Source organism: Culex pipiens, unplaced genomic scaffold (genome assembly GCF_016801865.2).
Source record: "Culex pipiens pallens isolate TS unplaced genomic scaffold, TS_CPP_V2 Cpp_Un0033, whole genome shotgun sequence".
NCBI classification, from domain to species: domain Eukaryota; kingdom Metazoa; phylum Arthropoda; class Insecta; order Diptera; family Culicidae; genus Culex; species Culex pipiens.
In genome coordinates, this window is record NW_026292850.1 from 1,049 (window position 1) to 70,000 (window position 68,952).

The 68,952-nt window shown below is 34.3% G+C and overlaps 2 protein-coding genes, 2 non-coding genes and 1 pseudogene across 4 annotated transcripts; 3 read left to right on the top strand and 2 right to left on the bottom strand.

Moving 5' to 3' along the window:
* Positions 1-14,569: 14,569 nt before the first annotated feature.
* LOC120427099 (protein N-terminal asparagine amidohydrolase-like) lies at positions 14,570-15,674 on the top strand (the record flags this gene model as incomplete). The annotated part of the gene is made up of 3 exons (XM_052711490.1): positions 14,570-14,778; positions 14,846-15,007; positions 15,119-15,674. Coding segments are annotated over 3 exons (497 nt in total), but the record flags the coding sequence as incomplete, so codon positions are not given.
* Positions 15,675-19,490: 3,816 nt separating this feature from the next.
* On the top strand, positions 19,491-19,562 carry Trnaq-cug (transfer RNA glutamine (anticodon CUG)). The gene has a single exon. It is a non-coding gene; the product is annotated as a tRNA-Gln (tRNA).
* A 239-nt stretch (positions 19,563-19,801) lies between these two features.
* Trnag-ucc (transfer RNA glycine (anticodon UCC)) lies at positions 19,802-19,873 on the bottom strand. The gene has a single exon. It is a non-coding gene; the product is annotated as a tRNA-Gly (tRNA).
* A 14,518-nt stretch (positions 19,874-34,391) lies between these two features.
* Positions 34,392-38,623, top strand: LOC120427103 (elongation of very long chain fatty acids protein AAEL008004-like). The gene is made up of 4 exons (XM_039591955.2): positions 34,392-34,808; positions 34,954-35,147; positions 37,530-37,773; positions 37,837-38,623. Exons 1-4 carry the CDS (start codon positions 34,748-34,750, stop codon positions 38,142-38,144), a joined length of 807 nt encoding a protein of 268 aa, XP_039447889.1. The 5' UTR covers positions 34,392-34,747; the 3' UTR covers positions 38,145-38,623.
* A 10,207-nt stretch (positions 38,624-48,830) lies between these two features.
* Positions 48,831-59,771, bottom strand: LOC120427106 (elongation of very long chain fatty acids protein 4-like; annotated as a pseudogene).
* Between the last annotated feature and the right edge of the window lie 9,181 nt (positions 59,772-68,952).

The following is a 68,952-nucleotide window of genomic DNA, read 5'->3' on the forward strand; positions in this document are numbered from 1 at the left end:
GTTTTGAAACTGGATGTGTTGGCCGTGCACAAAATGAGCCGACGCAACAAAGACATCAAGTACCGTGACCAGCTCTACCTGCTGCATTTGGCTAAGGGATCGACGACGCTTCCTGAGCTGAAGGCAATCCGAGCGGTTTTCAACATTATCGTGTCGTGGGAGCGATACCGACCAGTGCATCGTGACGTCACACAATGCTTCAACTGCCTGGGTTTCGGGCACGGAGGTAAGAACTGCCACCTAAAGCGTCGTTGCGCCAAATGTGGTACCGATGCGCACATCACATCCCAGTGCATCCAAGATTCGCTGGTGAAGTGCCTCAACTGCAACGGTGAGCACTCGTCAACCGACCGAAAGTGCCCCAAGAGAGCTGAGTTCGTGAAAATTCGGCAGCAAGCATCGACGAAGAATCAGCCTCAGCGTCGTAGAACTCCTCCAGCCCTGGTGGAGCAAAATTTTCCACCTCTTCAACCGCGACGCCAGGTCCCGAACTTGGCACCGTTGCCGTTGGATCCCAGGAAGAGAGCTGAGATGAATCATCCACGGCCGGGTTCCAGCCAGGAGCCGAGACCGCCACCACCGGGCTTCAGCCAGGAGCCAAGACCAACCCAAGAACCCGCAGTTGAGGAAAATGGTAATGATCTTTACACCTCAACCGAACTCCTCAATATTTTCAAACAGATGTCCGCTGCACTGCGTGGATGCAAAACCAAGACCCAGCAGATTGAAGTGCTGACCTCGTTCGTCATCCAGTATGGATCGTAGGTCCCTCAAGCTGCTGAATTGGAACGCTTGCTCCATTAGGAGGAAGAACTTAGAGCTGGTGGATTTTCTTCGCGAGAAGGAGATCGACGTAGCTGCCATCACGGAAACTCATCTGAAGCCCGGTGAAAAAGTTTATCTGCAAAACTACAAGATTGCGACGCAGCTCGACAGGACCACCTCTGGAGGAGGAGGTGTGCTTGTCGCTGTTCATCGTGATCTCAAGCCACGCCGGCTGCCACACTTCAAGCTGGACATCATCGAGGCCGTTGGGGTGGAAATTCCCACTTCGGTTGGCCCAGTACTCTTCATTGCTGCATACTGCCCACGTCAGGTGAATTCCAGAGATGGTTCAGCAGCAAAACTGAAGAGCGATATCCAGAAGCTGACACGGCGGAGCGCAAAGTACATCATCGCTGGTGACCTCAACGCGAAGCATGAAGTTTGGGGCAACAGCAGGAGGAATCGGAACGGAGTGATTCTGCACAACGATCTGCAAAACGGATACTACAACGTTGTGAGTCCGGATCGTCCAACGAGGGTGGCTCGGTCTGGGAATCACTCAATCATCGACTTCTTCATTACTAATATGGCTGAGAACGTGGCTCATCCTGAGGTGTTTGAAGAGTTGAGTTCTGATCACTATCCGGTGGTTGTGGAGGTTGGAGCTTCCGTTACTCCGCAGCGGCAACCAACCCGGAAAGATTACCACAACGTTGACTGGCAGCAGTTTCAGCAAGTGGTCGACAGCAACATCGACTATGATCAACACCCGGAAACTTCTGCCGATATTGATCGTTCGCTGGAGGTGATCCAGCAGGCTATCAACCAAGCAGAGGCTGCCAACGTTCGGGAGGTTCCTGTTAATTTTAAGGTAACTGATATTGACGTAGATACTAAACATTTGATTAGACTTAGGAATGTTTATAGGAGACAATATCAACGGACTGGGGACTATGACAAAAAGATTTCAGTGAACAATTTGAACAAAATAATACAAGACCGACTTGACAATATCAGAAATCAAGAATTTTCAAAACATGTAAGCCAGCTGGGGAATTATTCAAAACCATTTTGGAAACTTTCAAAAGTTCTTAAAAACAAACCAAAGCCGATTCCTCCTCTTATTGTTGAGGATTCTCGTTTGATTACATCCGAGGAAAAGGCAAATGCACTTGGGCTTCATTTTGTTAGTTCACATAATCTTGGCGCTTCCATGACCAGCCGTAAAGAAACATCAGTTGCCAATAGTATTTCAACAATCAATGACTCTACCTTTGAATTTCCTGCAGATTCCCATGTTTCTGGTGAGGAAGTCAAAGTTGCAGTTAAACAAATGAAAAATATGAAAGCTCCAGGCTTTGATAACATTTTTAATCTAGTGTTGAAAAAACAGAGTGATCAGTTCTTTCAACATCTAGCCAATATTTTCAATAAATGTTTGCAACTTGGTTACTTCCCCACCAATTGGAAGCTGGGCAAAGTCATACCAATTTTGAAGCCTCAAAAAGATCCAACATCGCCAACAAGTTATCGTCCCATTAGTCTTTTGAGTAGTCTGTCCAAACTCTTTGAGAAGGTCATCTATTCAAGGCTTTTGGATTTTACCAACGATAATAATATAATTTTGAATGAGCAGTTTGGCTTCCGAAAGGGGCATAATACTGCTCATCAGCTTACGAGAGTAACTAAAATCATCAAGCAGAACAAGCTTGAGTCTAAATCAACTGCTATGGCTTTGTTGGATGTTGAGAAGGCTTTTGACAATGTTTGGCATGATGGTTTGATACATAAACTGTATTTATGCGGTTTTCCAATGTATCTTATCAAAATTATCCAGCACTATCTTTCGGAGAGATCGTTCAAGGTTTTTCTGAATGGGATTGCTTCTGGATTATTCAACATTGATGCTGGGGTTCCCCAAGGAAGTATTCTTGGCCCACTTCTGTACAATATTTTTACATCTGATTTGCCTACTCTTCCTGGTAATGGTGTGTTGTCACTTTTTGCTGATGACACTGCCGTTATTTATAAGGGTAAAATAACCAGATATTTAGTTGGCCGCCTTCAGAAGGGTCTTGACGTTCTTTCCGAATACTTTGGCGACTGGAAAATTCGCATAAATGCAGCCAAAACTCAAACCATCATTTTTCCACTTTCCAAATCGGCCAGATTTGCCCCAAAGGATGATGTTTTGATAAAAATGAATGATGTTTCGATACCCTGGTCAAAGGAAGTTGTCTATTTAGGTCTCATACTTGACTCGAAACTATTGTTTCGGCAGCATGTAGATAAAATATTGAACAAGTGCAGCATTCTCATCAGGTGTTTGTATCCTTTAATTAACAGAAAATCAAAGCTTTCTTTAAAAAATAAGTTAGCAGTTTACAAACAAATAATTTACCCCGTTATTGAGTATGCAGTACCTGTTTGGGAGTGTTGCGCTAGAACTCATAAATTGAAGCTCCAGCGTGTCCAAAACAAGGTACTCAAAATGGTTTTGAATGTTCCTGGCTGGACAAGATCAAGTGAGGTTCATGAATTAGCAGAAGTAAAAATGTTGGATCAGAAAATTCAAGAAAAATGTTTGAAATTCAGGGAAAAATGTGCTATATCTGAATACCCCTTGATTCAAGGATTGGTTTAGTTTATGGTAAGATTAAGTTAGTTTTAGGTTAGGTTATGTTTTCTTAATTTTTTTTTCCTCATTGTACCTAGTGTTACAAAAATGATAAATCATATACTTTTAAAGTTAAGAAAATGAACAGTGTTTAAATCACGAAAAGCAAACTAAAGCTGAAGAGCCACAGCTGACCACTTATTATGTAAACCAAATGTAATTATTATAAGAAAGATTCAATAAAGTATATTTAATTCAAAAAAAAAAAAAACTCCCCAAAGTTTGGGACCGATTGGTTTAGTCCTCACTTTGCGCAAAGCGATTCAATTTTCCATATAAATTTGTATGGGGAAAATCATTTTTTTTGGATTTTGGTATTTATCAAATCCACGTTTCATGCTATATCAAAACCGGACTCATATTCGGATGCTCTAGAATGTCCTCTACAACTTTGCCGAAGAGAGTATGGTGCTAACTTGCTCCTGAAAGAAGATATAGCGTCCTCAAAACTCGTCTAAAACGTGATTTTCGAGCAAAAAACACGTTTTAGACGAGTTTTGAACACGTTGTATCTTTTTTTAGGGGCAAGCTAGCACCATACTCTCTTCGGGAAAGTTGTAGAGGACATTCCAGAGCATCCGAATATGAGTCCGGTTTTGATATAATATGAAACGTGGATTTGATAAATACCAAAATCCAAAAAAATGGTTTTCCCCATACAAATTTATATGGAAAATTGAATCGCTTTGCGCAAAGTGAGGACTAAACCAATCGGTCCCAAACTTTGGGGAGTTGTTTAGGACCCCAGAAGGAACTAAAAAAGTGCTGTGCTCACTAAATTTGGACAACTTTATTTTTTTCCATACAACCATATTACACCCTAATGGAACAACTCTCAAAGAAATGGTTTTTTTTTTTTTCAACTTTCATAATGTTTAATCCAGCTTAACTTTTTTGGTGCCTTCGGTATGCCCAAAAAAGCCATTTTACACCATAAGCATGTCCATATAATTTTCCATACAAATTTGACAGCTGCCCATTAGGGTGTAATATGGTTGTATGGAAAAAAATAAAGTTGTCCAAATTTAGCGAGCACAACCATTTTTCAGTTCCTTTTGGGGTCCTAAACAACTCCCCAAAGTTTGGGAACGATTGGTTTAGTCCTCACTTTGCGCAAAGCGATTCAATTTTCCATATAAATTTGTATGGGAAAACCCATTTTTTTGGATTTTGATATTTATAAAATCCACGTCTCACGCTGTACTAAAACCGGATTCATATTCGGATACTCTGGAAGGTGCTCTACAACTTTCCCGAAGAGAGTATGGTGCTAACTTGCTCCTATAAAAAGATACAGCGTGTTCAAAACTCGTCTAAAACGTGTTTTTTGCTCGAAAATCACGTTTTAGACGAGTTTTGAGGACGCTGTATCTTCTTTCAGGGACAAGCTAGCACCATACTCTCTTCGGGAAAGTTGTAGAGCACCTTCCAGAGCATCCGAATATGAATCCGGTTTTAGTACAGCGTGAAACCTGGATTTTTTAAATACAAAAATTCAAAAAAATGATTTTTCCCATACAAATTTATATGGAAAATTGAATCGCTTTGCGCAAAGCGGGGACTAAACCAATCGTTCCCAAACTTTGGGGAGTTGTTTAGGACCCCAAAAGGAACTGAAAAATTGCTGTGCTGGAAAATCGATTTTGATATTACACCCTACTGCCCATACAAAAATGATATCTTGAATTTCAAAAGTTGTATCTTTTGAAGGGATTTTTTGATCGATTTAGTGTCTTCTTTGGTGTCGTATAGAATAAGACTAAACTGAAAAAAAAGATACACGGTAAAAAAATGGTGATTTTCAATTTTTTTTTTTTTCAATTTTTGTCATTAAAACTTGATTTGCAAAAAAAAACATTTTTTTTATTTTTTCAATTTTCGGATATGTTGTAAGGGACATCAAATGCCAACTTTTCTGAAATTTACAGAACAGGCAAAAAATCTTTGACCGAGTTATGAATTCTTCAATCAAAAAAAAAATCGAAATATTTTTCGCAAAAATTTTTCAACTTCATTTTTCGATGTAAAATCAAATTTGCAATCAAAAAGTACTTAAATGAAATTCTGATAAAGTTCACCGTTTTCAAGTTATAGCCATTTTTAGGTAACTTTTTTAAAAACAGTCGTATTTTTTCATTTTTTAAAATTAGTGCACATGCTTGCCCACTCATGGAAAAAAAAATAAAAAGCTGAGAAAATATTTAGCTTTTTCAAACTTTGTTGATAAGACCCTTAGTTGCTGAGATTGACCCAAACAACCCATCATTTTCTAACAATATATCAGCAACTAATGGTCCGATTTTCAATGCTTAAAAATGAAACATTTTGAAATTTTATGATCTCTTCAAAACAAATACTTTTATTTTTTTGATTTTGATAAATTTCAAAAGGGCATAATATTGAATGTTTGGTTCTTTTTAAATGTCTTGATGCAAAAAAAAAAATAATTTTTTTTTCGAAATGTTCAGAAAATTTCACAATTGTTTCATATTTTATCATTGTAAATCGGATCATTAGTTTCTGAGATATCGACGTTAGAAAATGGTGGGTTGTTTGGGTGAGACTTAGAGAACATCAATTTTCCTGTTTTTAAATCTTTGCATCCACCTCCGTGTACGCACGAGAGCCAGCAGCAGTCAAGTGCTCTGTGCTCTACCGTTTTTTCGAAATTTTTCGCCGCAGTTGATAGTGATTACCCGCGAGTTTGCTTCTCCAGCATGCCAAAGGCCGGCCGTGGCCGTGGCAGTTCGAGTGCGGCCTCGAAAAACCCGCGAAGTTCGTCTACCGGCCGTGTGCAAAAAGGTAAACAAACAAACGCCGTGTCGGCCGCTATCGCGCAGGGGAGCGTGAGCGCAGATGGAATCGACAAAAAGTATCTACATCCCGGATACGTTCCGAGATCACCAGTGCGAACCCGTTCCGGTACTTCCGGTGCCACGACCAGTGGCACATCAACATCCGCCAACATCCCCATCAGGAACGAGTTCCAGATGCTGAGCGACGACGAAGAAATCAACAACACCGACGGTAGCAGCGCTACCGACGACGACGACGATGACGGGCGTGCACGGAAGAAAGTGTCGACGCCAAAAAAGAACAATTCTCCAAAGGAACGTAGACCACCTCCAATTTTTGTTTTGGACACGTTGGCGGACGATGTTGACGAGTTGCTGGAAGGCCTCGGATATTGTCTGAAAATCGGTAAGTCGTCAGTGCAAGTTTAAACATTTGACGAAAAGAACTTCGACCTGGTTGTGGAGAAATTGAAGCGTCAAAACTTCAAGTTTTACACATTCGACCCCGTGCAGAAGACTGCCGTTAAGGTCGTTTTGCAGGGGTACCAAGACCGCCCGATCTCCGACCTCAAGAAGGACCTCTCGGGTGCTGGCATAACGCCGCGGGACATAAAAGTCCTCTCGCGGAAGACAACAGTAACAGGTACACACACCCTGTACCTGTTGTACTTCGACCGCGGCACCGTCAAAATTCAAGACCTGCGGCGAACTAAGGCGTTGGACGGGTTTTGGGTAAACTGGCGGTTCTACTCAAAGAACCCGTCGGACGCAGCACAATGCCACCGTTGCCAGAAATTCGGCCACGGCTCGCGGAACTGCAACCTCTCGCCCCGCTGTGTAAAGTGCGGTGAATCACACCTCTCTGAGGCGTGTGCACTGCCGTGCAAAGCGGACTTGGGGGACAAGGCAGAGCAAACGAAGGCGCGCATCAAGTGCGCCAACTGCGGAGGTAACCATACCAGCAACTACCGTGGATGCAGCGCACGGAAAAACTACCTCGAGGAGCAGGAAAAGAGGAAGAAGAAAGCAGCAGCGTCCCACCCTCCTCAGCGAAGTACGAGCGAAACCGTGCCGGCAGCTGGTCATCGTACGGTTCCAGCGGACAACTCAGCGTTCCCTCCTGGATGGGGGCGATCGTTTGCCAGCGTGGTCGCTGCCGGCAGTGGCAATACGGCCCAGCAAGAAGTTACCGGAGAAGATCTCTTTACCCTGCCAGAGTTCTTTGCTCTCGCAGGGGAGATGATGACGCGATTTCGGACCTGCCGTAACAAGGCGGAGCAATTCCTGGCCCTTGGGGAGCTGATGATCAAGCACATCTATAAAGGATAAAAAACTGTGATCTAGTTTTAAGCTTTTTCTATTTCTATCCCCTTTCCCTTGCAATTTTAGTAAGTTTTTTTTTATTTTTTTCTTACTCTTGGTGACACCTTTATTTACAAGCAATAACTGTTCCAAAATGGATTATGATGTAACACACAGCTGTAAGGAACTCCAAAACTCTGTTATGTACCTCAAAAGAACTTATTGTATCTTGATTATTCACCAATAAAACCGAATTGAATTGAATAAATCTTTGCATGGCAATATCTCAGCAACTAAGGGTCTTATCAACAAAGTTTTTAAAAAGCTAAATATTGAACATTTTCTCAGCTTTTCAATAATATTTTTTCAAAAGTGGGCAAACATGGGTACTTATTTAAAAAAATGAAAAACTGCGACTATTTTTTAAAAAGTTACCTAAAAATGGCAATAACTTGGAAACGTTGCACTGAAGTACTTTTTGATTGCAAATTCGATTTTACATCGAAAAATGAAGTTGACAAATTTTTGCGACCATTATTTCGTTTTTTTTTTTTGGAAAAAATCAGTATTGATTCTAACATTCATAACTAGGTCAAAGATTTTTGGCCCATTATGGATATTTCTGAAAAGTTGACATTTAATGTTCCCTAAAACATATAAAAAAATAAAAAAAAATAAAAATTGTGTTTTCTTTTGCAAATCAAGTTTTAGTGACAAAAAATTTAATTAAAAATAACCAAAAAAAATTACCGTATATCTTTTTTTTTCAGTGTACTCCTTATCCATACCTACAACTTTGCCGAAGACACCAAATTGATCAAAAAAATTCTTCATAAGATACAGTTTTTTTTTATTTTCATATATCATTCTTGTATGGACAGCAGGGTAGGTAAACCATCACCATCGCACTATCATTGATGCATATTTCGGTGCGTTCCTCGTCTCTTAAAATTTCTCTTCTCTTTCGCAGCCGAGTGATGGTCGGCTTGCTATCGCGAATATCGAAAGCCCATCACATCGACGAGAAATACCCTCTCGCTGGTTCCGATGGAACTATCGTTCCAACCGTAGAGGCACGCACACGAAATTGCTGTATACATACACTGGAGCTCACGCACACAAATGAACTCATTTCTACTGGGCTTACGGGCGAGAGAATTTCACGATTGCTCTTTCTCTTGCTTTTTGAGCGCGGGGACTGGCTGTGTGAGAGATTTTTTTCCGTCTTACGCATCGGTTTGTTCGTTGCTCGCTATTTCATCGGCGTCGTTTTCGCTTCGCTCTCTTGATGCATTTTTGGGAGAACGCCAAAAATTTAATGATTTGAGCGAGGGACGATATCTAAAAGACCTCGCCATCGGCGAGGAAACGAGTAAATACCATCCCTGATGGACAGCTTTCAAATTTGTTTGGAAAATTACATGGACAAGCTAATTATGCAAAATAGTTTTTTTTTTTGGCTTACCGAAGGCACCAAAAAAGTTTCAGCCGGATAAAAAAAAAAAAACAAAAAAAAAACAATTACCGAAATCTCTCGGAGAATTACTCAATGGCTTGAGGGTAGAACCAACTTTGCTTTTTTTGTTAAATAAAATTTCATGTTATTTTACATGCAGAAATTTGGAAGGTTGAATATTATCTCTTTTATGATGTAATTTCACCAAAATTTTGACTGAAAAAAATTCATTACACCAGAAATGCGGTAAAGTTACACATTTTCAGAGGTTACAAAATTACATTTTTTTTTGCTGACATAAAAGATGTGCCCCTTTCCAGATGTAATATTACCATGATTTTTTACGGTGCAGCGTGTTGACAGCCATGTGAGCTAAGCCACCGTCCTCTCCGTGTGTGCTGGGTTTGAATTTCGTCAGCTTCACATATTTTTTTCGCATGCAGAAAAACTGTTCACTCAGTGTGTAAAATTACATGATTTTTCTCACAAAGGTGATGTGCAAAATGAAGCCGCTGAATAGGCGGTACTTTCTCTCTCAGAAGGAATCATAGATTGTGCGGATTGTGACTCCACAGGGGAACGAAATCATAAATGATTATCAATAATCATGACGTGTGGGCAAAGTACCGGTGATGATTTGTGGTTGCGGTTTTTGCTTGCGGGCAGGAACTTGGAGGTGTCAACGGATGGATATAAGTGAGTACAGTGCCGACACACCTTCAAAGGCGGTACCAGGCCTTTGTGAGAAAATCTGCATTTATTAGGGGGGACATTGTAACAGAAGTGATTTACGGACTAGGAAGTTGAAATATCTTGATATTTTTGCATTTGAAATCGATTCGACTGAATAAATTTTCCAAGTGGTTTGGACTGTTATCATAAAGTAGAAAATAAAACAAGCATTCTTCAAAGTTAATTAATCCCTCACAAGATCATCCTCCCTCATCCCGGAAACAAGTTCAATTGAATAACGCAATTAAGTGATTCCCCTTCTTCACATCTTTAAACAAGTTAACTACAAATTAGTCAAACCGCATAATCACCCTCGGCGGTCACACCCCATCATCCAGTCCAGAGATCCATCCGACATGGAAGAACAAGACCCATAAATGTCCATTAGATGACCAACCACGTGATTCGGCACGCAGGCCATTAATTCCATTAGCCGACGCGCCGGGGAGGGGGAAAAATGCAGTGAAAATTGTTCGGAATCATGATGGTAGAGAGAGAGGACATTTCTCCGTTACAAGACATGAAATTGAGAAAAAATGTCTTCAATTGAAACCCCCTTAAGACAATACAGCGCAAGTACGTTCTGAAAGTGCCTGCTTGTATGGAAATCGACAGTGCTACTCAACACCACTCGCATGAGAAGGGAAGAGGGTGTTTCATTATAAGTGATATTTGATTCAATTATCATCGCGCCGCGCAGCCCAAGTGAGTGAGCACTTTGGTGAATGAATGCGGTTTTAACTACGTACTGTACTGCGACAGTCGGCACTGGCTGGCCGGCAGTGTTGACCAGGAAAGGTCAATTAGAAAATAATTAAATCAAAAAATTGACTTCAATCAAGCTCGGTGGGCGCTGTGTATGGTTGCTGGTGTGGTGTAAAAGGGGTTGTTGCGCTTGTTGGAATGGAAAAAGACACAGATCATCGTTTTTAAAATTTATCGCAAATTAATTTGATTTTAGAATACATTTTGAAATTTTTACTACAGTCCAGACTCAATTAAAAATAAGTTCTGCGACCCTATTTTAGTCAAATTTGAGCTGTTGATTTGCCTTTTAGCACAACAAAGACTTTTATTCAGTTTTTCTACACCACTATTTTGACTGCCACCTGGGATTTAAAAATTATAAATCCTTTTAGAGAATGTTTGGGGTCCCACTCAACAACAAGAAAAAGACACCGAAGTTTTTTCGCCATACTTTAAGCATTTGCATGGAAAAAGAATTTTAAAATGTATTTTACACTAGTTCCGATGTTTTGCAATCATTAATTTTCAAAAAATGAATTTTGACGAAAACAAAAATTTTTGCGAAAAAAAAACTTAAACATTTAAAATTTTCTAAAATTCAAAACATTATTTAATCATCTCATACATGCTAAAAGGGATTCTAAACGCATGGAAAGGCATTTCAAATTGATTTCAGCCGATTGTAAAATCAATAAAATACTCTTTAATTATTTTTGGTGAAGTGCACCGTTTAATTATATTTTTTTCTTTTTTGAAAAATATCGCAATTTTTTAATCAAATAGAAATAGGTATTTTCGAAAGCTTGAAAAAATGCCCAGCAATTTGCTTTTTTGGACTAAGTTGGTAAGACTTTTTTACTGAGATATAACCATGCAAAGATAGAAAAAAAAAATCGGGGAAAATGAGATTTTCTTAGTGTTGCCAAATAAACCCTCGTTTTTTAATCTCCAATTTTTCGGTGACTATTGGTCCAATTTTCAATGTTAAAAATGATTTTTTTTTTATTTTCAATGAAAATTATTTTGATAATTTTTATTTAAGAATGACTTATTTTGCTGCTAGAAGTTGAAATTCCACCCAAAACCTCTTTGGCATTACAGATGAGCAATTCTCCACGAAATCGGTCTTTTTTTTTGGAATTTTAATTTTTGTATTTTCTAATCCGACTGAAACTTGTTTGGAGCCTTCGGTATGCCCAAAAAAGCCAATTTGCATCATTAGATTCTCCATATAATTTTCCATACAAATTTGGCAGCTCTCCATACAAAAATGATGTATAAAAATTCAAAAATCTGTATTTTTTGGAGGAATTTTTTGATCGATTTGGTGTCTTCGGAAAATATGTAGGTATGGATATGGACTACACTGAAAAAAAATTATACAAGGTAAAATTTTTTTTGATGGTTTTTTATTTAACTTTTTGTCACTAAAACTTGATTTGCAAAAAAAACACTATTATTATTTTTTTTATTTTTTGTTATGTTTTAGAGGATATGAAAGGCCAACTTTTCAGAAATTTCCAAGTTGTGCAAAAAATCTTTGATTGAATTATGAATATTTTAATCAATACAGATTTTTTCAAAAAAATCGAAATATTGGTCATACAAAATTTTCAACTTCACTTTTCGATGTTAAATCAAATTTGCAATCAAAAAGTACATCAGTGAAATTTTGATAAAGTGCACCGTTTTCAAGTTAAATCCATTTTTAGGTGACTTTTTTGAAAATAATCGCAGTTTTTCATTTTTGAAAATTAGTGCACATGTTTGCTCACTTTTGAAAAAAAATATTTTTGGAAAGCTGAGAAAATTTTCTATATTTTGCTTTTTTTAACTTTGTTGATACGACCCTTAGTTGCTGAGATATTGCCATGCAAGTGTTTAAAAACAGGAAAATTGATGTTTTCTAAGTCTCATCCAAACAACCCACCATTTTCTAATGTCGATATCTCAGCAACTAATAGTCCGATTTACAATGTTTCGTGAAATTTCCCGATATTTTCGAAAAAAATACTTTCAAAAATTTTAAATCAAGACTAACATTTTAAAAGGGCCAAAAATTTAATATAACACCCTTTTGAAATGTTTGTCTTGGTTTAAAAATTTTTAAAGTTCATTTTTTAACATTGTAAATCGGACCATTCGTTGCTGAGATATCGACATTAGAAAATAGTGGGCTGTTAGGATGAGACTTAGAAAACATCAATTTTCCTGTTTTTAAACACTTGCATGGCAATATCTCAGCAACTAAGGATCGTATCAAACGAGTTCAAAAAAGCAAAATATAGAGAATTTTCTCAGCTTATCAAAAATATTTGTTTAAAAAGTGGGCAAACATGTGCACTAATTTAAAAAAAATGAAAAACTGCGACTATTTTCAAAAAAGTCACCTAATAATGGATTTAACTTAAAAACGGTGGACTTTATCAAAATTAGTATGAATGAAGTACTTTTTTATTGTAAATTTGATTTTACATCGAAAAATGAAGTTGAAATTTTTTACGACCAATATTTCGATTTTTTGAAAAAATCAGTATTGATTAAAAAATTCATTACTCGGTCAAAGATTTTTTGCACAACCTGGAAATTTCTGAAAAGTTGGTATTTGATGTCCTCTAAAACATATCAAAAAAAAAAAAGTGTTTTTTTTGCAAATCAAGTTTTAGTGACAAAAAGTTAAATAAAAAATCACCAAATTTTTTTTACCGTGTATCTTTTTTTTCAGTGTAGTCCATATCCATACCTACAACTTTGCCGAAGACACCAAAACGATAAAAAAATTCCTTCAAAAGATACAGATTTTTGAATTTTCATAAATCATTTTTGTATGGACAGCTGCCAAATTTGTATGGAAAATTATATGCAGAATTTAATGATGCAAAATGCATACCGAAGGTACCAAAAAAGTTTCAGTCGGATTAAAAAATACAAAAAAAAATGGAATGACGGAAATCTGAGAGAACTGCTCAGATGTTAAAAAAAAACTCAATTAAAACAGTGGTTTCCTACTGATAAAATAAAAAAAACTTTAATTAGGGGTTACACAATATTAATAAAATCCACTCAAAACGATTTTCAATCACTGCTGAAAGTTTCATGAAGATTTTTCATGATGAAAGTGAGTTACAGACGATTTAATCTTGTTATTTTGTGTGCATGACGATGCCGGATTTTGAAATTTAGTATTTTTTTAAATATGAAAATCAAAAAATGGACGACTTTTTATATGAAAAACATATATATATTTTTTTAAATGAGGTTTTTGAAAATCGGCTTTTTTCATGCACACAGGACCAGTTTGATGAGTCTTCACCAAATTTTACGTCGATTTGGTCAAAGCAGTGTTGAGATCGTGGTACCCGTTTTTTGGAATTGCTAACTTCAGATAGCTTTGATACGACCAAATGTCTTCAAATTTATTGTAGTAATAGTTTAAAATGCCATGAAAACAGAAACAGAAAACAAAAACAGTCGACTCTCTGGTTGTCGATCTTCTCGATATCAATATTTCTCCATCTACCGATGGATTCTTCAGTTCCTTCAAACTGCATACTTCGATTCTCTTCACTCCTCGATATTCTCTCTTGCTCGAAGGATCTCTTCTTTTTGCTTTACAAATCTCTTCCGGTTGCGGGTTTTACATTCTCTTGGCTTGCATAGACATTTTTCTTTGCCAAATGGAGTTTTATTTGTTTTTGTATGCTGGACGTTGCCATGGTTCTCTGCCATAGCAAGGTAAAACGAAAAACAAAAATTTCCAATCGAGTATTCATTTTGCATCGTTTTGTAAACTGATGTTTCTCTTCCTCGACGGTCTCTTGGATATTGAAAACCAGAGAGTCGACTGTAGTGTTTACTATGGGTCCGTTGGTGTAATGGTTAGCGTTATTGCATCTAGTCCCAGTTAGCCTGGATTCGGTCCCAGTCGGTCCTGATGGCATTAATCGAAACTAGAGGCTGACGAGCGGGAATTTTTGTGCCTCTCGATTCCCGGGAAATTTAGTCGAGACTCCCAGGAATTTTGATATTAAAAGTTAATTCAGCCAAGGTCGAACAATTTCATTTTTTTTATAAATTTAATTCTTTTCCTCACAGAGTCCTTCCACAAGCACCCGCTCGAGATCGACCTGACGCAGGCGTGTGTCGGCGAGCTCAACACCATCCTGCGCGGTGACATCAACTGGCCCATCATCTACGGCATCGGGGTGAACGTCAAGACGGGCGAAATCTTCCCGGCCACCTTCCCGGACAAGGGCCCCGATCTGCAGCTGCGCATGGCCCGCCACTTTACCGGCGGCCATCAGGTGAGTTGCACTGTTTGTTTTCCTACGAAAGCTAAATATTTGATAATAATCTAAGCATCGATTCCAGGTGCTGGACGTGTACGACTCCACCGTCGGGATGCTCCGGATCGGACCGTTCAACTACGACCCGCTGCGCGGCGTCGATTTGTGGCTGTCGCAAAGTGACGAGTTTATTCTGCAGCATTTATCGACGAGTCCGGACGTGGAGCCACCCCACTTTGCTATGCAAGTAAGTAGGCGTTGCCAGAGAGCTTTGCGAAGCTCGCTCTCTTTGAGCTTTCGAAGTTTCATACTGCTGTTCGCGATGAATGTAATCGACTTGTTTTTTTTTTTGTTTTAGGTTCGTGCCACACTGAGATACATTCAGGACAACCCGTTCCCGGCGGTGACCGTGTTCCGGAACAACAACCCGCACTACTTCCGCCGGGACGAAAACACAGGCTGCTGGTCTCCGGTGCGGTTTTAGGAAGAAATTGGAGCAAGCACACATTTGATTCCTTTTAGAAGATTTTTTACAACCCTCAAACAATATCTGTTCAGTGAATGATCTATTTAACGTCTGGTTGAGTTATTTAAGCTTAGTTTTCCTCCTTATTTTTTATTGCAACGGTTGTTTTACATATATCTACTCCAGGAAGAGTTTCTCCACAATTGTCCACTTGACGTACTAATTTATACATATTTGTTAACCAAGTTAATTCAACACACACAGAACCGTTCTATACGCCGTGACGAATCTTAGAGAATATCGATTTCAGAGAACAAGACAAAAAAAGACAAATTAGATGAAGCTAATGCAGAAGGTTGTACAGAATTCGGTTTTATAGAGCTCGTTAAATTAAATTAATCTGCCCAGCTAAAGTTGATTGTAATAAAAATTTGCGAAAAATGCCAAAGTTGCGTCTCAATTGAAAGATAAAATCGCCCCTTCGAAACAGCTTTCAGAACAAGAATTCTACCGAAACCACCGCAAGAACTCGCTGGAACGAGTCGCCGACCTTGGCATTGCACTTTTACTGCAAAAAAAGTCCAAAAAGTAGGCCATGGTAAGAATAAAGAGCATCATCCTCGTCCTCCTCCCCTTCGCGACCGGTTCGGGAATCGGACATTCACTCGCACTGCGGTGAGTGTCTTTGTCCCAACGCGCGAGAATAACTGATCGGTTGGATGCTGTGGCGCTTTGTGGTAATTGCAAGAGATGAGGAAGTTTGCGCGGTTTTTCCACGTGGGTGATCGTGAGCTGTGAGAGGTAATAATTGTTATCGTACACAGAAAAAAATTATGTAAATTTGGAAGCTGTAATTTTGGAAGGTTGAATATTACCTCTTTTATGATGTAATTTTACCTCAATTTAGACTGAAAAAGTGACATTACACCAGAAAAGTTGTAAAATTACACATTTCCAGAGGTAAAATTACACCTTTTTTCTGACATAAAAGATGTACTTAACTGTAAAAGTGTATTACCATGATTTTTTTTTCTGTGTAAGAAATGAGTTTTACGGTTCGCGATGGAATATTACTGTAACGTATTAGAAAATGTATTAAATTTTAATTGTAACATTTAAAAGTGTTTGATGGCGAGAGTCTGCCTTGCATTTATAAAGTTAGTTTTATCCAAATATTTAATGACACCCGATTTTTTAAATAATCCGTCATCAAAGTTGGGTCTGCAGATGAGATTGGGTCATACAAATTCCCGCATTTTTGTATGACCCAATGTTACCTCTGATGAAGGTTACTCATAAAAATAAATATTTGAAGGCAAGTTTTTCTTAAGTGTGTGTCCCGTCTCGTATCGATTAGGGTGAAACTTTCATCGTTTGTTTGTTAAAAACATCACAATTGGGTCCTAAAATGAAGCTTAGATTGCTGATATTATTGTTTACAGCGATAAAGCTTATTTTTCTGAGTACAATGACCCTTTGTACGACCACAAAGAGTTTTAAAAGAATTTTTAAATCAATTTTAAAAAATTAACCTCACGGTCCTTCTTGGCAGAAAAGCTCCTACTTGACAGCTCGTTCTAAGGGGACCATAGTTGATCCATCGAAAAAATGTTGTCTTGTCAAATTTTTTTTTGCGTTAAAATGAAAAAAAGTGTCCAGAAACGGTTTTTGATCGCGTTTTTTACCGTTGTACATAAAAAATTACATAGAACTTTAGTACCCAATTGCTCATTTTTCAGTGAAACTAGATGAAATCCAATTGGTCAATACTGTGATACTTCGGACAGTAATGATTTTTGGTACTTTTTTTTTGGGTGAAAATTTATTTCACAGAAAAATTTTACGAAAAAAAATCGTGACCTTCAATTTGATTTTAAAAGATCTCATAGAAGTGGCTTGTTTTTTCTTTCAGTGTATTTTTTCAGATCGCCCCTACAAGTTTTTCTCTGACCGTTTTTTGATAAGATGCAACGACTTCGAGGTACAGCAATATTTAAATTACGATATACCAAATTATTTAAATAACTTACGACCTTCTCAAACCTTATTCTCGAGTGCAAAAAGTTAAATGTAGCAGAAAAATTAGTGATTTCCAAAAAAATGTCCACGTGGTTTGTGGATGGTCCCTGTCTGATAAAATAATTCAAAAAACAAATTTTCATTAGAATATTTACTAATACCCTATTAATTTTAAGCTTCACTAAATCTGAAGAATTTGGTAAGGCAATCTTATTTTCGTTTAAAGATCATATTTGGATTGATCTTTCTTTTTAGTTTGAAACATTTTAATAGTTTGAATGAATTTTGAAACGAACATTTCCACAATCAATTTACAGCACACAATAGTACAATTGTATTAAAAATAATGTCATTGAAATTTTTTGCCGAATAACAAATATTATGTTATTACTTTTTCTAAAATTAAGCTTTTTTAGTTAAACGAGGATGAAATATTTTTGTCTGAATCATTAGCAGAAATCAAAAAGATCTCAGCAGCTGGAGCTGGCAGTGAGGCAAAGGGAATTCTTCACCAAATCACACGAAATCGGAAAAAAGTTGCTCACACCCCCTTCGATTTGCGTGAAAATACTTCCTTCCTCCATTTTTTCGATATTTTGTGACGGAGGGGCGGAACAATCGAAATAGACACGGGACATTTATGTAAAATTTTATTTGATGGCGTACTCAGAATTCCGAAAAAACGTATTTTTCATCGAAAAGCAATACAAGAATGGTTTCAAAAATTCTGACATTATTCGTTACTTGACTGTACAAATTTTTGAGACAGGTCCTTTAAATGGAGATTTAATGTACTTTTCGAATCTGCAATAACCCAGAAGAGTTTTTTTTTTTTCATTAAAACAAAAATTATCATTTTACAATTTCGTGTTTTATGTAATTTTGCAGGTTGGTTGACATGATTGCTTCTAGATATTTCGAGGTAGTTTGGATTTTTTTTTTTGCGTTAAATAAATATGTCTACAATATAAAAAAATAAAAAGTGGATTGACAACTGAACAAATAATCAATTAGTTTTTTTTTTGTACCAAATGATACCTTTTCGTACTTTGTTTTGAAAGATTACAACACAGAAACAATAATAAAATTTAGATTAACAATAACTTTTCATTAAAACTTGTTTTCATTTCTTCTTCGGATATAAAAATTGATCGCGAAAATGATGGTTCGAATGTAATGTAATTACAAAAGCCGACTCGGTCCTAACCAGGTCCCAGTACCGAAAAGGACCTAATAAAAATAATTTTATGAAAAAAATGATGGTTCGAATCGATGTTTCATAATTTTTTTAACTCAATATTTGTATAAATTTTTGGATCGAAGCCCGCCTAGATTTTTTATTCTTTCAGGTTTTATGAACCTGCACGTTCTGATTAATTTTGGTGCAAAAAAATATATAAATTTAAAAATTTATAGGAATTTTTGTATGCTGATTTATTTGCCTTGTGAGTAAAATACGGCTTCACTTTTACAAAACATTTAGTTGATTATCTTAGTCTAAACAACCCTGGTTTGTTTAGAAGAACAACTAACTGTCACTTAATTAAGGGGGTTCCATGCAGGGTTGCCACATTTAATTCTGTATTTTTGAGGGTCAAAAATCTGTATATCTGTATCAGGGGGACGAAAATCTGTATTTGGAATCTGTATTGACATTTTTAAACAATTTTTCAAAAAACAAAATATTCTAAATTGTTTTTTAATGCATAAAAATGCTCTACAATCTAAAATTTAATGTAAAATATTTTTGCAATTCCGCTGTAAAACTGTCAACTTTTCCTGTCCTTCTGGAGAAACGAAACCGCCTACTTTTCCCTACCAAAAATAACAGAATGGAAAATTAATACCTTTCAATACCAGTGCTGAAAAGTTCTTCTTTTCAGCACTGAAATGGGTGCTGAAAAGTTGAACTTTTCAACACTATTATCGAAAAGTAACATTTTTAAATATTTTTTTGTTTTGAACTGTGAATTTACTAAACGCATGAATGTTTGACATAAAATTCCATTCGGTAAACCTCGTTGGATAAATGTACGACTCGTGCTGAAAAAATCTTCTTTTTGCAACTTGTTGCATAAACTACTATTAAACAATTAAAATTATTTGATTTTAATAAAAAATAGGGAAAATCTGTATGTCTGTATGTTTTTCTTAAAATCTGTATTTCTTTATATACAGATTCTGTATGACCTCATCACCTGAAAAATCTGTAAAATACAGATAAATCTGTATTTGTGGCAACCCTGGTTCCATGGTGTAATGGTTAGCACTCAGGACTCTGAATCCTGCGATCCGAGTTCAAATCTCGGTGGAACCTATTTTATGGTCAAATTTCTACCAAGTAGCTTAGCTTTGTCGAGCTTACTATAGTTGAAAATGATTTCGACTTACATTTTTTTATGATATTAAGAGAACAATTAATTGAGTTATAAGATGTAAAGTGATTTTTCTTCAGGCTTAAGAATGGCTTATTCCAATTATTAAAATGGACTACACAAACTAATATTTAAGTAATAATTATTTATGAAAAAGAAAAATTAAATATTAAAATATAATTGCGTCGGCCGGGAATCGAACCCGGATCAACTGCTTGGAAGGCAACTATGCTTACCATTACACCACCGACGCCTAATACTCATTCTGAGCAATATTTCATTCATTATTTGTTTGAATAGCAATCTGAAATTGAAAATTAATTTGTAGTGGGAAGAATAAAATGACATAAATTCTCGATTATCCGAAATTCTCGGGTTAAAAATTACGTTGGATAATAAATCCAAATTTTGTTTTCGCTCCGGCTAATATGACGCTTGGGCTAGTGTTGCGGAATTCGATTTTAGATCTTAATAATATGAATAACCGGATAACCGAGGCTTCAGATAATTGAGCCTGTATTGTAATGGTATGATATGTTTACGTATGCAAAGGCTCTTTACCTTCATTTAATAATGTCTAGACACAGAGCAAACTCGCGTTCTCCACCATTTAGTTGGATTATTTACCCCACACCTTTCTTTTTTAATCTCCCCGCCAAGGTCGCTGCAGTTGCACGCACCGAAAACGGGCTGATCAATCATTGCGGTACGTGAACCGTGACCCACGGCTGTGCAGAATTAAACCGGTCCGTATGACGTTTCCGCAATCGATGCCCATTCCTTCGAGAAAAACTTTAAGAAACCTTAAGAAGCGCCACACTGTCAAGGGCGGTTCTGCAGTTAAACTTTACTTCTTCGATTTGTGTTGACCGACGACGCGCATCAACCGAAGCTCTTTTGATTAGCGAGCCCGTTAAGCACACGCTATTAACTGACTAGGGCAGTGCCATCAGGTCTAGTTTGGAGCGCGTTGTGGCCACCAACCACGGGGAGATGATGGCTTGATCGCGCAGGACATCACAGAGTAACAGACGCATAAAAAAAACTAAATGAAAATTATTGTTTTAATGGTCAAAAAAGATACTCAATCGTCTATTTATCTGTTTCAACCCGTTGACTTCATCGGTGTTAACGACTTTCGGAAGATCCAGTGGATTTTACTGCGTTACTAGTAGCAGGTCGATTGATTTCGGCAAATTGACTGTTTCGACCGCTGTGCGTTCGATTGGTACTTGGACTTAGCCTTTGACTGTTTAACAAGCAGCTGTTAATTGGTGTTTCTCAGAAGTTTCCTCTTCAATGCACGTTGACGATTGACGTTTTATGGAAAGAACGAGAAAAGTCTCAAAGTTTTAGCGGTATATGACGTAGGTTGGTATAGGTACCTAGCTGCTACTAATTTGGTTAGCCTTGGCAGGCTCTTTTCGAAGCCAACGACTAATCCCACGTTCACGGTGGTGTGAAGGTGAAAGTGATTTGAGATACAGTCGGTTGTCCTTGTAAGGTTGTTGTCTGGATTCCAAGTCATTTGAGATTTTAACAATGTTACTAATTGATGACTAATTTCTATACTGTTGCATATTGAGTATAGTACATCAAGGGGCTCGTGCATAAAGCACGTGGCCTTTATATTTTGAATTTTAAACTCCACCCCAAACCCAAATATAAGGAATTAGTCAAAACTGAATTTTAATACTTAAAACATTAAAATATAATATTTGGGACATTTACGGATTAAAATTTAATTTTTATCGAATTCCTAGGACAATTTTCAATAAAATGCAACCTCTAGAAAATCTTTTGCTCAAATAGTTGCAAAGTTATGATTTAAAGAAAAAAAAGTTTTTTAGAAAATTGTCATAAAAGAGGACAGTCCCAAAACTAGAGGGATGGTTCAATCAGGACCAAACTTGGGATTTCTGTTAACTATCGATAGATGAACGTTCCCCTCAAAGTTTTGTCCAAATCGGTGAAGTTCGAGTCCAAAAGTGTACCCAGTTGACCTGGAATGACCCATACCTCAATGTTCTTTTTTTGCCACAATATCCCTTCTAAAAATTGAAAAATTGATTCATGAATTTCATAAGCATACCCGGGCAGACGGTAATAACAAAATTCATGCCATTTCAATAACAAATACTGTTAAAATAACAAAAAGCGTTATGGAATATTCTTGCAAAATCCATTTTCGCATAAGAGTTTAATAACAGTTTATGTTATTATAACAAAATTTGTTATTGGTCTGATATTGGTTGAAAGCCAAAACAACTTTGGAATAACATTTTTTGTTATGGAAAAATAACTCCAACTGTTATTGGGATGATCGGATTAGTTGTTAAAATAACAAAAAAGAATAACAAAGATTTGTTCGAAAAATAACTCAAAATGTTATTAATTTGTTATTACAATAACAATCCAATAACAAAAAAATCATAACGGCGAATAACAAATCATGTTATAAATAACAAAAAATGATATTGACCTAGTATTTTCTAATATCAAAAAATGTTATTCCCACGTTATTTCCGTCTGCTCGGGTAAGCATAAGTTCCCACCCGCAGTTGCTACTCCGTTATTGACCAGGACCTTCAAAAGTTACATCCACGAGCCGTAGAACATGAGTGGGAGCCATCTTTCTTCATATCGCAACTTTTCAAAGAATGATCAATACCGGCGCCAGCTACGACCAGAGGTAGAGTCACTGGGAAGTGGATGGGATTGTTATTCCGCCCAATCGACGGCGTCTTTGACAACGTAAGGTTTGAGGGGGTTAGTAGGTGGGGAAGGCCATCGACTGCGTTAATAAAGCACAACGAAACAAAAACAAACAAAAAAATCACTTGTCATCGCTCGTGATAAAATCGAGCCAAACATTTCATTAGGACACAAAACAAAAAAACGCGATTCGAGAAAATCGCTGGCAAAAAGTGGACTCCTTGTTTCAATTCATATTTAAAAAGAAAGCTTGACTGGTGGTATTTTTACTGATGATACGTTAAAACACATCATTATCCTCAACTCTGCTTTAGTGCTTCTTAAATAAATTTTCGCAATAAAACTAATAATTTTAAAACATCTCGTAATTGGGCCCTTTTAACTTTCCAACTTGACGATTTTTAGTACCGCACAATTTCATACAAAGGAGAATGGGCAAATTTGTATGGGAGCTGGTCCAAAGATGTACACGAACGAAAGGACTCCCTGGAATGGTCCAGAACATCCCAACATAACAGCAATACAGTCTGCCATACTCACTGAATCTCTGCGGTTATGATGCGCGGTTAAAAATCATCGACCTTTTTCTTGTTACAGTGACCCAAATATCTAAACTCCAGGGAGTCCTAGGATAACCAAAGACATCCCAACACATTAACAAAGTAGTCTACCATACTGTCTGAAGCCATGCGGGTATGATCCGTGGTCAAAAAGCGCCGACATCTTGCTTGTTACGGCGGTAGAATCACCGGTCTTAACTCCAAGGAGTTCTCGGATGACTCAGACCAGCCCCAATAAGTTGTTACAACATTGCCTTCCATACTCACTGAAGCAGTTTGGGATGGATCCGGTTTCAAAACCTTGAAGTTTCGACTTGTTTCTATGGGATGCCTCTTGCACAAACGGTTTTTTTTAGTTTTAGGTTAGGATTAGCTGTTAAAGTGATTTTTTTTCTTTTTTACCCAAATGTATTCAATTCAATGCAATAATGTAAAACAATTTGAAGCAAATAAATAAATGTGATCAGTTAATAATAAAACGAAAATTACAACAAAGATGAAGAGCATTAGGCCATACCACTTATCATGTAAAAGAAATGTAATTATTATAAGAATGTTCAATAAAGACATATTTAATTTCAAAAAATGCACAAACGGTTCAAACGGATAAAAACAAGAGAAATCATGTTTCAATCATGCTAAGACATATCAAAACTCATAGTTTTTGCTGATACGCATCGAACGAAGTCATGAAAATCGAAATCCATAATGAAACAGAGATTTTATAAATGATTTAAGAAATAGCATAAATTCGATTTTTTGTACATTTTAACCCAAAATGCTCAAACTTCAACAACTTGTAACTTTTATACCCCGGGGTTTAGAGAGTTGGTCCAGAAGACTTTTTTTCATGTCTCGGCGAGATCTTTCGAAAAAAGTTGGTCCCGTTCGTGTACATCCTTGGACCAAATTTGCCCATTCTCCTTTGGCAGCTGTCCATACAAAAACAATAAATGAAAATTCAAAATTCTGTAACTTTTGAAGGTATTTTCTGATCGATTTGATGTCTTCGGTAAAATTGTAGCTATGGATATGGACTATAGAACCGCCTTGAGTCAGGGGTATTCAAAAACACCCAAAAAGCAAAAATTGAAAATTTGGTTTATTGGACCTTTTCAAAAAAAACTCTGGAAATGCCTACTTTTCAGAAATTTTCAGGTTGTGCAATAAATCTTTAACCGAGTTATGAATTTTTGAATCAATACTGATTTTTTTAAAAAATCGAAATATTTGTCGCAAAAATTTTTCAACTTCATTTTTCGATGTAAAATCAAATTTGCAATCAAAAAGTACTTTAGTGAAATTTTGATAAAGTGCACCGTTTTCAAGTTAAGGCCATTTTTAGGTAACTTTTTTCAAAATAGTCGCAGTTTTTCATTTTTTTTAAATAAGTGCACATGTTTGCCCACTTTTGAAAAAAATATTTTTGAAAAGCTGAGAAAATTCTCTATATTTTGCTTTTTTAAACTTTGTTGATACGACCCTCAGTTGAGATATTGCCATGCAAAGGTTTAAAAACATGAAAATTGATGATTTCGAAGTCTCACCCTAACAACCAACCATTTTCTAACGTCGATATCTCGGCAACTAATGGTCCGATTTACAATGTTAAAAAAAGAAACATTCGTGAAATTTTCCGATCTCTTCGAAAACAATATTTTCAGAGATTTTTAATCGATACTAATATTTCAAAAGGGCCAAATATTCAATATTGAGCCCTTTTAAAATAATTGTCTAGGTTTTTTAATTCAATGTAGAAAAATGTTCTTTCAATCCTATTGTTATGATAATTATTTGTAACTAGATTTTAGCACCTGAGCAGTTCTCTACGAAATCGATTTTTTTACATTTAATATTTTTTAATCTGGCTGATACTTTTATGGTGCTTTTGGTATGCCCAAAGAAGCCATTATGCATCTTTAGATTGTCCATATAATTTTCCATACAAGTTTGGTCTTCAGCAAAGTTGTAGGTATGGATAAGAACTACTCTGAAAAAAAAAGATAAACGGTAAAAAAATTGGTGATTTTTAATTTAACTTTTTGTCACTTAAACTTGATTTGCAAAAAAACACTATTTTTAATTTTAGGAAACATCAAATGCAAACTTTTAAAAAAAAATCAGGTCGTGAAAAAAACGAGTTATGAATTTTTGAATCAATACTGATTTTTTTCAAAAACTCGAACTATTGGCCGAAAAAATTTTTTAACTTTTCCGATATAAAATCAAATTTTCAATCAAAAAGTAATTTTGTGAAATTTTGATAAAGTGCACCGTTATATATAGCCATATTTAGGTAACTTTTTTGAAAATAGTTGCAGTTTATCATTTTTTTAAATAAGTGCACATGTTTGCCCACTTTTGAAAAAAAAAATATGTTTGGTAAGCTGAGAAAATTCTCTACATTTAGCTTTTTGAATTTTCTGAAAAATTTCTGAATAGAAGGCATTTGATGTCCCCTAAAACATATTAAAAAATAAAAAAAAAATAAAAATAGTATTTTTTTTCAAAAATCAAGCTTTAGTGACAAAAAGTTAGATTAAAAATCACCAATTTTTTAACCGTGTATCATTTTTTCAGTGTAGTCCTTATCCATACCTACAACTTTGTCGAAGACGCCAAATCGATCAAAAAATCCTTCAAAAGATACAGATTTTTTGAATTTTCATACATCATTTTTGTATGGACAGATAAATTTGTATGGAAAATTATATGGACAAACTAATGATACAAAATGCCTTCTTTGGGCATACCGCAGGCACCAAAAAAGTTTCAGCCGGATTAAAAAATACAAAATAAAATCGAATGACCAAAATCTGAGAGAATTGCTCACCTCTATTACTAGAACTACAACTAAAGAAACTTATGGGAATTGAAAAAAATTGCCTGTTTTCAATTACTTTAATTAGATCTCTAGACTAGAGTTTGTTGTTTATGTACTAAGATTCTCAACTGTCATCTTTTGTTTTTGTTTCGTGAGATTTGTCGAGACTAAGCATGACTTAGCAATATGTCCAATAGTAACGCTTGAAATATTTTTTGTTTGCATTTTTTCTACTAGAATACGTAGTATCTAATGGTTTCGAAAAAAAAGCTGTTAACATTGTCACCAAGTTTTTCAACACAAAACATTACCCGAAGCAATGGAAACCGTTTTAAAAATTTACATATATATATATATAACGCAATACAAGAAGAACAATCAGAACCCCGTTACGGGCAACAATTGACAGAAGAAAAGCTTTCAGTTTTTTTTCCTTTTCCTTTCCCCCTCCAGGTTAACCTCTGAACTATATTTGCACGTGCAACGTGTAGCTAAAAATACTCTCATTTCAGGGTCAAAACCGAACCCGAATTTTTTTACGGCAAACGTGTTTTCAGGGGGATTTATATTTTAGGTGTTATATCAGCTGTATTTTGACTGATATGTTACAATGAATTTGAATTGAAAATAAATTCAATATATTATGAAAAACTTTTTTCTTTTTTGCCTTTTGAATTCTATCTTTCCTGTTATCACAGGTTATCTTTTACTTTTTATCAACAAATTGAATTATGTATTGATTAAAGTCTATTTCCTTATCCGTTATACTCGAACCACGAGCACGTCCGTTCAAAGTGAGCCAGCGTTCTTGGACGACCGATTCAAAATTGATTAACCCCGGCAGCCACCAAGAATTAAAACATAACCGACTCGTGAAATTAGCTATCTTTCCCAACCCCAACTCGGCAACAAAAGCTGCTAGAACGGTGACTTTGTTGGGCAAGTAAATTTTTAACCTCTGGTGCCATGGTCCTCTAGTGGCAACGCCTAGTACAGAAGAGTTAGTTAGATACGGAACACTTAAAAACGGTCGATCACTTTCCCAACAACATTAGCGTTGCAAATTGAGTCTGACTGACCCAAATGGATCATAAGTTGCGACGGCACAAAGTACGACGCGGAGTATGTTTTGGGACATGAATACGGCTACAACAAAAAAAGAAATGCGTTTTTGTTCAAATCGATAGAGTTGTTTAGAAAAAAAACGCGTTGAGGGAATGAACCAATTCCATTTCCGCCAATATTGAAACCAAACACACGATAGCCCTGACTAGTTTTTATCTTATCTGTTCTGTTCTGTTTGTTTCGGAAGGTTAGTGCTGTTTATATTTCAACATTTCAAGTAAAACCAAAACGTTTAAACATTGATCAGATTCTTCCAGAGACATTTCAAAAGGACCATACATTCAATATTACGCCCTTTTGAAATGTAAGATTTTATTTTCAAAAAAATTGGAAAATTTCACGAATTTCTCATATTTTAACATTGAAAATCGGACCAATAGTTGTTGAGATATCGACATTATTAAATTGTGGGTTGTTTGGGCGAGACTTATAAAACATCAATTTTTCTATTTTTAAACTTTTGCAAGGCAATATCTCAGCAACTAAGGGTCGTATCAAGTACTAAAAAGCTAAATATAGACAATTTTCCCAGCTTTTCAAACATATTTTTTTTTCAAAAGTGGGCAAACATGGGCACTTATTATTAAAAATGAATAACTACGACTTTTTCAAAAAAGTTACCTAAAAATGGCTATAACTAGAATCGAATAGTGTCACATTTTTGAAAAAATCATTATTGATTCAAAAATTCATAAAACGGTCGAAGAATTTTTGCACATTCTGGAAATTTCTGAAGAGTTGGCATTTGATGTCCCATGCAAGATATTTTTCAGCAGTTCTCTCAGATTTCGGTCCTTCGATTTTTTTGTATTTTTTAATCCGACTGATACTTTTTTGGTGCCTTCGGTATGCCCAAAGAAGCCAAATCTGTATCTTTTGAAGGAATTTTTGATCGATTTGGTGTCTTCGGCAAAGTTGAAATAAAATGATACACGGTAAAAAAAAGTTGGTGATTTTTTATTTAACTTTTTTTTACTAAAACTTGATTTGCAAAAAAAACACTGTTTTTATTTTTTATTTTTATTTTTTTCGATATGTTTTAGACTGGGTGCTGAATGGTGGTTCGCAAAACGGCCTCAATTTTGAACTGTCTAAGTGGAACCAATTAACCGTTCGCCAAAAGTAGAGAGTATGGTTATCGATCATTAAAAAATGTTTATTTTTTTAAGAATGAAAAATTGATGGCAAGAAATCTTTGAAAATTTGAAGGCGAGATCATCATTTTTTTATAATTAAACGAAGTGGGATCATTCGAAAATCACGTTACGCATTCGTTCTATTCATCACCCAGGTATAAGAGGACATCAAATGCCAACTTATCAGAAATTTCCACGTTGTGTAAAAAATCTTTGACCGAGTTATGAATTTTTTAATCAATACTGATTTTTTCAAAAATCGACATATTGGTTGCAAAAAAATTCAAAATCATTTTTCGGTGTAAAATCAATTTGCAATCAAAAAGTTACTGAGTGAAATTTTGATAAAGTGCACCGTTTTCAAGTTAGGGCCATTTTTAGGTAACTTTTTTGAAAATAGTCACAGTTATTATTTTTTTTAAGTAGTGCTCATGTTTGCCCACTTTTGAAAAAAAAAGTTTTGAAAAGCTGAGCAATATTTTGCTTAACGTGAATAATTTTTTTCAGTGTAGTCTCTATCTCCATACCTACAACTTTGCGATCATAAAATTCTTCAAAAGATAATTTTTTTTAATTTTCATACATCGTTTTTGTATGGACAGCTGCTAAATTTGTATGGAAAATTATATGGACAAACTATTGATGCAAAATGACTTTTTTGGGCAAACCGAATACACCAAAAAAGTTTCAGCCAGATTAAAAAATTAAAAAATAAAAATTAAAAAATAAAAATACCGATTTCGCAGAAAATTGCTCATTAGTAAAACTTTAATGAAATTATTTTAACTTTATCAACATTGTTGTTGAGTACTTTGCGATTTCAAATCCGATTTTATCTAAAAAAAAGAAGTGAGTCGAAAAGATCGACTTTTCAATTGGTCACAAAAACTTTGGTTTAACAAAAAAAAATCAACATTGTCAAATACTTTTTGCCCTTTTTAAATCATACCTCAAAGGTTGTTTTTTTCTGAAACGTATCATCAGATTAAAATTTTCAAATAATAGTGGTATGTTTATGGTAAGATTTTTATATCTTGATCAGATTTTTTTCAAATATGTTGGGCCGTTTCAAATATTTTTTAAAGTTTATGTCGAACCCCCTTCCCCCTCCCCCCTTCAAAGTGATCTGAAAAACCAGGGGGGCAAAAACAATATTTTTCCAAAAAACTTCAAAATTTCCATTAAAAAAGAAGTCTAATTAACTGAAAACAATCTAAAATGCATTTTTCTGCATTGATAATCATATTTAGCATGTTTGGGCTTATTTAAAAATGTTTTGAATTTTTATGAAATTCCAATGTACAGGAACGCAAAAATTTTATTTTTGGCAAAAAAATTAAATTTTCCTCAATACTTAGATATTTTGAAAACTAATGATTGCAAAACAACTGGGCAGATGTAAAATGCATTTTTAAACACATACCGCGGCTTGTAATTTCAATTTTTATATTTTTTTTATTTTTTAGTCCCCCCCTCGACTTTGGCCAGAGTCGAGGGACATAAACTTCAACAAATATTTGCAACGACCTTACTTGAAACATTTCAAAACAAGTGTTTAACTTTTTTATTAAATTGAAATTAAATAAAACACAAGCATAATTTTCAGTTTTTTATCTGAATTTATCTGAACATCTGTTCTTTTGTGAATATCTTCTCTTATACCATTAGCAAATTAGCATCGACTCGACAAATTATTTCAATCAAAATTCAAATGTTGAAGATTGCACATGTCGTTTTCTTCAGTTCTATAAAATTCCAAATCTCAAGAAGCTGTAAAATCAAACAAACCGATAAAGTTTCAGATTTCGGAAAAGCATCTTCTACCTTCCCATGGTGATTGACCGTAACGTTGCTTGACGCACGAGTAGCCGGATACCATTACGTCACGTGGTCGTTGCCTCTTCGTCTAATTGCTGCTGGTGAGTTCGTTCAAACGTCCAAATCTCTAAGCTGCCCGCGGCAAGTTGCGCCTTTGATTCTTCTCGCTTGGAACAACTTCTGTCGCTGCTTCGATTAGCGAAACCGTGCCAAAATATGCCACCGGTCAGCAGCAGCAGCCAAATTTCCTAATGTTTTTTCATTAGTCTATCGCGATGTGGGACTGATCACCATCACCGTCACACCTCAACCTTGCGGTTCTGGTCGTGGTGGTTGTGGGTGAGGTTGGTACAATTATCTTAAAAAATCGTAAACAAAGCCAAGTTTATGGTCACCAGGTCAACCTGGCCTCATAATCAGTGGACAGGATCTTATGGCGGGGGCCTGTTTATAACAATTTCCGGTGAATTTGTGACTATAAAAATGTAGTTATAAATTTTTGCGCTTTTTCTCCCCCCTGCAATATTGGCGACGAAATGTTTACACCTCCTGGACCGCTAGTGTGGTCGAAAGAAAAAATACGGAATCGAAAACTGATCACTTATTGTTTTATCAAAAATAAATATTCGGAGAAAAAAAATCAAAAAGTAATATCGTTTCCACGATTTTTTTTTATATTTTCAAAAATAATTATTTTTTTTAGGGTTGTTTTATTTGACTTTTTTTACAAAAAAAAAAAACAATTTCCGAAAGCTCCTACTTTCTAATTGGGTCAGATTTATAATTTTCGAACAACTTTGAATAAGTTATTGATAAAAATTAAATTTTAATTAAAAATCGAAATTGATGACTTTTTTGATGAAGATTTGGCTTAGTGATTTTTCACGCTAAAAAGTTGCATATTTCACGGGGACCTCAAAATATCAAATTTCACGCAAATTCCGTGAAACGTGAAAAATATTAAAACAACTAGAAAAATTTCATGTTAAACTTACAGAAACTATTTTTTTATGGTTTACTTTATATTATTTTTCAATGAACTACAAAAACTTAACTTTACATGAACATAAATAAAAACTTTTACTAATTAAAAAACAATCCATTGATTTATGAATGGGCTCTATATATAATTCGAAACCAAAATGTAGAACATGAGTACTGTCATTAATTGAGCTGCTTTTTTAATGCTCTACTAATATAGCTAAACTGTTTAGCTACTTTTTTATCTTTCTAAATTTTATTGAATTTCATAGCAAATCCAAATTGAACAAAACATTCTAACAATTTCAAAAAGTTTGTTTGCACAGTTAAAATAGTGTTAAGGTTTTCATCTTACTTTTCAAACACTAAATTAAAATCACCAGGCAATAATAAATTTAGCTGTAACGAAATCTTGAAAATTTTATTCAAAATGAGAACAGAAACCAAAAAATTATATTTTTAAAACTTCCATGGGAACACTCCACCCAAATAATCAGATATCTTGAAAATAAAACAGGACTATGAAAAAATCTGAAATGTTCTTAAAATGCTACTTTAAAGATAATAAAAACTATTTATTTATACTTGAATAAACCAAGCTTGAATCTTTAAATTGAAATTATATCTTCGAAATTTAAGTTAATTATCAGTTAAATTGTTGTTACGGCGAATGAAAATATTGCTAAATTCAGTTAGTTTCCTAAGAAAAAATTATAAACTGTTATTTAGAGTATCAAGAAAAAAAGCAATCTATTTTCGCAATATTTTTCTTTATTCTGATGGAATTATTTTTTCGAATCTATTTTTTCTCCTTCTCCAGTTATATCATTGAACCGGAGGAAAACGGAAAGACGACTATTATCACAGAATGTTACTTTAACATGAATGTTTGCTTTTGAATTGATTTCTAAAAATTACTCAATACAGTTTCTAAAAAATATGTGCAATTAAAAAATACATATACTACACTTATTCAATCAATTTCAACAAGTTTTGGTTGAAAAAAACAAAATTTATAAAAAATAAATTCCGAGAATATGTTTTCATCGTTGGCTGATTTTTGTTAAAATCGTTTAAATATTCGCAGCATGCACTTCTCAGTAAATATTGTATCAATTTCATGTTAGTGTATAATTTGCTAACAATTCTTCAAATGGTTCACGCTTTTTAATTGAAAAATAATAAAATTTACTTAAAAAGTCGTTATGAATGATATATTTATAATGTTGTTATTTCAAAGAATTGATTTGAGAAATTGATCAATTTCACGGGAAAAAAAGTCGAAGCAAAAAATGTTCGCGTGTAGTGTAAATTAATTGTAAAAAGTGATATTTTTATTTGAAATATAAATGTACCATTTTCAAACACAAAGAAACATGGCCGAGAGAATTATTCCCTCAAGTTCATATTCAAATTTCTTCCGTAATAAAAAAAACAAAAACTGTTATCTTCGGGAATCGAACCAGGGAACTTTAAAAAAACAAACTCATTGACTTGATTGTCTGAGCCACCACAGCTTGATTACTTAGGAGTGTAAATAAATATTAACATAATTTTTTTTTCTAAATTTTTCTCACAAGTGGCTGAAATTATGAACCAGATTTTTATTATTTTTTTTTTTTAATTTTTGAAGCTTATGATTTTTTCTTCAAAAAATATAACCTATCAGAAAATTGATGTCCATACTTTTCATTTTGTTGTTTTTTGTTTGTCTCCTGAAACAAAAACAAACGCTTTTTGTTAATTTCACTTTGTTTGAAAAAAAATAATTTTAAAAGCGGGTAATCTTCCCGAGACGTCCTATTCGTCACAGATATCTTGATTTTAACAGATCAAAGTTGTATTTACAAATTAACTAATTTTCATAATTTAATGAATATTCTGAGCATAAATTAATTTTTATTCGTTCTAACTTGACCAATCTTAAGAAATTTGTCATTGCTAGTTCGTCCATACAAACCTGCATACGATTTTGGAAGATGTTAAAAAAAAATATTTTCAGATTTGTTTGAGATGGCGAAAATTTTATATTTCAAATCATTAAAACATGACTTTTGAATTGGAATTGGAAAAAAATTGTTGAAAAATTTGAAAGCTAAGTCGAATGAAAGAAATAAATTTAAAACAAATTTCACATTGTTAGGAATTTCAAATGGCCGGAAAAAATGCTACAAAAAACTTCAAAAATTGTATAGAAAAGCGGGAAATAGACCATTTTTGGACCACTCGATTCCCGGGAAATTTGGACGAGATTACCGGGAAATTTTGAGCATAAAAATATCGAATAAAAATTATATAATCAGAAAATTATTTTGAAAATTCTTAACTGTTTTGACCATTGGATGCTCAATGCTTGATGTTCAAGTTCGAATAAACCAATTCGTCTCTAATCTTCTTATTCAGAAAGTGTAAATTTTAAATTCCAATAATTATAATTGAGAGAAGCCAGAAAAATATGGACTATGTAACTGCTAAGTATACTTTAAGGTAAATTTTGGGTACCTTAAAGTATACTTAGCAGTTACACTTCTGAAATGAAATTTGAAGTTTTTTAAATAGGATTTTTATTTATTATTTCTAAGCGGGTAAAGTTTTTTTCAAAATAAGTTTAATTTCCATATCCTAGCAATCCTCATTTTTTTTATTATTCTAAATCCCTATGTTAATTTCGCTGTATCAAGGTAAAGTCATTTAATGTTTCACGTCAACTTCAATATTAAATAATAACACAGCATAACTAATAACTGTAAATATTTCTTCAATGAATATTTACAATTGACCGTAAAAAGGAAAACACAAGTTTAATTTGTTGTTTGAGTTGTTATTTATCATATTGCAAAAATCCCGATACTGGGAAATTATTTATTATTCGTAAACATTTTAAACTAAAATTCCCAGCCAGTCTCAGTGTCCCAAAAAGCTCATGGAACAATCTTGTATTTGCAGATAAAAAAAATCATAAGTAAATATAGTTCCTCTAAATAATGAGGACATTTCAATCAACGTTTCATAGAATTAGTAAAAATCATTTAAAAAAACATATTTTTTACTTTTCTTTTAAATTATTGCCACTATTGGCATAGTCAAAAAAATAACTCCCGGGTCCTGGGGAATCCCGAAAAATGGCCAAATTCAACTCTCGATTCCCGGGAAATTGAAAATCTCGAGAATCGTCACCCTCGAGATGTGATATCAAAACTTGAAAAACTAATGAGGTTATTGAATTTAATCCATTATAGCTGATATTCTGGAGCAACTCGAGAAAAGGGCCAATTAGCATTCTGACAGCTGGAACTATTTTGCAAAATTGCTAAAACAAGAGGCAACTTTTTCACAAATTTCGAAATGTACATCTATAGCTAACTACCTTTTAACACTACGAGTTTTGTAAAGAAGTAACCTGTTGTCTCGGAATATGCAAAATAGTTCTAGCTGTCACATTCCTGAAGCGCCCTTTTCAAATGTTGCTCCTGATATCTCATCTTTTTTTATACAATTTTTGAAGTTTTTTGTTGCATATTTTTTCCGGTAAGTTGAAATTTCCGACAGTGTGTAATTGTTTTGAAATATTTTTTTTTCCAACTTAAAAACTAAAGTTAAACAAACACCTCAGAATCAACCCCACTATTTGGACCACACTACAACCGCCCATTCGGACATTGTCGCCCGTTTTTCGTCCAGCTAACCACCCATCTTAGTCTTAGTATAGCCGCCGAGCTGGAGGTTTTATAGTCCAACCTACCGAAATCCAACAACAACAACAGCGGCGGCGACCTTCTTGATATAAGACTAGTAACTAGCGGCGGGCTCGCCTTAGTACCGGGCCGGTAGTTCGACCGTTCGTACACGCGACGCGCAACCAAGTTCAGTTCTTTCTACTTTAGGGTACAGTGAACTAAGAGGAACCAAGTGCAATAGCAAGGATCGTGTTTTTTGGGGGGAAAACCGTCAAGATCAAGTGCAGCAGCATGGCGCAAGTGTTGCAGAAGCTGTACCAAGGATTTAACTTTTTGCTGGTGGAGCGTCATGGTACGGAATTACAATTTATCTTTCTTGTAAAAAACGACCAAATAAAAGTGAATGGATGCTGCTTGATCCAAGAAGAACAGTGCAAAAAAATAAGTGAATAAATCAAGGTTTTTGATAAGTGTCGTTGTTGTTGTTGTTGTTCCAGATGCTCGCAGTCGCGACCTTCCACTGATCGATTCAACCTGGCAGGTTCCGGCCATCATTGCGTTGTACCTGATAGCGGTGCTCAAAGTAGGACCCCGCTTCATGGAAAACCGGAAGCCGTACGATCTGAAGAATGTGATCCGCCTGTACAACATCGCCCAGGTCGTACTGAACAGTGCTTTCTTTCTTGCGGAGGTGAGAAACTTTTAAGTATTTTTAAATCAATAAAATTACAAACAAAACTGAAAGTCAAACTTGGCTGTGACCAGAAAAAAAAACATATTTCACTGAAAAAAAAACATCTCAACGATTAAGCAAGACAAGGTGATGAAAAAGTGCCAATTACAAAAAAAGAAAAACACAAATCAGGTTAAAAATGCCAAAAACGACCTCAGCAGAATAAGGGAACAAAAGTGACAAAAATAAACCATAACAGATCAATGTGATCAAATGTAGTAAACAAGACACCAGTTTGAAAGCGATCGAGCCCCCCCGAGGGTCCTTCGCTGATAATGTCTCAAATTTGGATTTGACCTAGTTGGACTTTTTGTACTCGTGCGACTGAGTGTGACGAGTTGAATCATGTGCATGTTTTGGAGTTTTATTTGCTATTGATTGAGTGAGTGAAAATCCTGAAAGGGATCCACAAAAATAAAACCGACCAGGATTATGCATTGTTTGACAGCGCACAATATCGAAAAATAGCTCAAACTTTGTGGGGGCCTTCCCTATGACCAAAAATGCTTCCTTGTGCCATTGGTTCACCCATACAAGACTCCATACAATTTTGGCAGCTGTCCATACAAAAATGTTACGTAAATAATCACACATTTGTAACTTTGGAGTGAATTTTCTGATCAATTTGGTGTCTTCGGCAAAGTTGTAGGTATTGATGAGGACTATTGAGCAAAAATAGGTACACGGAAAAAAATTGCCTGTTTTTTATAAACTTTGCTCTCACAAAAACTCAAACTAAAACATATTTTTGAAAAGCTGAGAAAATTCTCTATATTTTGTTTCTTTTAACTTTGCTGATACGACCCTTAGTTGCTCAGATATTGCCATGCAAAGGTTTAAAAACAGGAAAATTGATGTTTTCCAAGTCTCACTCAAACAACCCACCGTTTTCTAATGTCGATATCTCAGCAACTAATGGTCCGATTTACAATGTTAAAATATGAAACATTCGTGAAATTTTCTGATCTAATCAAAAAATATTTTTTCAAAATTTTTAAACCAAGACTAATATTTTAAAATTAAAATTGAATAATTGGCTCTTTTGAAGGTCTTAATATAAAAAAATTAAAAATATTGTTTTCGAAAAGATCGGAAAATTTTACGAATGTTTCATACTTTAACATTGTAAATCGGACCATTAGTTGCTGAGATATCGACGTTAGAAAATGGTGGGTTGTTTGGGTGAGACTTAGAAAACATCAATTTTCCTGTTTTTTAACCTTTGCATGGCAATATCTCAGCAGTAGCGTGGCTCACGGATATATGAAAAAGACAAAAGTGTTCAATTTCGAATCTCTATTGACCCAAAAGGGTCATTTTTTCATTTAGAACAAATATTTTCATTTTAAAATTTCGTGTTTTTTCTAACTTTGCAGGGTTATTTTTTAGAGTGTAACAATGTTCTACAAAATTGTAGAGCAGACAATTACAAAAATTTTGATATGTAGACATAAGGGGTTTGCTTATCAACATTACGAGTTATCGCGATTTTACGAAAAACAAGTTTTGAAAAAGTTGGTCGTCATCGATCATGACCGAGAAACGCAAAAAGTTACTTTTTCAAAACTTTTTTTTCGTAAAATCGCGATAACTCGTGATGTTTATAAGCAAACCCCTTATGTCTACATATCAAAATTTTTGTAATTGTCTGCTCTACAATTTTGTAGAACATTGTTACACTCTAAAAAATAACCCTGCAAAGTTAGAAAAAACACGAAATTTTAAAATGAAAATATTTGTTCTAAATGAAAAAATGACCCTTCTGGGACAATGTAGATTCAAAAAGTACATTAAATTTCCCATAAAATGACATGTTCCAAAATTTTTTACAGTCGAGTAACGGAAAATGGGAGAATTTTTAAAACTTTTTTAGTGTTTTTTTCGATGAAAAATACGTTTTTTCGGAATTCTGAGTACGCCATCAAATCGGGCGTCTAATTTTACATAAAAGTCCCTTTGACACCAAATTTCTATCTCATCACCGTTTCAGGCTGCAAATTATTGAAAAACACCTCTTTTTTCGCATGTTCAAAAATGGAAGGGGTCGTACCGCCCCTCCGTCACGAGATATCAAAAAACGGACCTCGGATTCGTGATCAGGGACAAAAATTACCCCTTAGGACAAAGTTTCACGCAAATCGAAGAGGGGTCGGGGCAACTTTTCCCGATTTCGTGTGAGTTGGTAGAGAATTACCCGTTTAGAATTTGTTAAGCAGTCTTGCATTTTGCATTGATCTACGCCATGTTTTGTGTAAATATGAATTTAAAGAAGATTATTTATAGATGTCATGTTGCATTACGTTTATTAACAGTCTGTTTTTTCTTAAACTATTTGCCCAGATCTACTGCCTCTGGATTCGTCCCAACTTCAACTACGTGTGCCAACCGGTGGACTTTTCCGCCACGAACCGGGGCTACGAGGAGCTAGCCCTGTCCTACGCGTACTTCCTGCTCAAGATTCTGGATCTGGCCGACACGCTGTTCTTCGTGCTGCGCAAGAAGCAGAGCCACGTGTCCTTCCTGCACGTGTACCACCACGCCATCATGGTCGCGATGACCTACCTGGGAGTGCTGTTTGTTCCTGGTTTGTACAGAATCTTCTCCTAGGTAAACTTTCGTAGTTAATGAAACGATTTCCCCGTTTTAGGAGGTCACATCTATCTGCTCGGACTGTGGAACACGCTGGTGCATGCCGTCATGTACTTTTACTACTATCTGGCCTCGTACGGTTCGCAGTGGGCGGCTCGGTTCAAGGTTTACCTAACCCGGATGCAGCTGGTGCAGTTTGTCCACCTGGGAATCCACTTTGGCCGGCCGGCGCTGCAAGCGATCGACTGCGGCTTCCCCATGATTTGGCACTGGATCGGCTTTGGACAGGCCCTGCTCATCCTGGGAATGTTTGTCGACTTTTACATCAAATCGTACGGGGGAGGCAAGCACAAAAAGTTGGCGTAAAATCTTGTTTTTTGCTTTGAAACGACTGAAAAGGAGACCCAGTTAGAGTAGATTAGGTTGAACACCAGTCAACAGAAAACGTTACGCAAAGATACGATTAGTCAATTGTCGTCCCAGTTTAGAGTTTCTTTTTCAAATTAGTGATTTTTTTTGTACATTTTAGATTTAGCTAATTGACGGACGGAACGAAAAATTACTTATTCTGTAGAAGAAATAGGTATTTTATAAAGAAGCATAAAAAAATTCACGCATTGCAGACTAAATCAGGAATCAAATGATCAATTCTGTGAATTGTCATCAAAGTATTCACAAATTTAAGTCATAACGAGTGCGTTCTTATCAGCTAAAGCAAAACAAATGAATGAGTGAATGAATGAAACAACCGGTTAATGTGGTGAAAGATGTAGATTCTAGTTTTATTTTTGTACTTTCTCTGGTAAATATATGTAAGACGAACCAAAATTATGCTAATTTCATTTATCATCCTGCATATTAAATACCGTCATTTGGGGTAATTTTTTTATCGATTTGGTTTCTTCGACAAAGTTGTAGGTATCGATAAAGACTACACTGAAAAGAATGGATACACGGTAAAAACTTATCGTGATTTTTAATTTTACTTTTTGTTACTAAAACTTGATTTGCAACAAAACACTATTTTTATTATTTTATTTTTTGATATTTTTTAAGGGACATCAAATGCCAACTATATTTCCAGATATTTCCAGAACGGGCAAAACATCTTTGACCGATTAATGAATTTTTAAATCAATACAGATATTTTCAAAAAATCCAAGTATTAACCGCATTTTTTTTTTCCTTCATTTAACGATGTGAAATCGAATTTGCAATCAAAAAGTATTCAAAGTATGTTTACATGGCAACTGTACGTTTGTTTGCATCATATTTCCTATCTCTTTCTAGCAAAGGTTTTTGTCAGGCGAATTCTAGCTGTTTTTTTTTTTTGACTGACCGACCGATATGTAAGCCATCATATTTCGCCGGGCTGTGACAGCTAGAGCTAGATCATTTAGGGTTGATTTTAATTTTTTTTCACTGGGCCTAGAAACCCGTAAAGCCATTTTTAGGTAACTTTTTTGAACAATGTTTGCCCACTTTAGAAACAATTTAGTTTTTCTTTTTTGCTTTTTTAACTTTGTTGATACGACACTTAGTTGCTAAGATATTGCCATGCAAAGATTTAAAAACAGGATAATTAATGTTTTCTAAGTCTCACCTAAACAACCCACTATTTTCTAATGTTGATATCTCAGCAACAAATGGTCCGATTTTCAATGATAAAAAATGAAACATTCGTGAAATTTTCCGATTTTTTCAAAAGCTTTTTTAAATCAAGCCTAACATTTCAAAAAGACGTAATGTTGAATGTTTGGCCCTTTTGAAATGTAAGTCTTGATTTTAAAAAACTAAATATTGCTTTCGAAAACATCGACGATTCCACGAATGCTTCATATTCTAAAATTAAAAATCGAACGATTAGTTAGTGAGATATCGACATTAGAAAATGGTAGGTTGTTTGAGTGAGACTTAAAAAACATCAGTTTTCGTGTTTTCAAATCTTTGCATGGCAATATCTCAGCAACTAAGGGTCGTATCAATAAAGCAAAATATAGAGCTACAGCTATTCAAACATATTTTGAATGTTTGCCATTGGTTTGCCACTCCGAGCAGACGGAAATAACTTGGGAAGGTCAGTTTTTGATATTGTGAGAAGATATGTTATTGGGATGATCGGATTAGTTGTTAAAATAACAAAAATCAATAACAATGATTTGTTCGAAGAATTACTTAAACTGTTGTTATGTTATTGTTATGGTTTATTTGCCATTTGCAAATAAACCTGCAGTTGCCATAACTGTTCTGTACTAGTCAGGGCTACAAAGTCGGGTTCCTTCAAGCGACTTTGAATCCATACTTTGAAGACAACTCCGACTCTGGATGCAGGATATGACGTCAACGCCGACTTCAGCTCTCCAAAAATACCCGACTTCACAGATTCCGACTCCAAGTAAAAGTTGCTGAAAATTAGCTGAATCCGATGCCGTCTCCGAGGTCTCACTCCAGCTCGAACTTCAACGTCGGCTTCGACTTCTTGGCTCTGTGAAAATAATAACAGTTTTTGTTTTTCACATTTCAAAAATTCTCAATAAATAAATCAATTCCCTTAGCAAATATTTAAAAAATAAAAATAAAATCAACTTTCAAAAGACAAGTTTAGTTCTAGCCAATTATAGTAATGTCCCTTAGCGGGTATACCAAATAATAAAAAAAAGTCAACTTTCAAAATTACAACTTTTTAGAATAATTTTAACTTAAGGACCCCATTTCATGGCCAAAATAATGACCCTGACGAAATTTTCAAAATTATCCCATAGTTCTAGCCAATTTTAGCAAAGTCCCTTAGGGGGTATATCAAATAATAAAAAAAAACAACTTCCAAAATTTCAACTTTTAAGAATAATTTTAGCTTAAGGACACCATTTCATGGCCAAAGTAATGAACCCGACGAAAATGGTCAAAATTATCCCAAAGATCTAATCAATTTTGACAAAAGAAAAAATAATAACAGATTGTGTTATGGACACTTAGAAACTTTTCCATTTGTGTGATATATGGTAATTTTATTTCTAAGTCAGAACACCAAACGAATAACAAATCTTGTTATTAGGAGAGTTTTTGAAATGTATAACATTTCCTCTTATTATCGTGTTATTAAACATTTTCAATATAATATCACATTAATACAAAATCTTGTTATTTTATCAGAAACTGTTATTATTTTTCCTTCTTGAAATTGAAGTTCAGGATAAAATAATAACACTTTTTGTTATTTTAAAAGGATTTGTTATTGAAATATTATTAATTTTGTTATTACCGTCTGCCCGAGACTAATTTTAAAAATCACAAATCAACATAAATTCAGTATCACATCTTCAAATATGCATCCTGATAGATGAAAAAAATAATGTGGATTGAATATAAAGTTTACTAACTGCTTAGTATAAAAGTTTATAAAACTCTGGAAATTCCATATGAGACTTATCTTAACTTAATATTGCTAACTTTTAATTTATCTAAATGTCAATATTTTACCATAGAGCTGCATAATAAAAATATTTTTGAGTGGATATAACACCGTTTTGGGGACATTTGCATCGATAGAATTAATTGTTCGTTGAAATTTCGTACCAAGCTGAAATTACGTCGTTGGAAAATTCACCGGCTTCTGAACTGGTCCACGATTTACAGGCCATAACATTTCGAATCTTTTGATAGCCAAACAACTAAGTTTTCTATAATACAGTGAAACCTCTTTTTACGCGGTGCGTTACGTTTTTCTAATTTGTCGATTTCTCTGGAACGACGCAACATTTTTGCAATGTTTTAAAAGCAATTTGTAGGTTTTGTTCAGATCTACAAAACGCTTTTTGAAGCTTGCAAAAATATTGTATGGTTTAAGAGAAATCTACGAAACAAAAAGCGTAACGCCACCGCGTAATTAGAGGTTTCCCTGTACCCACGTTTTAAAACGCCTAGGTAAAACTGTTGCTCGAGAACAAAAATGACAAAAAGTCGTCATTTTCCATACATTTTTTGGCCTTTTTAGCAGGTTGCTCAAACGAAACCATAACAACAGGCGTTACGCTTTGTATTTCGCATTTTTTTGTAATTTTTTTAAAAGAAATTTACACGTTTAGTGCAGATCTACAAATTGCTTACAAAAGAATAAAATAAACATTGCAATGTTTTTGAGAAATCAACCAAATGAAAAGCGTAACGCCTGCGCGTAACCGGGGGTTTTAGTGTTCATATACAGAGAACCCTCTTTTTACGCGGTGCGTTAAGTTTTTCTATTTTGTCGATTTCTCTGGAACGCCGCAACATTTTTGCAATCTTTTAAATGCATTTTGTAGGTTTTGTTCAGTTTAAGAGAAATCGACGAAATAAAAAGCGTAACGCCACCGCTTAAAAAGAGGTATCTCTGTAACACATTTATAAATCTAACAAAATCCATTCAAATAACTAAGCATTCCCAACACTCTGCGCGCACTTTTAGGGGAGCTGGGGGTAAGACGGCCAGGCGGGGTAAGACGGCCACCCCACTGTTTTACTAAGTATACTAATGAATATTACTAAAATGTTTAGCAATACTGTTCCTCATGCTAAATAATGCATATGGAGTCACCTTTGCCAAAAATATTGTTTGAAATAGTATAAAAATAGCTCAAAATAAACAAATAATTTTTGAACTTGAAACTGGATGTAATTTTCATGAATTACAACTTAGGCATTTTTGTTAGATAACAATATGTTTTCCTGTCTTCAAATATTTTTTCATGTTAAATTGAAGTTTTCCCTAGATTATGTCCCTCGAAAAAGTTTAGAAAATGCGATGAGCTATTTACAAAAATTGTTTAAAAAAATAATTTATTTGGGGGCAAGACGGCCACCTCCTCCGGGGGTAAGACGGCCACCCGTAATTTGTAGATTTTAATTGATATAGGTTATATTTTTGACGGTTTTTGACTATTATGACATATTTGTAGATAAGGAAAAGCATTTTCAATAAAACTATCCATTTTTAATCAAAATGCTGTTAACTACCGTTTCGACAACATTCTTTACTGTGATATAGCAAAACTCATTGAATAGTATGAAATCCTATCAAACTTTTCATAAAAATCGCTAATTTAATATTGTTTACATAATTTTGATTTACTTATTCTAATCAAAATACACAAACTAATTATTTTGCATCAAATTGTGTTTGTTTTGTAGTAAAAATTCACAGTTTTTCATAAAATGTGGTCGCAATAATATGAAATTCACTGAGCCAAAATATGAAAATTTTTAAACAGCATTTTTCTTCACATTTGAAACCTGATTTTTTCAACCAAAATAGTTATGATGTTCAGAGAAGTCTGTTCAACCAACCTTGTAGGAATTTGGGTGGATTTAGCAAAGTTATTAAGTTAATTTATAGCACTGGCCGTCTTACCCCACATGGGTGGCCGTCTTACCCCGCGTATTTCATATATATACGATTTCAATTATTTTTTTAAAATTCCTGAAAAGTATTGAAAATTGGTTTTTAGACTAACTAATTTATGTCATTTCTATAATGGACTAGTAGTAGAACAATATGTACGTAATTTGAGATCAAAATAATCTGTTGTGTAAATTTTATTAGACTTCTCCCTTAGGGTGGCCGTCTTACCCCCATCTCCCCTAAGCGTTACGATGATCTCTGAAATAACAATGAGTTATTGAAGTCAACAAATTAACGCCAGGCGCGATGGTTGCATAACTTAAGGTAGTTTCCAACGCTTCACAGACATTTACTTTTTGAGTTCCCACTCTGAGCTTTGTTCAGTTAGTTCGAGCTGAGCCAGATTTGAATTTTTTAATGGTTATGTGTAAGGCTACCAACTCTTGCTGAGCAAAAATCCGTATCCGAGTTTTTTTGTATTGAAAAGGTCCTATAACATGTGAAACACAACAGTTTATAGGACCTTTAAAAAAACTCTAGATTTGTTAATGTTTTCAAATGTTTTCAAAAGTTTTAGAAAGCCTTTGGAAATGGATAAATATATTTAGTAAGGAATTTCTGAAAGAACAATTCTAGGGTTTTTTTAAAAGGTCCTATCAACATATGAAAGAAAATAGTTCAAAAACTCTAGAATTATTGATAATCAAGTTTGAATTGAGGAAACCCCGGAAAACTCTCCCTTTTTAAATTAGACTCAAAGAAAAATAAAAATTTGTTGCTAACAAAAACTTCGACCAAATAAAAAAAGCAATTCAATGATTAAAAAGTTGTTAAAATTCCGTACAAATCCGTATTATGCGTAAAATTCCCTACAAAAATATCGGCCTGTTAAAAATACGCGAAGAGGTTCGAAAATCCGCATGGTAAGGAAAAAATCCGTACAGTTGGTAGCCTTAGTTATGTGATTGTTTTTTTAAGGCTGGGGCATCTAAAAGCCACGTGAACACTTTAGTGAGAGGGTGCTGGGAGAGGGGTGGAGGTTTGTTTGACATTTTGACATAAAATTAAATAATGTGGTTTTTGGATGGCCCTTTTGCAATTTTTATGTCTCTTTTTTATCAAATGCAGGTGAATTTTTAAATTATTTTCAGAAATTTGATTCATGAGAAGAAAAGTTTTAAAAACAAATAGTTTGAATTATTTTATTTTTTTTAACATTTCTTTTCTTAAATCAAACTCCTGATTTTTTTTATTAAATCACCTGAATTTGATAAAAAAAAAGAAGAAACGAAACATTTAGAGAGTTTTTACTACACAAAAAAGAAGCGTACTTAAAATAGATTAACTTTCAACACCTTCAAAACATAACTTTACGCAAGTTTTTGAAATCAATCAGCCAAGTTCAGCATATTTTTTAAAAATTGTCTGCTTTCGGCAGAAGAAATGATAAATAATCGAATTTGATTGAGAGCTATTTCACTCAAAGAGGCAGAGCAGACAAAAACTAAACGACAGAAAATGCAAACAAACTTAGCTCCTGAGACGATAAAGTATCAACAATGATTCAACAAAAAGGCAAAGACATTGATACTCGAGATTGATTGGGTGCTAACATGGCCCAGCCGAACGCCATCCACCTTTTTTTTTAACTCTTTTGGTCATTGATGGAATACAAACGCCGACTTAATGTTGTTTTTGGTATGTTTTTATTTTTTGCTCAAAATTTTATCAATCATTTGTTTGGGTTCTTCGGCGGTGGGAATTTGCAGACGGTGATGCTTGAGCAATTATGAATTAAAGAGACAGGGGAAGATGCCGCTGAAAAATTGAAGATGTTCGGAATTCGAATATGGTACTCGAATATTTTCAGAATTTGTTCTGAGTTAGAATGACGGCAATACGTGACTTTTGGTGGGGAGATATTTGAAGATTAACGTAAACATTGAACCGGATAAGGCAAAAAGGATGGGCACCCCTGTCGGCATGGCATTACCGTGACTGATGGGGCGTGGAATGTGGGACACCGACGACGAGAATTATTATCCTTTTGTCTATTGCACATATTTCAGGACACACGATAAAAGCCACGGTTTTATGAAATGATGAGGATCATTTTCGGGCAAACTCAAACCTAAAGTCTGAATGCATATCTTAACGATCGTAAATAAAGAAAAATGAGCATATCAACTGTGAAGATTTTCAAAAATGATTTAAAGCTAAAATAAAAAATGAAAATTCAAATGAATATTGCAAAAACGCGCATCATCAACAAGGTTATAAGTCTTTTTTGATTTTTCTGTTGCTTTTTGCCAACTCATTATCACCTACAATCACCGACAATTTGTCAAATTGGACGAATGCATTTTCGAACTCAAATTCTCTCAATAGCACAACCCCCTTTTTGTCAAGATCGTGCGAACAAGTACGACTAGTGCGTTTTAAGCTAAATTTAGTTGAGGACGCCATATTGTGCAGCTACTAATGCGTTTTATAGGTCCACAAGACCATGATATCATCAAGATAAACCTAAAATAATAATGCAAATTCCGTGCAATGTTCACACCTACATTGCACAGTGGTCCAGATCGCAAAATTAAGGGGAATATGGATTTTCCGAAAAATTGTCAAGTCAGAAGTATTTTTGAGTTGTTTTTTGTCTTCTAGAAAGTGGTTGGGCTTGCAAATTCAAGCTAAATTTTATCTCGTGATCTGAGCAATTCTCTACCAAAACCGGAAATGGATTTTATTTGTATTTTTTGATTTGGCTCAAACTTTGTGGGGGCCTTCCCTATGACCAAATAAGCTATTTTGCGTCATTGGTTCACCCATACAAGTCTCCATACAATTTTGGCAGCTGTCCATACAAATATGTAAATATTCAAACAGCTGTAACTTTTGAGTGAATTTTCTGATCAATTTGGTGTCTTCGGCAAAGTTGTAGGTATTGTTGAGGAATTTTGAGAAAAAAATAGGTACACGGAAAAAAATTGCAGATTTTTTTATCAACTTTTTTTTTACCAAAACTCAATTTCCCAAAATTCGAATTTTTTGATTTTCGAGATTTTTTGATATGTTTTAGGGGACAAAAATCCGCAACTTTTGAGCCATAGAGAAACATGGTCAAAAAATCTGCCGCCGAGTTATAAATTTTTGAAAAAAATAGTGATTTTTGGAAAAAAATCGAAGTTTTATGCAAAAACAAGTTTGACATTACTTTTTAATGCAAAATTGAATTTGCAATCGAAAAATACTTTACAGATTTTTTTAATAAAGGGCTCCGTTTTCAAGATATAGCCACCGAAAGTTTGATTCAGCGAAATATTTGCAGTTTTTCAATTTTTCAAAATAGTGACCATGAGTGACCATTTCTAAAAATATATTTTTTGAAAAGTTCAGAAAATTTGCTATAAAATTGTCTAAGAGACATTGAAGATTGGACCTCTGGTTGCTGGAATACAGTGGCTTAAAAAAAAAGAAACACGAAAATTGAAGTTTTCTAAGTCTCACCCAATCATCCCACCATTTTCTAATGACGATATCTCAGCAATTAAAATTAAAAATTCAAGGGTTGTTATTCAAAAAAATATTTTGAAAATTTTTAAATCAAGACTAGCATTTTAAATGGGCGTAATATTCAATATTTGGCCCTTTTAAAATGTTAGTCTTGATTTAAAAATTTTCAAAATATTTTTTTCGAAAAGATCGGAAAATTTCACGAATGTTTCATATATTAACATTGAAAATCGGACCATTAATTGCTGAGATATCGTCATTAGAAAAAGGTGGGTTGTTTTGGTGAGATTTAGAAAACTTCAATTTTCGTGTTTCTTTTTCTTAAAGCGGCTCTATCTCAGCAACCCGAGGTCCAATCTTCAATGTCTCTTAGACAATTTTATAGCAAATTTTCTGAACTTTAAAAAAAAAATTAGAAATGGTCACTCATGGTCACTATTTTTAAAAATTGAAAATCTGCAAATATTTCGCTAAAATCAAACTTTCGGTGGCTATATCTTGAAAACGGAGCCCTTTATCAAAAAATCTGTAAAGTACTTTTCGATTGCAAATTCAATTTTGCATTAAAAAGTAATGTCAAACTTGTTTTTGCATGAAACTTTAATTTTTTCCAAAAATCACTATTTTTTCAAAAATTCATAACTCGGCGGCAGATTTTTTGACCATGTTTTTCTATGGCTCAAAAGTTGCGGATTTTTGTCCCCTAAAACATATAAAAAAATCTCGAAAATCAAAAAATACGTATTATAATATGATTCTCAATTCTGAGCGCAGATACAGATTCAGCGGGCAAAATTACATGGAAAACATATAGTTGGACATTTTTTTATATTTCGTTAGTGTGGTCCCATACACTTTTCCCTTGAAAATTATACATTTCCAAATGAAGATATCTTGAAATAAAGAAAAACTCCAACACCAACTAGGGATGCGGGGTTTGGCCGGATATATCCGTTATCCGGATATCCGAATATCCGAATCCGGTAGATGATCCGGATAATATCCGGATTTACGGATATCCGGATAATTATCCGTAATTATCCGCTATCCGGATATTTTTTCATCTAAATAAGAAAAATACAGAAAAAAGTTGCTGCTGGGGCAGGGGGTATGTGAATTTAGACAAATTATAAAGCTAAGGTCTTAGAAAAGACCTGAAATAACAGCACCACACCGAAAATGGCGCTTAAATTCATTTATTTTTTCCAAATATGTACCTAAATTTAAATTTATTGACATAACAACCCAAATATTGATTTCCTTTGACAGCATTTCAATTTAACTCGTTTTCAATTGATGTAAGCTAACCGCATCCCTAACACCAGCAGCGGTTGTAGTGCTGGATCTCCTCTTTCGAATGCATCCTGGCGCTCAAAATTTGGTCTGCGCCTTTTCGAGATTTAAGTTTTAAATTTACATCTTTTTGACCTTAAAATGGTCGTGGAACGCGTAGATTACGAGATAAAATTTTGGTGTCTTGGACATAGCTGCTTATGAATGACAAGCCGAACAACTTTCTAGGAGACGAAAAAAAATCCCAAAAATATTCCTGAAAAGTTAGAATTTTAAAATCTTTATAATAGTGAACCACCCTAGTTTTCAACCAAACCAACAGTTGCTCCTTCTCATTTGCAACAACTCTTTTGAAGACACCAACGCTCCAAAATGTCAACTTTTTTTTCCTTTGCTATGTCAGAGCACTGACGGCTAAGACCATAGTTGGTCCATCTTGCCATACCATTTTTCGGAAACTACATTTTTCGCATTGTTATGCGATCTGGACCACTGTGCATTGTTGTTTTGACATAATTTGCTTCTTGGACACACGACTCAGTTGCATCAAAATAATCGGATTTTTATGTGAAAATGTTTCCAGATGCACATGGCCACACTTGCAATTTTAATAAAATCGTCTCGTTACTTTTTATTTCCTGCATGGTTGACGGATCTTTCCAAAAAACTAAATATAACAAAAATGCGAGTTCAAAAAGGGTAGGCTTCAATACACGCAACCGAGGTCTGGCGAAAAACGCGCAGAATCCCTATAGAAAAAAAAATAATCAGTAAGAATTTATTCCTGCCATTGTCAAAAAAGTACATTCTCTTCAAGTTTGAAAAAAGAACAAACCATGGTTGTGATATGTTGTATTCAAGGGTTGTTATTAAAATTATTGAAATTATTTATTATTGTTTATTTCTAATACGCGTCAAGGCAAGTTGTTTGCTGAATGGAGCTTTTAACTCGTTTTCGACAATTCTGATAAATGTTTCCGAAGTTTTATCCAACTTGTCAGGTGAAATATTTCCAGAGTCATTTGCCAGCAAAAAACATTTCCATTTCCAGTTTTCAAGCGATACATCACTTCACAGAAATGATCAATTACCAATAACATTATGCGTAGTCCTTCGTATGATTAGGGTTTGCTCTCGTTTTAGAGAACAAGCAAATCAAGGAACAACTTTGGAAATAATATCACCATGACTTGTGGTAATTTTCAATTGAGCAATAAATTAACTGCGTACGTACATTAAAATACTTTACCGTGTATCGTATTGTTTACCCAAATATCCTGTGTAATTTGTATTTTCCTAATCAAGTTAAATTTAAATAAATCCTAACACTAATAGTTTATAATTGTCGATCATTCAGTCTTGGACAAAATTCACGAATTTTGTTTAGATGACCCGATATCTAAGCCTGTTTCTTTGATTTTTGCATGAATGAGTTTATGTAGATGTTAAGCGACATGATCAGGATGAAGAACGCCTGGCTGAAACCAAGCCAATGCCACACCATCGGAAAACCACAGTCGATTCCAAGTATGGCCGGTCGGCCAAAATGGTACGCCAGATGCACGAACTGGGCCAGTTGCATCTTCGGAAGCAAGCTCTTAAACCGGGCCGCCCACGGGGACTGGAAGAGCTGCAGGTTGTAGAACTGGTAGAGCACCACGTGGACCAGGGTGTTCCACAGCCCGAGCAGATAGATGTGGCCTCCTGTCAATCAAGCAGTCGAAATATTACAAAACAAAATATTCAAACATCTAATTCGTTAAGACACTAACCCGGAACAAACAGCACCGCCAGGTAGGACATCGTCAGCATGATCGAGTGATGATACACGTGCAGGAAGGTCACGTGGGACTGCTTCTTGCGCAGCACGAAGAACAGCGTGTCGGTCAGTTCGACGATCTTGATCAAAAAGTATGCGTAGGTCATGTACAGCTCCTCGTAGCCGGTTTTCGAGGGTGAAAAGTCAACCGGTTGGCACACGTAGTTGAAATCCGTCCGGATGCCGATTAGGTAGAACTGGGGAAGGGGAAATGGATCGGCGGAGCAGTCATTAGTGGTGTGATACACAGCAAAAAATCCGATGGTAAAATCGCATGCAAAAACATGCACATCACCTTTGTCATAAAAGACACCTAATATTACACGCTGCATGTACAATTTTTGTAAACACAAAAAAAGCTGCAACCGACGAGACTCAAACCCAGCACCAACAGTTAGGACTGGCGCCTTAGCCCGCTCGGCAATCAGACCGATGTAAAATGGAAAGGATAAACGTATACGTGAGCTTAACATGTCGGTCAAGTAGGTTTCCCTTACTGATGGGATACATATTTCAGGGTGTAATATTACACAAAATTTCATAAAATAATGCAAAATTTATTTTACACCCAGGCCTTTTTACAAGCAGCTAGATTACTACTTTATTTGCTGTGTATGTTACCCATTTGCTCCGAGAGTTATAGCAAAGATGTATTCTATTATGAAAACGGCCAAAAGTGATATTTTAGCGGAATTGGGGTTATATGGATTAAATGGGTTTTTGCGGTGCAAGTGATTATTTTTACTGGATTCCTGGGACATTTTCACATAAATTACGTGCATTTTGGATGGCCCCATTAAGCCTTCGCTCTAAATACAGATCGATTTTCAGGAAAAATTGTTGAAAAATGGGACAAAATGGACCCTTTGCCGTTTCGTGCGGTGGATGAAACCATCACTAATCGATTCCCTGGATTTTTACATAAAAGACACTAGTTTTCATACCAGGGAACGATCAATAAAGTCCAATTTTGGGCTCCGCCCACTGTGCACTTATTTACAGACGTAAAATTTCATACATGGGTAATTCTCTACCAACTCACACGAAATCGGGAAAAGTTGCCCCGACCCCTCTTCGATTTGCGTGAAACTTTGTCCTAAGGGGCAACTTTTATCCCTGATCACGAATCCGAGGTCCGTTTTTTTGATATCTCGTGACGGAGGGGCGGTACGACCCCTTCCATTTTTGAACATGCGAAAAAAGAGGTGTTTTTCAATAACACTACTCGACAAAACAAAACTTGTGTCAAGGGATTGACGATATCTCATCGGTTCCTCAGAGAAAAGGCATCCCCGAATCCGATGCAATCGACAGAATTTGATTTTATGTCCACGCGGACTGACGAGAAGCTGGTAAATTTTTTAACATAAAAAAATCGAACAATTTAAAAAAAACTTGCGTCTCCTCCCAACTATATGAGCCATCTACAAAAATATGGAGGCGCCTGGTGCATAGCCATTTCCTTTAAGCACAACGGAAACAACCAATACAAATGTATACAAAAGTTGTCAAGTTCGGGGGGTCCACAGCTAGCATTTTTTGTACGATTATAAAAATAAATATTAAAAGTTTAAAATTAAAATATTTGAAAAACATTTTTTTTTTAAATATATTTGTTTACTAAAATTTTATGTTTCTCAAAGGTCTATGGGTACTTCGGGATGTCCATGGTAATCCAAGGACTCCCTAGAGTTAAGATCTATGAGTCTACCGCCGTAACAAGCGAGAGGTCGTCGGATTTTGACCCCGGATCATGTGCGTATAGCACCAGTGGATATGGTAGACTACTATATGAATGTAATGGGATGTCCATGGTCATCCAAGGACTCCCTGGAGTTAAGATCTATGAGTCTACCGCCGTAACAAGCAAGAGGTCGTCGGATTTTGACCCCGGATCATGTGCGTATAGCATCAGTGGATATGGTAGACTACTATATGAATGTAATGGGATGTGCATGGTCATCCAAGGACTCCCTGGAGTTAAGATCTACGAGTCTACCGCCGTAAAAAGCGAGAGGTCGTCGGATTTTGAACCCGGATCATGTGCGTATAGCACCAGTGGATATGGTAGACTACTATATGAATGTAATGGGATGTCCATGGTCATCCAAGGTCTCCCTGGAGTTAAGATCTATGAGTCTACCGCCGTAACAAGCGAGAGGTCGTCGGATTTTGACCCCGGATCATGTGCGTATAGCACCAGTGGATATGGTAGACTACTATATGAATGTAATGGGATGTCCATGGTCATCCAAGGACTCCCTGGAGTTAAGATCTATGAGTCTACCGCCGTAACAAGCAAGAGGTCGTCGGATTTTGACCCCGGATCATGTGCGTATAGCATCAGTGGTTATGGTAGACTACTATATGAATGTAATGGGATGTACATGGTCATCCAAGGACTCCCTGGAGTTAAGATCTACGAGTCTACCGCCGTAACAAGCGAGAGGTCGTCGGATTTTGACCCCGGATCATGTGCGTATAGCACCAGTGGATATGGTAGACTACTATATGAATGTAATGGGATATCCATGGTCATCCAAGGTCTCCCTGGAGTTAAGATCTATGAGTCTACCGCCGTAACAAGCAAGAGGTCGTCGGATTTTGACCCCGGATCATGTGCGTATAGCATCAGTGGATATGGTAGACTACTATATGAATGTAATGGGATGTACATGGTCATCCAAGGACTCCCTGGAGTTAAGATCTACGAGTCTACCGCCGTAACAAGCGAGAGGTCGTCGGATTTTGACCCCGGATCATGTGCGTATAGCACCAGTGGATATGGTAGACTACTATATGAATGTAATGGGATGTCCATGGTCATCCAAGGTCTCCCTGGAGTTAAGATCTATGAGTCTACCGCCGTAACAAGCGAGAGGTCGTCGGATTTTGACCCCGGATCATGTGCGTATAGCACCAGTGGATATGGTAGACTACTATATGAATGTAATGGGATGTCCATGGTCATCCAAGGACTCCCTGGAGTTAAGATCTATGAGTCTACCGCCGTAACAAGCAAGAGGTCGTCGGATTTTGACCCCGGATCATGTGCGTATAGCATCAGTGGTTATGGTAGACTACTATATGAATGTAATGGGATGTCCATGGTCATCCAAGGACTCCCTGGAGTTAAGATCTATGAGTCTACCGCCGTAACAAGCAAGAGGTCGTCGGATTTTGACCCCGGATCATGTGCGTATAGCATCAGTGGTTATGGTAGACTACTATATGAATGTAATGGGATGTCCATGGTCATCCAAGGACTCCCTGGAGTTAAGATCTACGAGTCTAGCGCCGTAACAAGCAAGAGGTCGTCGGATTTTGACCCCGGATCATGTGCGTATAGCATCAGTGGATATGGTAGACTACTATATGAATGTAATAGGATGTCCATGGTCATCCAAGGACTCCCTGGAGTTAAGATCTACGAGTCTACCGTCGTAACAAACAAGAGGTCATCGGCTTTTGACCCCGGATCATGTGCGTATAGCATCAGTGGATATGGTAGACTACTATATAAATGTGTTGGGCTCTCTGGAGTTAAGATCTACGAGTCTACCGCCGTAACAAAAAAGAGGTCGCCGTTTGGCTAAAGTGGTAAGCAAGGACTTTTGTTCATCGTTCAAACTTAAATATTTCGATAACTTTACATTGATTGTAGATCTTAACTCCAGGGAGTCCTTGGATGACCATGTACATCCCATTACATTCATATAGTAGTCTACCATATCCACTGATGCTATACTCACATGATCCGGGGTCAAAATCCGACGACCTCTTGCTTGTTACGGCAGTAGACTCGTAGATCTTAACTCCAGGGAGTCCTTGGATGACCATGTACATCCCATTACATTCATATAGTAGTCTACCATATCCACTGATGCTATACGCACATGATCCGGGGTCAAAATCCGACGACCTCTTGCTTGTTACGGCGGTAGACTCGTAGATCTTAACTCCAGGGAGTCCTTGGATGACCATGTACATCCCATTACATTCATATAGTAGTCTACCATATCCACTGATGCTATACGCACATAATCCGGGGTCAAAATCCGACGACCTCTTGCTTGTTACGGCGGTAGACTCATAGATCTTAACTCTAGGGAGTCCTTGGATTACCATGGACATCCCGAAGTACCCATAGACCTTTGAGAAACATAAAATTTTAGTAAACAAATATATTTAAAAAAAAATGTTTTTCAAATATTTTAATTTTAAACTTTTAATATTTATTTTTATAATCGTACAAAAAATGCTAGCTGTGGACCCCCCGAACTTGACAACTTTTGTATACATTTGTATTGGTTGTTTCCGTTGTGCTTAAAGGAAATGGCTATGCACCAGGCGCCTCCATATTTTTGTAGATGGCTCATATAGTTGGGAGGAGACGCAAGTTTTTTTTAAATTGTTCGATTTTTTTATGTTAAAAAATTTACCAGCTTCTCGTCAGTCCGCGTGGACATAAAATCAAATTCTGTCGATTGCATCGGATTCGGGGATGCCTTTTCTCTGAGGAACCGATGAGATATCGTCAATCCCTTGACACAAGTTTTGTTTTGTCGAGTAGTGTAATTTGCAGCCTGAAACGGTGATGAGATAGAAATTTGGTGTCAAAGGGACTTTTATGTAAAATTAGACGCCCGATTTGATGGCGTACTCAGAATTCCGAAAAAACGTATTTTTCATCGAAAAAAACACTAAAAAAGTTTTAAAAATTCTCCCATTTTTCGTTACTCGACTGTAAAATTTTTTGGAACATGTCATTTTATGGGAAATTTAATGTTCTTTTCGAATCTACATTGTCCCAGAAGGGTCATTTTTTCATTTAGAACAAAATTTTTCATTTTAAAATTTCGTGTTTTTTCTAACTTTGCAGGGTTATTTTTTAGAGTGTAACAATGTTCTACAAAGTTGTAGAACAGATAATTACAAAAATTTTGATATATAGACATAAGGGGTTTGCTTATAAACATCACGAGTTATCGTGATTTTACGAAAAAAAGTTTTGAAAAAGTTACTTTTTGCGTTTCTCTTTGTTTCGTCATCCGTGTCTGTCGCGGGTGACCATGAACGGCCATGATCGATGACGACCAACTTTTTCAAAACTTTTTTTCGTAAAATCGCGATAACTCGTGATGTTTATAAGCAAACCCCTTATGTCTATATATCATTTTTTTTGTAATTGTCTGCTCTACAACTTTGTAGAACATTGTTACACTCTAAAAAAAACCCTGCAAAGTTAGAAAAAAACACGAAATTTTAAAATGAAAAATTTTGTTCTAAATGAAAAAATGACCCTTCTGGGTCAATGTAGATTCGAAAAGTACATTAAATTTCCCATAAAATGACATGTTCCAAAAATTTTTACAGTCGAGTAACGGAAAATGGGAGAATTTTTAAAACTTTTTTAGTGTTTTTTTCGATGAAAAATACGTTTATTCGGAATTCTGAGTACGCCATCAAATCGGGCGTCTAATTTTACATAAAAGTCCCTTTGACAACAAATTTCTATCTCATCACCGTTTCAGGCTGCAAATTATTGAAAAACACCTCTTTTTTTGCATGTTCAAAAATGGAAGGGGTCGTACCGCCCCTCCGTCACGAAATATCAAAAAACGGACCTCGGATTCGTGATCAGGGACAAAAGTTACCCCTTAGGACAAAGTTTCACGCAAATCGAAGAGGGGTCGGGGCAACTGCTGTGTGAGTTGGCGGAGAATTACCCACATTTGTTCTATTTTTCAAGCATAACATTGAAATTGTAATTTCCCCCACTTCCCTCGACTTTGACCAGATCTAAGGGACAAAAAGTTGTGCTTAGGGACCATCCACAAACCACATGGACATTTTTTTGGAAATGTCAACCCCCCTCGTGGACAATTTTGCAAAAAAACATTTTTGTATGCAGCGTGGACAATCGTCACAATTTAAAAAAATGAACTCTCAAAAGTTAATTTTATCGGATCACTTTAAGCTTGAAACCCCATTTCATGGTGAAATAAATGACCCCGATAAAATGATTTCATAGTTCTAGCCAATTTTAGTAAAATCCCTTAGGGGGTATATCAAATAATTAAAACAATCAACTTTCAAAATTTTAACTTTTCAGAATAATTTTAGCTTAAGGACCCCATTTCATGGCCAAAATAATGACCCTGACGAAATTGGTCAAAATTATCCCATAGTTCTAGCCAATTTTAGCAAAGTCCCTTAGGGGGTATATCAAATAATTAAAAATATCAACTTTCAAAATTTCTACTTTTTGGAATAATTTTAGCTTAAGGACCCCATTTCATGACCAAAATAATGACCCTGACGAAATTGCTCAAAATTATCCCATAGTTCTAGCCAATTTCAGCAAAGTCCTTTAGGGGGTATATCAAATAATTAAAAATATCAACTTTCAAAATTTCAACTTTTTGGAATAATTTTAGCTTAAGGACCCCATTTCATGGCCAAAATAATGACCCCGACGAAATTGGTCAAAATTATCGCATAGTTCTAACCATTTTAAACAAAGTCCTTTAGGCGGTATATCAAATTATTAAAAAAATCAACTTTCAAAATTTCAACTTTTTAGAATAATTTTAGTTTAAGGACCCCATTTCATGGCCAAAATAATGACCCCAACGAAATTAAACAAAATTATCCCAAAGATTTAAACATATTCAACAAAAGAAAAAATAATAACAGATTGTGTTATGGACACTTAGAAACTTTTCCATTTGTGCGATTTATGGTAATTTTATTTCTAAGTCAGTATACCGAACGAATAACAAATTTTGTTATTAGGAGAGTTTTTGAAATGTATAACATTTCCTCTTATTAGCGTGTTATTAAACATTTTCAATGTAATATCACTTCAATACCAAATTTTGTTACTTTATCAGAAACTGTTATTATTTTTTCTTCTTGAATTTGAACTTCAGGATAAAATAATAACACTTTTTGTTATTTTAACAGGATTTGTTATTGAAATATTATTAATTTTGTTATTACCGTCTGCCCGGGTGTGTGTGCAACCAAACAAACGGGACCACGCGGTCGCTTCTTACAAATTGAGTTGTTTCCATGTATTTTTAGCTCTACATTCTATACATGCAAATAACTCGCATAGGCATTTGGAAGGTGTTAGCTCTGCCGAGCTTCGGTGACCCATTTCTACGCTGGCTAGCCGAGCGCGAGGTACTTCAGCTTTATCGACAAGCCCCACCCTGAAGAACGTTTGGACCAATCGGATTCAAACGTTATTTAGAACTTCCGAACCCTTGTCAAATGGACAAAGACCCAGCACGTATATAGTTATATAGTAGTAACACCAAGCCGCGATGGCATAGTGGTTAGCATTTTTGCCTACCTTTGCAAAGGACGAGGGAACGAACCCCGACTCGAGCAACTTTGATTTTTCGTTCATGTTCAGAGTTTCAAGATTTATATTTCCTATACTTTCTCGTTGGGAGCAGATGGGAATCGAACCCAGGACCATTCGCTTACAAAGCAAACACCGTGACCAGTCAGCCATGGCCGCTCCTTAAAAATAACATAAGCCTAATAATATTTGTAATTTCAAACCAAATTTTCAGTTTTTAAAGTTTCAATAAACCAAATTTTTGTTTTTGGTCAAGGCGGTTTTAAAAACACCCAAAAAGCAAAAACTGGAAATTTGGTTTAATGGACCCTTAGAAAAACTCCAGATTTTTAAAATTGGCAAAAGTAGGGGAAGGTGGGGCAAAACGACCATGTGGGGCAAGAGGAACAATCGCTCGTACGGCAGTAATTTTTACAATTTTGATTATTTCCAGAATAAGAAATTGTTGCTAGCAATGCAATTAGTTGATTCTACTGTCCAGTTGTTTAGACATGATTAGTTTCCAAAATATCTAAGTTTTGACGAAAATTTTATTTTTTGCGGAAAATATTTTTTTTGTGTTGCTGTACATTGGAATTTAAAAAAAAATCAAAACATTTTTAAACAAGCCCAAACATGCTAAATATGACTATCAATGCAGAAAAATGCATTTTAGATTATTTTGAGTTGAATAGACTTCTATTTTCATGCAAATTTTGAAGTTTTTTGAACAAATGTTATTTGTTTGCCCCCTGATTTTTTTTACAAATTTTGAAGGGGAGAGGGGGGGGGGGCAACATAATTTTTGAAAAATATTTGCAACGGCTTGATTTTTAAAATATCTAGGAATTCGTAAAACAATGTTTTTACTAAGTTTCCTTTTGAATTTTGTAAATTTTGGTAGTGAATTATTGAGTTCATGTTGTTTTATCTAGTTGTCAGTATTTTACTGCTTAATTTGTTTTTTCAATGAAAAAAAAAACAGATTGACAAGATTTTATGTTTTACCACTTATTTTATGTGAAATGTTTGAAAGAAAAAAAACTTTAACATATTTGGGTCATTCCACCTGAAGTGTGCAAGAAAAAATGCAAATTTGAAAATTACCATCTCCGATTCTGCTCAAATTTGGCAGAGCTGTTGAGACTATCAAAACATGCAAAAATCCCGAATTTCATCCAAATCGGACCACCCCCTCCATTTTTGTACCCTCCCAAAAAATCGACTTTTTGGCGATTTTTGAGCAAAACCGTCTGCCCGGGTACATTGTTATTTCACAAAACTTTAATTTTTTGAACTGTTTCAATCACGCTTTAAATGATTATTAATGCTGAAAATGCATTTTGAATTGCCTCGTTTAAAAAAATCTTTTTTTTTTGCTTTTTTGCAAATTTCAACGAAATTAGGCATTCTAATTATTATTCTAATAATTATAGAAAATTTGCAATTGCCTAATGGATATAAATTTATTGATAAATTTTTTTTTTGAAAATATTTTCTAAGAAAATTTTATAATATCTCCTTTAAAAATGGTAGAGATGTTATCAAAAAAAATTTATACAAATGTCGAATTACGCATAAAAAGATGTGGATTTACACTTTCTTGGGATTATGTGGAATCACTCTTTTTTTGACTCTTTCTTATAAGGTGAAAACCAAAAAAAAACACAGGAGAGTTTTTGAGGTACCGAGTGGGGGAAACTAAAATGATGCTCAAATACAACGATATGGTAAAAAACAAGTCATCCAATAGTAATTCTTGTTCGAGGGAATCGTATTGACATGCTACAATGTTTGAAGTAGAGATTTTCAAACATTTGGGTAGTTTTCGAGCAAATCCAACAAAAATATTAGAAAAAAAAATGTGAGAGGTCATTTTTGGCCAAAAACGTACCTCAATTTTAGAGAGAGCTGCCAAAATAACAGGATTTGTTCTAGGAACGAGATTTTTTCAGCGAATTCATCTTAAGATTTCCCCCACACAACCCCTTTAACAGAATTCAGTTTCATTGAGAAGTACCTGAGAAATGGTAAAATCCGTAAAAAACACTTTGACCCAATCTCACCCCCCAGACCCAATGTCACCCCCACTGACGGTAATGATTGTTTCAGAAAACTGCTCTTTAAAACAACATCCATCAAACAATTTCCAAGAAAATTTGTATGATGATTATTTAAAAAAATAGTTTTATCATTATTTGAACACATAAATTAAACTATTGCACTTGCTTATTCTTCACTATACAAGTCTTTTTTATATATTTTTTTTGTATGTCGAATCACATTCTATTGAAATTTCTTCGTTTTTCAGTTCATGTCTGTCACACTTTTCACAACGATTTTTTGAATGCACTTTTGCTCACAGCTTTTCCCTCACTTGTCACGCACGGACTCACCTCGGCAAAGAACAGCGCCCCGTTGGCCAAGATCTGGAACAGGTTGTAGGACCATATCACATTCTTCAAGTCGTACGCCTTCCTGTTTTCCATAAACCGGGGCCCAATCTTGAGCACCGTGAGCAGATAGATTGCCACTATGGCCGGCACCTGCCAGGAGGAATTGATCAGCGGAAGGCCACTGTTGCGGCTATCTGGAACAATTAAGGAAACCATTTTTTTTTTTTTGTAACACCTTTTTCAATCACAAACAAATCAACCAAAACACGGGGGGGGGGGGGGGGGGGTAATAAAAACACAACAAAACAAAAAACACATCACCAAACAACAACACAACACAAACAACAAACACAAAACAACACACAACAAAACACAAAAACCACAAAACAACAAACCACAACACAAACACACAAACAAAACAAACAAAACACACAAACAACCAAAAAACACAAAACAAACAACACAAAACACAACAACAAACAAACAACAACAAACAAAACACACCAACAAACAACAAACACAAACAAAACAAAACACAAACAACAACAAACAAACACAAACAACAAACAAAACAAACACAAAACAAACAACCAAAACACAAAACAACCACAAAACAAACACCACAAAACAAAAACACACAAACAACAACAAACAACCAACAAAAACACAACAAAACACACACAAACACAACAACAAAAAACAAACACAAAAAAAACAAAAACAACAAACAACAAACACAAAAACAACAACACAACAACAAACAACAACAAAACACAAAACAACAACAAACACAAAACAACAACACACAAACACAAACAAACAACAAAACAAAACAAAAAACACAACAACAACAAACAACACAAAACAAAAAAACAAACAAACAACAAACAACAACAAAACAAAACACAACAACAAAAAAACAACAAAACAACAAACACAACAAACACACAAACAAACAACACAAAAACAAAACACAAACACAAACACAACACAACACAAACAAACAAACAAAACAAACAACAACAAAAACACAACAACAACAACAACAAAAACAAAACAAACAACAAAAACAAACAACAAAAAACAAACAAAACAAAAACACAACAAAACAAAACACACACAACAAACAAAACAAAAAACACAAACAAACAAACAAAACAACAAACACAACAAACAAACAACAAACACAACAACACAAACAAAAAACAAACAACACAACAACAAAAAAAACAAAAAACACAAACACAACAACAACAAAACAAAACAAACACAACAAACACAAAACAACAACACACAAAACAAAACACAAACACAAAAACACAAACAAAACACAACAACACACAAAACAAACAAACCACAACACAACAAAACAACAACAAAACACAAACAAAAAACAACAAACACAACACACAAACAAAAAAACAACAAAACAAACAAACACAACAAAACAACAAACAAAACCAACAACAACAAACAACACAAACAAACAACAAACAAACACAACACAACACAACAAAAACAACAAACAACACCACAAACAACAACACAACAACACAAACAAAACAACAAAACACAACACAAACCACACAAAACAAACACAACACACAAACAACACACAACACAAACAAAACAACAAAACACAAACAACAAAACACAAACAAACACAAACAAACAAACCAAAACAAACAAACAAACAAACACAACACACAACACAAACAAACAAAACAACACACAACAAACAAAACAAACAACAACACACAAAACAACCAAAAACACAAAACAACAACAAAAACAACAAAACAACAAACAAACAACACCAAAACACAAAAACACACAACAAACAAAAACAACACAAACAAAAACAAACAACAACAAAACAAACCAAAACAACAAAACAACAACAAACACAAAAACAACACAAACAACAACAAACACAAACAAAAACAAACACAAAACAAAACAACACAAACAACAAAAACAAACACAACACAACACAAAACACAACAAACAAACACAACAAAAACAACACAAACAACACAACACAAACAAACCAAAACAACAAACAACAACACAAAACACAAAACACAAACAACAAAACCACACAAACAACAAAACACAACAACAAAACAAACAAACAAAACACACAACAAACAAAACACAAAACAAACACAACACAAACAACAACAACAAACACAAACAACAACAACACAAAACAAACACAACAAACAAACAAAAAACACAAAACACACAAACAAAACAACCAAAAACAAAACAAAACACAAACAACACACAACAAAACAAAACAACAACAAACAAAAACAACAACAAACAAAACACAAACAACAACAAAACAAACAACAAAAACACAAACAAACAAACAAACAAAACAACAAAAACAACAAAACACAACAAAACAAAAACACAAACAAACAACAAACAACAAACAACAAACAACAAACAACAAACAACAAACAACAAACAACAAACAACAAACAACAAACAACAAACAACAAACAACAAACAACAAACAACAAACAACAAAAAACAAACAACAAACAACAAACACAAAACAAACAAACAACAAAAACAAAAACAAAAACAAAAACAAAAACAAAAACAAAAACAAAACACAAAACAAACAAACAAACACAACACACAAACACAAACAAAAACAAAAACACAAACAACAAAAACACAACAACAAAAAACAAACAATAAAAAACAAAAAACAAACAACAAAAACACAAACAACACAAAAACAACAAACAAAACACAAAAAAACACAAACAAAAAACAACAAACAACAACACAAAAAACAAAACACAAACACAACACAAAACACAAACAAAAAACACCAAACAAACACAAACACAAAACAACAAAACAAACACAACAACAAAACAAAACAAAAACAAAAACACACAAAAAACACAAAACACAACAACAACAAACAAAACAACACAAAACACAAAAACAACACAAAAAACAAACAAAACACACCAAAACAACAAAACACAAACAAAACAACACAAAACAAAACCCAAAACAACAACAAAAACAAAAACACAACAAACACACAAAAACAAAAAACAAAAAACAAAAAACAAAAACAAAAAACAAAAAACAAAAAACAAAAAACAAACAACACAAAACAAACAACAAACAACAAACAACAAACAACAAACAACAAACAACAAACAACAAACAACAAACAACAAACAACAAACAACAAACAACAAACAACAAACAACAAACAACAAAACACACAAAACAAAAAACAAAAAACAAAAAACAAAAAACAAAAAACAAAAAACAAAAAACAAAAAACAAAAAACAAAAAACAAAAAACAAAAAACAAAAAACAAAAAACAAAAAACAAAAAACAAAAAACAAACAAAAACAACACAACAAAAAACAAACACACAAAAACACAAAAACACAAACCAACAAACAACACAAAACAACAAAACAAAACACAACACAACAAAAAAACACAAAAAACAAACAAACAAAAACAAAAACACAAAACAAAAACACAACACAAACAAACAAAACAACAACACAAAAACACAACCAAAACACAAAAACACACAAAAACAAAACAACACAAACAACAAACAACACACAAAACAAAAACAAAACAACAACAAAAACAAACAAACAAAAAACAAACAAAACAACAAACAAAAAACAAAAAACAAAAAACAAAAAACAAAAAACACCAAACAAACAACAACACAAACAAAACACACAAAACACAAACACAAACACACAACAAACACACAAAACACAAAAAAACAACAACAAAACACCAACAAACAACAAACAAAACACAAAAAACAAAAAACAAAAAACAAAAAACAAAAAACAAAAAACAAAACAACAAAACACAACAACAAAAACACAAACAAAAAAAAAAACAACACAAAAACAAACACAAAAAACAAAAACAAAACAACAAACAACAAACAACAAAAACAAAACACAAAACACAACAACAAACAAAACACAAACAAACAACAAACACAAAAACAAAAACACAACAAAACACAAAACAACACAACAAACAAACAAAAACAACAACACACAACAAAAACAAAAACAAACAAAACAAACAAACACAAAACAAAAAACAACAACACAACAAAACAACAACAAACAAACAACAAACAACAAACAACAAACAACAAACAACAAACAACAAACAACAAACAACAAACAACAAACAACAAACAACAAACAACAAACAACAAACAACAAACACAAAAACAACAAACAAAAAAACAAAAAACAAAAAACAAAAAACAAAAAACAAAAAACAAAAAACAAAAAACAAAAAACAAAAAACAAAAAACAAAAAACAAAAAACAAAAAACAAAAAACAAAAAACAAAAAACAAAAAACAAAAAACAAAAAACAAAAAACAAAAAACAAAAAACAAAAAACAAAAAACAAAAAACAAAACAACAAACAAAAAACAAAAAACAAAAAACAAAAAACAAACAACAAAACAAAAAACAAAAAACAAAAAACAAAACACACAAAACAAAAAACAAAAAACAAAAAACAAAAAACAAAAAACAAAAAACAAAAAACAAAAAACAAAAAACAAAAAACAAAAAACAAAAAACAAAAAACAAAAAACAAAAAACAAAAAACACAAACAACACAAACACAAAAAACAAAAACAAAACACAACAACAACACAAAAAACAACAAACAAACAAACCAAAAAACAAAACAACAAACAAACAAAAACAACAAAACAACAAACACAACAACAACAAAACAACAAACACAAAACAAACAAACAAAACACACACAAACAAAAAAACACAAAACAAAAACACAAAAAACAAACAACAAACAACAAAACAACAAAAAACAAAACAACAAAACAACAAAACAACAAAACAACAAAACAACAAAACAACAAAACAACAAAACAACAAAACAACAAAACAACAAAAACACAAAACAACAAACACAACACAAACAAAAACAACACAAAACAAAAAACAAAAACACACAAACAAAACAACAACAACAACACAAAACACCAACAAAACAAAACAACAACAAAAACAACACAAAAAAACAAAACAAACAACACAAAACACAACAAACACAAAAACAACAAACAAAACACAACAAAAAACACACACAAACACAACACAACAAAACACAAACCAACAAACAAAAACAACAAAACAAAACACAAACAAACAACACCAAAAACAAACAAACACAAACAACAAACACAACAACACAACAAAACAACCAAACAAAACAACACAAAAACAAAAACAACAAACAAACAACAACACAACAAAACACAAAACAAAACACAAAAACAAAAACACACAAACAACACACAAACAAAAACAACACAAAAAACAAAACAACCAAACAAAAACAAAAACACACAAAACAACAAAAACCAAACAACAAAAACAACAAACAAACACAACAAACACAACAACAAACAACAAACACAAAACAAAACAACACAAACAACAACAAAAAACAAACACAAACACAACAAACAAACAACAAACAACACAACACAAACAAACAACAACACCACAACAAACAAACAACAAACAAAACAACAAAAAAACAAACACAAAAACAAACACAAACACAAAAAAAAACAAACACACACAACAAACAAAACAACACAAAACAAAAACAAACACAAAAACAACACAAACAACAAAAAAAACAACAAACACACAACAAAACACAACAACAACAAACAACAAACAAAAACACACAAAACAAACACCAACAAACAAAAACAAAAACAACACAACAAAACACAAAAAACAAACACAAAAACAACAAAACACACAAAACAAAACACAACACAACAAACAAAAAAACAAAACAAACAACAAACACAAACAAAAACAACAACACAAAAAACACAACAACACAAAAAACAACAAAACACAAACACAAAACAACAACACAAACAACAAAACCACAACAAAAACACAAAAACAACAAACACCAAACACAACACAAAAAACAAACAAACAAAAAACACAAACACAAAACAAACAACAAAACAACAAAAACACAACACAAAACCAACAAAAAACACAAACACAAAAACAAAAACACAACACAAACAAAACACAAACAAAACAAACACAACCAACAAAACAAAACAACAAAAACAAACAACAAACAAACACAAACACAACACAAAAACACAAAACAAACAACACAAAACAAACACAACAAACAAACAACAACCACAACAACAAACAAACACAAACAAACAACAAAACAACAAAAACACAAAAAACAACAAAAACAACACAAAAACAACAACACAAAACAAACACACAACAAACACAAACAACAACACAACACAAAAAAACAAAAACAACAACACAAACACAAACACAAAAACACAAACAACACAAAAAACAACAAAACAACAAAACAACAAAACAACAAAACAACACAACAACAAAACAACAAAACAACAAAACAACAAAACAACAAAACAACAAAACAACAAAACAACACAAAAAAAAAACAACAAAAAAAAAACAAAACAAACAAAAACAACAAAACAACAAAACAAAAACACAACAACAAACAAAAAAAAAAAAAAAAAAAAAAACAAAAAAAACAAAAACAAACACACACAACAAAAACAACAACAACAAACACAACAAACAACAAACAACAAACACAAAACAACAAACAACACAAAAAAAAACACAAAAAACACACAACAACAAAACCAACAAACACAAAACAAACAACACAACAAACAACAACACACAAAACACAAACAACAAACAACACCAAACACCAAAAACAAAAACAACACAAACAAAACAAAAACACAACAAAAACAACACAAAACAAACAAAACAAACAACACAAACACAACAAACAACAAAAAAAACAACACAAAAACAAAACAACAAACAAAACAACAAAAACACCAAAACAACAAAAAACACACAAACAAACACAACAAACAACAAAAACACAAAAAACAACAACAACACCAAAAAAACAACACAAACACAACAACAACAAACAAACAACACACAACAAAAAAAAAACACAACAAACACAACCAAAAACAACAAAAACAAACCACAACACACAACAAACAAAAACAAACACAAACAAACAAAACAACACCAACAACAACAAAACACAACACAAACACACAAACAAACAACAAACAACAAACAACAAACAACAAACAACAAACAACAAACAACAAACCACACACAACAAAACACAAACAACAAACAACAAACAACAAACAACAAACAACAAACAACAACAAAACAACCACAAACAACAACACCACAAACAAAAAAAACCAAAAACACAACAAAAACAAACACACACACCAAAAACACAAACAACAACACAACAAACACACAACACAAACAACAACAAACAAAACACAAACACACAACAAAACAACACAAACACAACACAACACAAAACAACACAACACACAAACAAAACACAAACAAAACACACAACCACAAACACAAAAACAACCAACAACACACAAACAAAACAAAACAAAAAACCACAAAACACAAAAACAAACACAAACAACACAAAACACAACAAACAACACACAAAAAAAAAACAACAAAACACAAAAACAAACACAACAAACAAACAAAAACACACAAACACAACACCAAAACCACAACAAAACAAACAAAACACAAACAACAAACACAAACACACAAAAACAAAACACAACACAACAAACAAAAACACAACCACAAACAACACACAACACAACACAAACAACACAAAAACAAAAACAAACAACCACAAAACACCAACAAACAACAAAAACAAACAAACACAAAACAAAAACAAAACAACAACACACACAACCACAAAAAAACACAAAAACAAAACAAAAACAAAACAACAAAACAAACCAAAAAACACAACACAAACACACAAAACAAAACAAACCACAACCACAACACAACCAAACCAACACACAAAACCAACACAACAACAACAACAAAAACACAACACCAAACAAACAACACAAAACAACCACAAACAAAACAACAAAACAACAACCAAAACAAACAACCAACAAACAACAACACACAAACAACAAAAAACACAACAAAAACAAAACACAAAACCCAACAACAAAACAACAACACCAACAAACAAACAACACAAAAAACAACACACAACCAACAACAAAAACAAAACAAACAACAAACCACAAAACAACAAACAAAACACAAACAAAAACCAACAAACAAAACACAAAACACAAAACAACAAAAACAAAACACAACCACAAAAAACAAACAAACACAAACACAACAAAAAACAACACACCAAACAAAAAAACAACAAAACAACAAAACAACAAAACAACACAACAAAAACACAAACAACAAAAAAACAAACCAAACACAACACACAAAACAACACAAAAAACACAAAACAAAAACACACCACACAAAACAAACACAACAAACCAACAACACAAAAAAACAACAACAACACAAAACACAAAAACAAAACAAAAAAACAAACACACAAAAACACAACAAACCCAACACAACAACAAACAACAAAAACAAACCAAAAAAACAACAACAAACAAAAAACAAAACACACACAAAACAAACAAAACAAACAACAAACACAAACAACAAAAACAAAACACCAAAAACAACAACACCACAAAACAACAAAACAACAAAAACAAAAACAAAAACAAACACAAAAAAAACAACCACACAAACACAAACCAAACAAACAAACAACAACAAAAACACAACAAACCAACAACAACAACAAACAAACAAAACAAACACAAAACACACAAACAACAAAACAAAAACACAAACACAAAACAAAAAACAAACACACAAAACAACAACAAAACAAAAACAAAACAAAAACACCAAAAACAAAAAACACAACAAACAAACCACAAAACAACACACAAACAACAAAACAACAACAAACAACACCAAAAACACACACAAAACAAAACAAAAACAAAAAAAAACCAAAACAACAAACACAAACACCACAAACAAAAAACAAACAACAACAAAACAAACAAACAAAACAAACACAACAAACAACAAACAAACACAACAACCAACAACAAACAACAAAACACACAAAAAACAACAACACAAACAAAACAACAACCAAAAAACAAAACACAAACACACAAAAAAACACAACAAACAAAAAACACAACAAAACAAAAAAAACAACACAAAACACAACCAAACAACAAAAACAACAAACAAAAACAAAACAAAAACAACAAACCAAAAACACAACAAAAACAACAAAAACACAACACAACACAAAACACAACACAAAACACAACAACCACAAACAACAAAAAAAACAACAAC

What these genes read in the sequence shown, in the direction of transcription:
- LOC120427103 (XM_039591955.2), top strand. Translation starts at nt 34,748, where the DNA reads ATGGCGCAAGTGTTGCAGAAGCTGTACCAAGGATTTAACTTTTTGCTG. An exon ending in GTGCTTTCTTTCTTGCGGAG is followed by an intron (nt 35,148 to 37,529) that starts GTGAGAAACTTT and finishes CTATTTGCCCAG; the next exon opens with ATCTACTGCCTCTGGATTCG. An exon ending in GGGAGTGCTGTTTGTTCCTG is followed by an intron (nt 37,774 to 37,836) that starts GTTTGTACAGAA and finishes TCCCCGTTTTAG; the next exon opens with GAGGTCACATCTATCTGCTC.